General features: G+C 40.9%; 1 protein-coding gene and 1 pseudogene across 2 annotated transcripts; one reads left to right on the top strand and one right to left on the bottom strand.

Annotated features, from left to right (window-relative positions):
- Window positions 1-40,272: 40,272 nt before the first annotated feature.
- LOC147577564 (uncharacterized) lies at window positions 40,273-45,250 on the bottom strand (annotated as a pseudogene). Its single transcript, XR_015240556.1, has 6 exons — window positions 45,184-45,250; window positions 44,731-45,074; window positions 44,167-44,428; window positions 43,514-43,998; window positions 42,502-42,601; window positions 40,273-40,775 (listed from the first exon to the last, which is right to left on the bottom strand). The product of XR_015240556.1 is annotated as an uncharacterized LOC147577564 (transcript).
- ADAMTS1 (ADAM metallopeptidase with thrombospondin type 1 motif 1) lies at window positions 44,730-53,855 on the top strand. The gene is made up of 9 exons (XM_086675796.1): window positions 44,730-45,924; window positions 47,600-47,946; window positions 48,283-48,415; window positions 48,694-48,861; window positions 49,540-49,826; window positions 50,075-50,261; window positions 50,352-50,527; window positions 51,452-51,627; window positions 51,789-53,855. The coding sequence occupies exons 1-9, from the start codon at window positions 45,249-45,251 to the stop codon at window positions 52,486-52,488; spliced, it is 2,850 nt and encodes a 949-aa protein (XP_086531922.1). The 5' UTR covers window positions 44,730-45,248; the 3' UTR covers window positions 52,489-53,855.
- Window positions 53,856-72,089: the final 18,234 nt, after the last annotated feature.

Here is a 72,089-nt window from a genome sequence, read left to right as displayed (position 1 = left end):
TACATGTTCTACAAATCAGTTAATTTATTGCTCACTTAAATAGAATGCTCACATAGTGCTGACACATCCCCATAGACTTGTCTTCATGATATTTGAGAATTTCAATATATTGATTGTTCCTCTTTTACAAATTGGAAATGTAGGCTCAGAAATTATTTGCTTTTTACCAAGTTCATTCAAATGGGACTTGCTCGTTAAGATCCAGGAAACATACAAATTTAATGCCGCTTTTGTATTTTACATATTTATATGTTAAAACCCTAAGGAATGTCCACAGTTATATGTACTGCCCTTTGGCTCCCAATAGAAGATCTAATTGATACTCAGAGACCTTTATCCGAAATTTATACCTGGACTCATCTGAAACAAGTGTTTTCAATCAAAGGTGGACTTATATCTTCTATAGATAATCATATATTTTACATGGCCTACCATTAATCTATAAAATCTATAACATTAAATAATTCACCAAGAAACTAAATTGCTAAGTTCTTACGTAATTTCTCCTTTTAAGTAAAAACAAAAACCAAACCAAAAAACTTCAGAACAAAATTGATCTACACATTTAGCAGAATAACATTTTTACTTAAAACTTACACACGTTATTTTTCAAATAAACATCTTATTTTTAGTAATTCCAAATTTATAGCAAAGTCACAAGGAAAAAATACAGGGAGGTCCTATACCTTGCATTCAGATTTTCCTAATGTCATTTCTTACATGACCGGTATTTAATTGTTAAAACTAATGAATTAACATTGAGAAATTGATTAATTGAACCACAAACTTCATTCGGATTTTAGGTTTTACCAATAATCCTTTTTCTGTTTTATGATCCAATCCTGGATACTACATTGCATTTTACTACATTATTTTTTTAAGCCATGTTTATATTTATTTTGGATAAAGAAAATAAATCCCAGTAATACAACAAATCTTATTTGAATTTTTAAAATCTTTAGTATATAAAACATGTAGTAAGTACGTAGAAATCTAATTCACTTACTTGCCAGAAGTTTTTATAAAACTTAGAAAACATTTAAAACGTTTCTGATTTTACTACCGTTCGTAGCTCTAGGGTAATGATTATTTTCATTTGCTTTCTGTTATTATTAATTAACATGAGTTTGTAGCATAAGCATAAAATTATATGAAAATATTGAAGTAATGAATTCACATATGCTCTGAAAAAGTGGAATTTATATTTCCACCTGTTTATTAATAGTATTATTTGCGCAGTGTACAGGAAGATGGGTTTCTGTGGCTACAAACTCTCTGGTTACAAAAAAAGGACTATTTACCTAGAGATTGTAGATGAAATATCTGAGAAAGTGGAGAAGGAGAGAGAGAGAGAGAAAGACAGACAGAGAGAGAAAGGGGGCGGGGGGGGGGGAGAGAGAGAGAGAGAGAGCCTTCAGCCACACCAGTCTTGGGTATATCTGAGGAATTGTGAATAGAGAGATACTTCATTAAAGCCTTTTTGGAAATTGAATCTGAAACCAATACATATGGATTTGTCACTGAAATCATAGGGGATGATGCATGCAGGAATTAAGAGATCATCAATCCGTTGCACTCAGGAGTAGTCAGTTATGTCGAACAAAATTTTCAAGCCAAGAAGTAAGGAAAACTCAGAGAAGACCAGAGGAATCATCCAAATACGGTTAAATGATTAGAGAACATGATCTTTACGATGTGGAATTATTTACTCTAGAGAAAGAAATGTAAAATCAATCTTCAATTTTAAGCTTGGCTACTACCCAGAGGATGCAAGAACTACACGTACTGAACCCGTAACAGATGGAATTGATTGTAACATTGGAAAGATGTACGTGAGATCAAGGAAGAAAAACTAACTCTTTTTGATGGTGGAAGTTATTCAACTGTTGAAAGTGAAACAGTGTTTTTGTGTTTAGCCAATAAAACGAAATAGCAATTTTAGCGGAATTGCATGTTTACCGTGTCCTTGATTTTCTTTGGATTATCTATCCCCACATACACCCGCGTCCTTTAACAATGTGTCCATGTCTGGGTATTTCTAAATCTCATATAAATGAAATGTTACTGTATATTCTGCAATATATCTTTGTTTCCTCAAAATTATATTTTTGTGATTAGTCCATGTTAGGGTTGGGATATTTTTTGTTTGTGTTTTTGTTTTGTTTTGTTTGAGAGCTATCTTATTTCCTGGCACCATAAGGTACTCCAAACACATTTTATATTTCCCCTTCCCCCTCAAACACTTTACAGGGAGCCCTCGTTCCTTCTACTGTAGGATGATATGTAGAAACCAAGATCTGGGTTCCAAGTGTGCTTCTTTCTACCAGGTTGTCATTACTTTTAGACCTGCTCAGTACATAGATTTCAAAGGTATGTATACATATACTAACCCATGCATACATTATATTTATTTCTGTATTTATATATTTGTGCATATATATATATTGAAAACATAAGTAAATATTTTGTAGAAAATGAGATGCAAGTATATGTATTGAAAATATTAAATATTAAATATTCAAATATATATATCACAAGTTCATACAGATATCTCCAACGCCCATCCAACACCACAGGGGTCCCTCTTCCCATTTCCCTTTAACCCTTTTGTAAGGTTTTCCTCAGACAACCAGAAGAAAACTTGGCTCTCATTTTCAACAATATACTTATTTATTTATCCAATCACAATGTAAATCATACTACATAAAGTACTTTCATAATTGAGAACCCATACCTGTAATGAGAAACAAATTTCCTCACCGCAATGCATTATTTGTGTAATGCTATTTTGTATTTAGTTTTAGACTATCCACATATTATTTGTGGTATGCAGTTCTACTGGTTTTTAAAAAACACAAAAAGTCGTCAGTCGATGGATATTTGGGCTCTTTCCATAGTTTGGCTTTTGTGAATAGTGCTGTTACCAACATTGGGGTGCATGTGCCCTTTGGATTCAGCATTTTTGTATCCTTTGGGATAAATACCCAGTAGTGCCATTGCTGGGCCATAGAGTAGCTCTATCTTTAACTTTCTGAGGAACCTCCAACTGTTTTCCAGAGTGGCTGCAGCAGTTTGCGTTCCCACCAACAGTGTAAGGGTCTTCACCTTTCTCTGCCTCCTCGCCAACATCCGTTGTTCCCTGAGTTTTTAATTTGAGCCATTCTGACAGGTGTGAGATAGGATCTCATTGTGGTTTTGATTTGTGTTTCCCTGATGACGAGTGATGTTGAGCATGTTTTCATGTGTCTGTTAGCCATTTATGTGTCTTCTTTGTAGAACTGTCTGCTTATGCCTTCTGCTCATTTCTTAACCCGATTATTTAATTTTTGAGTGTTGAGTTGGATAAACTCTTTTCAGGTTTTAGATACTAGCCCTTTATCTGATGCGTCATTTGCAAATATCGTCTCCCATTCTGTAGGTTGCCTTTAATTTTGTTGATGGTTTCCTTCTCTGTGCAGAAGCTTTTTATCTTGATGAGGTCCCAATATTCATTTTTGCTTTTGTTTCCCTTGCCTCCAGCGACATGTCTAGTAAGAAGTTGCTATGGTCGAGGTCAAAGAGGTTGTTGCCTATTTTCTCCTCTAAAATGTTGGTGATTGGGGCGCCTGGGTGGCGCAGTCGGTTAAGCGTCCGACTTCAGCCAGGTCACGATCTCGCGGTCCGTGAGTTCAAGCCCCGCGTCGGGCTCTGGGCTGATGGCTCAGAGCCTGGAGCCTGTTTCCGATTCTGTGTCTCCCTCTCTCTCTGCCCCTCCCCTGTTCATGCTCTGTCTCTCTCTGTCCCAAAAATAAATAAACGTTGAAAAAAAAATTTAAAAAAAAAAAAAATTAAAAAAAAAATTAAATGTTGGTGATTTTCCATATCACGTTTAGTCTTACACACATTTTGAATTTATTTTTATATGCGACTTAAGAAACTGGCCCAGCTTCATTCCTCTGCATGTGTATCCAGTTTTCCCAAACCCATTTGTTAAAAAGACTGTCTTTTTTCCATTGGATATTCTTTGCTGCTTTGTCAAAGATGGGTTGACATATAGTTGTGGGTCCATTTCTAGGTCCTGTATTCTGTTCCATTGATGTGTCTATTTTCTCTTCCAGTACCATACAGTCTGGATGATTACAGCTTTGTAATACAGCTTGAAGTCTGGAATTCTGATGTTTCCCACCTTGCTTTGCTTTTTCAACATTAATTTGGCTATTGGGGGTCCTTTCTGGCTCCATACAAGTTGTAGAATTGGTTGTCCTAGTTCTGTGAAAAATGCTATTATTATTTTGATAGGAATTGCAATAAATAAGATGTGAATATATATATATATCACATATGTATAAATATACATATATATGTTGTATATATATACACACACATATATATGTGTGTATATATACACGTGTATATATATATATATATATATACATATATATATACACACACATATATATGTGTGTGTATATATATATGTATATATATATATATACATAGTGTATATATATATATATACATATATATATACACACATATATATGTTTATAATATATACATATTATATATATATGTTTTATATATATAAATATATATATATAAAACAGAGGAATATTACTCAGTCATCAAAAAGAAAGATCTTGCCACTTGCAATGATGTGGATGAAACTATAATGTATTATGCTCAGTGAAATAAATCAATCAGAGAAAGACAAATACCATATGACTTCACTTATAGGTGGAATTTAAGAAACAAAACAGATTAACATAGGGAAAGGTAAGGAAAAATACAATAAGATAAAAATAGAGAAGGAGGTAAACCACAAAAAACTCTTAACTATAGAGAACAAACTGAGGGTTGCTGGAATAAAAGTGGGGGGGGGCATGGGCTAAATGGGTGATGGGCATTAAGGAGGACACTTGTGATGAGCACTGGGTGTTATAAGAAAGTGATGTATCACTAAATGCTACTCCTGAAACCAATACTACACTATTTGTTAACTAACTTGAACTTAAATAAAATCTTGGAAGAAAAGAAAAAAATTCAAAATGCCGCATATCCGCCATTATTGTGATATAAAGCAGTTTCATCTCCTCCCAAAACCTCTCATGCTGACCTTTTGTTGTCAACATCCCTCCTTGCTTGTTGCCGTAGCAACTATGGATCTGTTTTCCAGTATGTCAATGGGATCAAACAATATGTAGTCTTTTGAAGTTGGTGTCTTCTCCTTAGCAAAATGCATTTAAGATTTATCTACATTGTATAAACCGATAGTTCTTTCCCTTATATTGCAAAATAAATGTTTTAGTTTATGATTGTAGTACAATCTCCTTATTCATTCAGTGGTTAAAAGACACCTGAGTTGTTTCTAGGTTTGGACAATTAGGAATAAGGTTGCTGTAAACAATCATGGAAAGGATTTTATGTTAATATAGGTTTTCATTTATCTTGTGAAAACAGTGAAGAATAAGATTGTTGGGTCACGTGGTAAGTATATGTTTAACTTTAAAAGAATAAAGAGTTCAGCAATATTCATTTAAATTATGAAAACTGTGCTAATGTAATTCAATGGGGGAAAGGCGATGATATTATCAGTCTGATGCTGTGGGAATAAAGATGGCTACAAATTTGTAGACCCCCCTTCCACTGAGACATGGTCAGTATCTCTTCCCTTGAATCTGAGCTTTCCTGTGACTTCTCTCCCCAACAGAGTATGAAGGAAGTGACGTTACACTGATTTCAGACCGTAAGTGGACTAACAGCTTCCACCTTGTTCTCTTGACATCATGAGCCACCATGTAAGAAGTCCAACAACTCTGAGGTCACCACACTATGAGAATCCTGAGGCACACTGAGAAGCCGTTTTTGAGCATGAGATACCGGGAGAAGCCCTTTTCAGGATAAGACACCACGTGAGATACAGAGCAAGAGAGAGTGGTCAAGGAGCCAGGTCACCACACATTTGAGTGAAGAAGACATTTTGGAAGTAGATCCTTCAGCCCCATGTGCTCCAGCTGATAACATAAGTCAGAAATGAACCATCTTGCCAAGCCCTTCCAGAATTCCTGATCCAAATAGTAAGGGGAAAAGTATAAAATTGGCACCCACTTTCCTTCACATATTCGAACATTAATTTCAAATGGATTATGACTCCAAGTGTAAAAGGTAAAATTATAAAATGTCTAGGTAAACCACTGAAGAAAATCTTTATGACCTAGGATTAGGCAAAATCTCTTAAACAAGATTCAGAAAACACCAAGCATAAAAGTAAAAATTGACAAATGGTACTCCACTGAAATTAAAAACTTTTGGTTTACTAAAGACACCACTTAGAATTTCAAAAGGTTTGCCCACAGATTGGGACAAAATACTCCTAACACATACATTTTTTTTTTTAATTTTTTTAACATTTATTTATTTTTGAGAAGAGAGAGACAGAGCATGAATGGGCGAGGGACAGAGAGAGAGGGAGACACAGAATCGGAAGCAGGCTCCAGGCTCTGAGCCATCAGCCCAGAGCCCAACGTGGGGCTCGAACTCATGGACCACGAGATCGTGACCTGAGCTGAAGTCGGACGCTCAACCGACTGAGCCACCCAGGCGCCCCCACATACATTTTTTAAAGTATTCGTTGCATATCTTTGTCCAGTCCTCATTTTCGATCTATATATATTTTATGCTTCTTAATTAAGACATAAAATTATATAGATGATTCTTTTTTATTATTATTTTAATCTGACGATCTTTGTCCTTTAACTGAAATATTTAATATACTCTCATTTAATATACCTACTCACATAGTTATTGACTTTGTTTTCTATTTGTTCTCTATTTGTCCCATGATACTACTCATTATATATCTATCTATATATATATATAGATATCTATCTATATATATATATATATATATCTCCATCATATATATGGATATATGAGCTATATATACATAGCTCTCTAGTGCGTTTCAAAACATACATTATTTTAATTTTATCCAGTTTTTGTAGTTGGTATGGTGGAAGCAATGGTCAGCTTTTACCTTCTATATCCTATCAGAAGCTCTTCATATTAATTTTTCCTATCAGATAAGATTTCCCTTTGCAGAAGTACCATGTGCCCCTCTCTTCTTTCATGTAAATTTTAGAATCAGTTTGTCAAATCCACTAATAAACTTTTGAGGTTTTTTGGTTTTGTAATGTTTATTTATTTTGACACAGAGAGGGTGCACACAAGTGGGGGAGGGGCAGAGAGAGAGAAAGAGAGAGAGAGAGAGAGAGAGAGAGAGAATCCCATGTTGTCAGCACAGAGCCTGCCTAATGCAAGCCTCCGTCTCGTGAATGGTGAGACTGTGACCTGAGCAGAAATCAAGAGTCAGATACTTAACCGACTAAGTCACTCAGGTGCCCCTTGAGGTTTTTATTTTAATTGCATTTCATTTATCAATGAATTCAAGTACTAATTGCTTTCTTTAGATGTGTTTTTTTTTAATCCATGATTAGATCTCTCCATTCATTTATGTCTTCGTTTTTAATTTTTTTTTATTTTCCCCTTCAAACTGTTAGTACAGTAAATTTCATTCATTGGTTTTCTAATATTAAACTTCTATGGCATTTGGCCACCTGGCCAAGCAGTATTTACCTAATTTTTACACGGTGCTCCGTTAGTTTCACTAATATTTGGCTAAACGCTTTTGCATCAATGTCACAAAACAGATGACTTGAAATCTTCCTCATTCACTCTTTTTGGATGCTTTTGTATAGAGCTTATGCTTTCTTATATAATGAGCTGGAATGTTCTCTCTTGGTATATATTTGGAATCATCAATGTTAACATTTAAGTTGTTGATTGACCCCTGGCAAAAATCTTCCATCCGACACGATGTGCCTTTTTTCTAAAGTACAGGTATTCTTGGGGCGCCTGGGTGGCTCAGTTGGTTGAGCATCCGACTTTGGCTCAGGTCATGATCTCGTGGTTCGTAGGTTCGAGCCTCGCGTCGGGCTCTGTGTTACCAGCTCGGAGCCTGGAGCCTACTTCAGATTCTGTGTCTCCCTCCCTCTCTCTCTGCCCCTCCCCTGCTCATACTCTCTCCCTCTCTCTGTCTCAAAAATAAATAATAAAGATTAAAAAAAAAATTTAAAGTACAAGTATTCTTTTTTTTTCCTTAGTGAGAGTTTATTGCAGGTAAATTCTTTTAGGTTTTCTTTATCTTAAAATTGCACTATTTTGCTCTCATTCTGGTCATTTTTCTACTGCACTGACGGTTATTTTTTTTCTCGGTATATTAAATACATAATTACACTTCAAGCTGTTTCTGTTGCTGTTAATAAATCATCTCAGAATAATTGTCATTACTCTGAATGTTACTGTCTATACTGCTAGCTGGGGTTTAAAAACTAGTAGGTTTAGGTATAATTTTTTTGTTTTTAACCTTACTGTCTCTTCTATTTTTTTAAGCTGTATTCTTCTGTTTTCCGTCCTATGGACTCTCTTACATTTATAGAAATTTCTACACTATTTCTCTCCAGCTCACAAATTTGCCCTTCGCCTTTGTCTAATACACTAATCAACCCATTTTATTCAAATTTTATGTTCAGTCATCTTTATGGACCCTTACTTTTGGAACTTATTTTCAACCATTATTTTATGTTTTGTATCTGATAATGCCAGTGTCTAATGTTTTGCAGGTTTCATTCTGTGATTTGTTTTTTTGTTTTTTGTTTTTCCTGCCGGTTTGCATTCAACATGGCTGGCTTAGCTTGTTTTATTTTGTTTTGCTTTGCTTTATTTCTGCTTTTACTGTCAGCTCATATTATTGTTGATATTATTTGAGCCCTGAGTTGCAGCGTTTTTTTTATGAGAGAGAGCTTTTGTTTGCTCCTGCCAGGTCCCAAGGGCACCACTAACCAGGGACCACTTGACATTGAATGCTTGTATGTTGAGTATTGAGACCACCCAGGAAGTATGAATTCAGGCAGTAAAACTAAAGTCATTGGGCTGTGGTTACTAAGTATAAAAGAAAGCTTTTTATTCCCCTCCATACTGTATCAAAGTTCAAGACAGATTAATTTTCTTGTCCTCTTTTCACACGTAAATATATGGTATATGGGGAGGCAATTCCCTGTGACATCCCCACCATATATATATATATATATATATATATATATATGGTTTATCTATGTTCCCCACTTCCAATCAGTCCCTGAAGACAAACTTTATCCATACAGAAAATTCCTTGAAGGGAAAGTGAATTGAGAGGGTTTTTTTTTTCCTCTGTTGATTCCTTGGCTTCTAAAAATTCTTTACTTTCTTAACTATTCACAGACGCATTCAGAAAGATTTTATTTTTAATATTTTCTCCCTCGGGGCACCTGGGTGGCTCAGGCAGTTGAGCGTCTGACTTCAGCTCAGGTCATGATCTCACGGTTTGTGAGTTCGGGCCCCGCCTCGGGCTCTGTGCTGACAGCTCGGAGCCTGGAGCCTGCTTTGGACTCTGTGTCTCCCTCTCTCTCTGCTCCCCCTCCCCACCGCTCACGCTCTGTCTCTCACTGTCTCAAAAATATATAAACTTAAAAAAAAAACTTAAATATGCTCTTCTTTGAATCCTATCATGGGCAAGCATCATTTTTATACTAGTCTTAATACTTTTCAGGTCAGTCAATCTGAAATAAACATTTGTTGGCTGAGTGTCTATAGTTTAAAGGAAAAAAAAAAATGAAAAGTTGCAGGTGGAGATAAAACCATCCCTGTCCTAGAGGACCTTACCCTCCAGTAGCTGAATTATAGAAGTAACCAAATAATTACCAAAATTTGATAGATACAAAGAGTAATAATACAGGGGTGCCTGGGTGGCTCAGTCGGTTAAGCATTCGACTCTTGATTTTGGCTCAGGTCACGATCTCTCAGATTGTGAGTTGGAGCCCCGCACCAGGCTCTGTGCTGACAGTGTGGAGCCTGCTTGGGATTTTCTATCTCCGGCTCTCTCTGCCCTGAGCTCTCGAGCTCTCTCTCAAAAATAAATAAACCCACTTCAAAAAAAAAAAAAGTAATAAAAGAACTATGCATATAGCAATAAAAACAGAAGAAAGGTGTTTCCTATTACCTCAGCCTGTCTCCTTGTATGTGGGGGAAGAACTGGTATTATCTGGCATTTTCTCACCATGGAGTCGTCGTAGGAGCACACAGAGTAAACAAAACTGCTCAGGCCCAGAAGACGCCAAAGCATGTTCTGGAATCAGGGAGGGAAAATAAAATAGAGAAAGGTACCGAGATAGAAAGCAGCATTGTGCGTGCAGGGAACAACAAGCAGTGTTCACCCTGAGGATTTTAGATGGCAAGAAGGTCTGTGACAGGTGAGATTGTACTCGTTGCCATGGGCCATGGGAAGGAATGCGAACTGTATCTGCCAGATGAGTAGGACGTATTGTTTTAAGCGGCCAAGGGGCAAAACAAATTTGTAAAGCACGTATGTTATTTATGAAATTTGCAGAGGATAGAAGATGTGGGATATGCAGGCGTATTTTTTCTTCGTTCTGTCTTGTATTTCTTTATTTTTGCTTTAGCATTTTCTGTGTATTTCTGTAACTTTTATTTATCACTAACATGGAAGTATATCATTTTATCACCAAGAAAATCAATTTGATGCACACATATATCCCATCAGAAGTTACATATATCCTATCTGCCTGTACATATCTATAGATAGAGAGGTAGGTAGATAGATAGATACAGGTATATATCTTTCTGCATGTTTACATCGTTTGTAAAGCATACAATACGTAATATACACAATATTTTATAACTTTTTATTATCTTTAAAAAATAATCATAAAGATTTACCATGCCTTTAAGGTTTAAGGTATTTTTAGACTACATAGCACTAAATCTTATACCACTATTCCAATTTATTTAAAATTGATTACGGGGCGCCTGGGTGGCACAGTCGGTTAAGCGTCCGACTTCAGCCCGGGTCACGAACTCGCGGTCCGTGAGTTAGAGCCCCGCGTCGGGCTCTGGGCTGATGGCTCAGAGCCTAGAGCCTGCTTCCGATTCTGTGTCTCCCTCTCTCTCTGCCCCTCCCCCGTTCATGCTCTGTCTCTCTCTGTCCCCCCAAAAAAATAAATAAACGTTGAAAAAAAAAATTTTTAAATTGATTATATTGGGGGCGCCTGGCTGTCTCAGTGAAGCCTGTGACTCTTGATCTCAGAGTTCGAGCCCCAGGTTGGGTGTACAAATTACTTAAAAATAACAACAAAAAAAAAAAACTTTATAAAATTTAAAATATATATATATATATATATATATATATATATATAATTGTTTACATTGGACTATGTTTTGGTTTTTCACTATCATTAAAAAAAATCCACACAGGGAGACACCATTGTACATACATGCATAAGCACACCCTTAAATGTCTCTTTAAATTATATTACTAAAAATGGAGTCTGTCCCAGGGAAAGGTTAAAAACATACAGGAAACATTTGTGGCACGTTTCCAATTTGGCCGCCAATATGCGGTGCTCATTTTCGTTACTTCAAAGAGTGCAAAAGAGTGCCAATTTCTTCACACTCTTCAACATGGGAATGTAACTTGAGAATTAATTTCAACTTACTTGGATATTAATAAAGGGTTTTTTTTTTTGATATTTGGTTTGAGACCAATTATGTTTCTTCCTTGGTGAACTGTGTATACTATTGTAATTTTTTTTATTTCAATGCCCAAATTTCAATAGTTGTTCATAAGTGAGCGTTGCGTTCTAAACGCATGAATACTTTGTCATGCATGCAATAAGGAAACAATATTATTCCAAGTAACAAAGAGTAGTATGGCAGACTTTATTCAGGGGGACCATAACGGTTGGTGTAGGGACCACTGCAACTGGGTTTTGCACTGGGGACAGAGATGAGGCTGTCCTCCAAATATAGCGAGGCAAGGTAGGAATTCTAGCCAAGGAGCACTATAGGGGTCAGTGGATGGAAAACTGCCAAGAGGAAACATCAAGGCCAAGAGGGGATTTGGCTTAAGTGCCCTAACAGGATTCTTTGGGGAAGACTGGCCAGGGTGATCAGACATCACCTGGGGGGTGGTGAGGAATGAGGCATCTGATCAGATATGGAGGGTGATCAGGTATGGAAGATAGGGGACTCCAGCTAACCTGACTTAGGAGGACTCTTGCTGACATTGGACATTGCAGAGACAAACCTGGAAGCCCCAAAGTCAGGATTCCTAAGAGAATTCAGAGGAACTTGCATAGAGTTGGTCAAAGAGAGTATCTTTGTCACATGTTTTATATATTATCTCAATTACGATCAATTTAATTTTTTTATGTTTTTGACACTTGACTTTTTTAAATTTAATTTAATTTTTTTACATTTATTTATTTTTGAAAGAGTGAGACAGAGCACGAGCGGAGGAGGGGCAGAGAGAGAGGGAGACATGGAATCTGAAGCAGGTTCCAGGCACTGAGTTGTCAGCACAGAGCCCCATGCGGGGCTGGAACCCACGAACTGTGAGATCATGACCCGAGCCGAAGTAGGACACTTAATCGACTGAGCCACTCAGGCGCCCCCCGACACATGACAATTTTTAAGTTAAATCTATCAGTGATTTCTTTTTTAATACTTTATGTGCTGTTATGCTTTAAAACACTTTCCTTGCGGCATCTGGGTGGCTCAGTCGGTTAAACGTCTTTGACTCAGGTCATGATCTCACAGTTCATGAGTTCAAGCCCCACATCAGGCTCTCTGCTGTCATGCAGAGTCTGCTTCACATCCTCTGTCTCTCTCTCTGCCCCTCCCCCACTTATGCACGTGCACACGCATGCACCCTCTCTCTCTCGCTCAAAAATAAAATAAACATTTAAAAAAATCATAAAAATAAAGCACTTTCCTTTCCCAACGATAAAGCAGATATATACTTACTTCTATGTTCTTCTTATTCCTTAATTATTTCCAGTTTTAACTTTAGTTGTTAACTAGGATTCATTTGGTATGCACTATTAGAAAATCAATTTACTGGGGCGCCTGAGTGGCTTCGTCGGTTAAGCGACCAACTTCAGCTCAAGTCATGATCTCACCTTTTGTGAGTTCGAGCCTGAGGTCAGGCTCTGTGTTGACAGCATGGAGCCTGGAGCCTGCTTCAGATTCTGTGTCTCTCCCTCTCTCTGCCCCTCCCCTGCTCATGCTGTCTCTGTGTCTCAAAAATAAATAAGTGTTAAAAAAATGAAAAAGAAAACCAACGTATTTCTTGAGAATGTAGGCAAATTTAGTGAAGTGCAATAGTCATATATTCTCTGCTGGATCAAAACATCACTTTTGTCATAAACTGATTTCACAAATAATCATAAATTGTTCATAGGCTTATATTTTGTGGCATATCCATTCATAAACCAGTTGTTTGAACAAGAATAGCTTTATGACGTTGAATGTCTATACTTTCTCCTTCATTGCTGTTTGTCAAAGATCACTTGCCTCTTCTTATCTGTTAATTCTTATGTAAGAAATTCACAATGATTTTGTAATATTACAAAAAAACGTCATTTAACCTCTTTCAAGTGTCAAAATTTTATTACTTTTTTTGCTCACATAGCTAAAAAATAAAAAGGAAAAAAAAGGCTATGGAGTGAAAAATGTGTTTCTCATACACTCCCAAATACTTTATTCTTCTAGGCAGGGGCAATCAGTAGTAATTACTGGGTATCGTTAAGATATATTTCATGCACATACATGAAAATTCTAATCTATTTACCTTTCTGGTATCTAGGTTTTTTTTTCCCCCTCTTTCTTAAAAAAAAAAAAAAAGGTTTTCTGGGTTGGAAGATTTATTTTCTTTTCAGTGCAGTAAAGATGTTACTCTATTGTCTCCTGGGTTGCCTAGTTGCTGATAAAAATTCTGCTGTAATTTTTATATTCATACTTAATGTATGCACGAATTATGTACGTATTGTTTGTTTGTACGTGTACGTTTGTATTGTACATATTGTAATGTTTGTTTTTCACTGGGTGCCTGCAAGATTTTCTATTTTTTGGCAGTGTATGATGCATCTGGGAATTTATTCTTTTTCTTATTATTTATCACTCTTGGGGTCTTCTGTGTTTCTTACATCCATGATTTGTTGTCTTTCATTAATCTTGGGAAATTCTTGTCTATTATTTCTTCAAATATGTCTTCTGCTTTATTCTCACTCTTTTCTCTAATTGCAATTCCAGTTACACATATGTAAACAAATTGCATATTGTCTCATAAATCTTGGATGCTCTATTTCTTTATTATTTTAAAGTATTTTTCTCATATTCAAGTTTGAATAATTCTCTTGACCTCTTTTCAATTATATGGACACTTTCCTCAGCTAGGTCCAATTTATTGATAAGTCCATCAAAGGGATCCTTGATATCTAATAGCGTGTTTTTGTTTCTGGCATTTTTATTTTACTTATTTAAAAAGTTTCCAGCTCTCTTTCGACATGACACTTCTTTCATGCATGCTGCCTACATTTATTCATAGTCTGGTTTTTTTTTTAAGTTCTAGATAGTTTAAATAGCTGTGTCATTTCTGGGTCTGCTTCTGTTGACTACTTTACCTCTTCATGATGTTTTTCCCCCAGCTTTATTGAGGTGCATCTTAATTTTTTGTTGAACGATGGTCATTGCGTATAGAAGAGTAGAAACCAAGGTAATTAGAATTTATTCTCAGAAATGGTTACACATCTTCTTTGGTTCAGTACATTATATGGGAGTGGGGGAGAGTCAAGCTACTTAGTAGTCAAACTGGATTAGCTTCTGTTACCTTCAGGGTTCCATAGACTGCTACCTTGTTCTCAGGGTGTTGAGTATGGTACTAAAGGGTTATTGTGATGCTGTCTCTTCCATGGACATGGATAGGATATCATTTGATCAAATCATTTTGTATCCTTCAAAGGTTGTTTTAAATTTGTTATGTTGCTGTTAATTTTTTTGGCGTGTTCCTGTCCAGGATTTTAATGATTTTTTTATGGTTGTAAAAGAGGATTTTCTTACATTATATCTTGAAACTACTTCTTTTCTATATGTCTGAATATTATGACCATGCTAATTTACCTTATGTTGTATAATAGTTTTTACCCGATTTTCTTAGTTTTAAGTAAAATATCAAATTATTGAATGTGAAACATGTTACTTTATATTCCCAATTTTCCTTGTGATTTATTGGTTCTGCCTCATATCACTGGTTAGTTCTTCCAGAAAAACGTTAGATAATATTGGTGACAGTGGAATTCTTACATTGTTACTTCAATGGTTTTCTCATTTAGGGATATCTGGGTGGCTCAGTTGGTGATTAAGCATCTGACTTTGGCTCAGGTAATGATCTCACAGCTCATGAGATCGAGCCCTGCATCTGGCTCTTTGCTGACAGCTCAGAGCCTGGAGCCTGCTTCAGATTCCATGTCTCCCTCTCTCTCTGCCCCTCCTCCGCCCATGCTCTGTCTCTCTCTCTCTCTCAAAAATAAATAAACATTCAAAAAATCTAAAAAGATGTTAACATTTGGGTAGGAATGCCAGAGAATATTTTTAAAGTCTCCAACTGTGGGTTCGGCTTTTGGTTTCGTCCAGCAAAGCTGAGGACGACTGAAAGGATTACTCAAGACTCCACACAAGTCAAGAGAGGTGAAAGGGAGGCTAAGAGTGGTCTCCCGGAGCTGCTTTCAAGCTCCCATATTTATTGAGCATACATTTAGGATAACACTGCACAATACCCAGTGGGCTACATGCCATTAAGAATGTATAGAAAACGTGTAGAAAAACAGGTTAAGACAGGGTAAAATATTCCATGCGATAACATGGTCTAAGGAATGTATGAGCATAGGTAGGACCTAACCCCTAGATATACATTAACTAAATAAGCAAAGTGTGGCCGCTGTTCTCAGCAAGGCCAGAAAGCAGTGTTCTGCTTTGCAATGTGTTTCCTATAATCTCCTAACCCAGGACAGAGCTATTTGATTTCCCACGTATCCCCCTTTTTTGTATGAAGAATTTTCTTGTTCATGGGAGCTGAGGAAGGCAATCAGTCGTTGTTCATGACATCTTGAGGAGGCCACTATGGTGTAGATCATTCGGAGGGCAATGAGAAATACAAAAATGATTAACAAGCAGAGAGCTCCAATAATCCAAATACGTAGATTGAGGCCATGGAACCAGTTGGTTGGATTCAACCACGTCATATTGTCAAGTAAGTCCTGTTCAACTTGTAACTGTGTTTCCTGTTGAATGTCTCACAGCTGTTGATGCAGCTGGGAAGACAGAGCATTAATCTCAAATTGTAAACTGGTGGAAAAAGCTCCTTGTAGGTGTCTTTTAACTAAATCCCGGGAGTGTTGAGACATATTGTAAGGAAGTGACACAAAGTCCGCCATGTTGTCAGTCACATTGTATATTTTGAAGATCGACAAGTACCTGTTAGCAGTCCCCCATCCATTCTAGTGCTGCTTCTGCAGCTTGTAGTCTCTACACGATACCGTCATCAACCTGCGTTTAAGTAATTATTGCCTCGGTGACATTAGTCATTACGTGATTGACTACTTTAGCAGTATGGATAGACTGTGTCAGGGAGACCATTGTGACAGAGGCTGTGACTAGGATGACAACTGCTGAGATAAGGAAGGCAAGGAGCCATCCAACAAATCTGTAGGACTCCACTTAGACATGGCGTGGCCTAATTCAGCAAGACCATTGGACCCTTCCCAGGGGGAAGGCAGCCAAATTGGAGGCTACATTTACTGGCAGCCAAATTTGAGGCTGTCTTTTTAAGAGAAACATAGGTGAGATAGAAAGTTTGGTAACATTATAATGGCTGACACAGGCTGTGTACCAAGCCGGAGGAGGTACTTCAAGAACATCATATGGGGTGTCAAATGTTTTATTAACCGGCTTAGTGGACATGATGAAAACGTAGGGATGAGGCATACAGATCATGATGCTGTCTGAGACATTCTGTGTGAGGCTCACATAAAAGTTATCACTATTAGCGTTCTAGCCATGAGAGATACTGCATAACAAAAGCAGAAGGCTAAGATGCCATAAGTTGTAATGCCATGGGCTGCACGAATCGTTGTTTTCAATTCTTATTATGGGCCCTGGAAGCCGGCCATCAGTCCAAAGGATGGTTGCTAGGTTCTGAAAACCCAATAGGTTTGCCTGCTGAGGTTAAGCGCCCTTTAGGACCCCCGTTAATGAGAGTAAGGTTTTGAAAAAGTTCCTCTTTATGGCCAAGAGAGGTCCCGGAGGGCTGCCACATGACCAAAGAGCTACTAGGAGACCATGTCTTCTCCATTTGGCAACGATCAATGCGGAATGGAGAAGAATCATTGGTGGGGGAGGATGTAGCGAAGGTGGCTACTGAAATGAATGTCAGATTTGCTCTACGGTCCTTTGTTTTAGGCAGGTAGTGAAGACATGTCTGTGCTGTGATTTTTAAACATCCAGAAGCGTTCACGGTGGTTACACAAATGGGAGGGAAAGGCGGCATAAAAGGACCAGGAGTATTCACCTTTAACCAATCTCTCCGTTCAGCAAGAGAGCCTTTTGGCCTAAGGCCAGCTGCCTCCAGCCCAAAAAGAATCAGTACCGGTTAGTGGAGGGTCTGCATCCCACCATGTAACCAGCTTAAAGATAAGGGGGGGGTCTATGACATGAGCCCAATATAGTGATGAAAAAGCCGTAGCAGTCTGGATAAAGAAAGATTAAGCAAATCATTACCTTAGCTGAGTTTTGAGAAACTACAGCTCAATATGCTAAAAACCTGTTTTCTGGGGTTGGTGGTGCTTCCCGAGTGGCTCATGACCTTCAGAGGCATGTTGATCAAGCTTCTTAAGTTGTCCCCAAGTGGCATCATTTGCCTTGGCTGTTCATGGGCAAGGTGTCCCCTGCTGTCCTTGCAAGGACAAATTGGCCATCTGAGGAAGAGGGTTGAAGGGCTGATCTTTCCAACTCATGGTATGGTTTAATCAGATGGGCAGGTGCCCAGTGTGGTCCTGACGGGACAAGATCACATGCACATCCCCTTCCCCATGTTATTAATTCATAAGGCCCTTTCCATGAATTATCACCTTGCATGTCTTCAAGTAGCACGTTGGCTCTGACATTTGAGCCAGGAGCTGGTGCAAAATGCTGATCCCATGAGGCCATGGGAATCACAATTTTAAAAATTTAAACTGTATAAGGCTTTATATAGTGAATTCCAAGGGGAGGCATTATATAGGTTCTTCCCTTTTTGTTTGTGAAGCATTTGTTTTAAGGTGGCACGGGTACATCCTATACTAGCTTGTCTGGTAGGGTTCTACGCTATGCCCAGGATGTGTCGTATACTCCAATTTTGGAAGAATTCCCTTACCACGGAGGAAAGGTATCCAGGCCCATTGTCAGTTTTAATTTGCGGAGGCTTACCGGCTTGTGAAAATGCATGTAAAAAATGACAAATGATACGTTTTTTCCTTTTCTCCAGTGTGAATAAAGGCCATTATACATCCTGAAAAGGTGTCCACAGACACATGGATGTATTTGTGACGACCGAATGGGGCATAGCATGTAATACATGTTTGCCAAAGCTGATTTGCAGTTAGACCTCTCGGGTTAGTTCCCATTTTTTTCTGTTCTCTTGATTGCTTTTGACAATCAGGGCAGGCAGGAACAGCTTGTTTAGGTTGAATAACTGTAAGATGGAATTGTTTAATAAGGGACTTACAATTTTGATGAAAAAAGGTCGTGAGACAATGGGACAGTATTAAAAGCCATGTTATAGCCAACAAAGTGGTATGCAACCTTGCTTCCTTCTGTTAAATGTCCAGGTAAGCCTGAATGCGATCTTACGGGAGCGGTAAAAAGAGGGGTTGTTCGTTTACCTAGTAAGGTTTGTAAGGTTAAAAATATAGAGGGTAAGGAGGAATCCTTTAATTCCCTAATAGAGAGGACTGTTCTATACTCTGTGTTACATAAACTCCATACGGAGAATCTGCTACAATGTTAATAGGTTGGTTAGGAACTTACTGTAAAGCCACAAACGCTGCCTTTAATTCTGCTCTTTAAGTAGATGTTTGTCCTTTCGAGAGTACGTTATGCCGTCACTGGTCAAACCAAGCAACAGCAGATTTAGTAGTGTTTCCAGAGCCATCTATAAAAACAGTGATTGCTTGTGAAATTGGCTGTGGGGAAACTTTTTTCAGGTAAAGTCATGTTCAAAAGAGGGAATTGTTCTGAAGTCGTTATTCCACTATATGCTAACTAATTTGCATGTAAATTTTAAAAGAGAAAAAATAAAATGACAAAAGCCAAAAGTAATAAAATAGAATGATACAGAAAGTTCAAATTAAAAAAAAAAAAAAAGAGGTAATTGTTGTAACAGTTTGTCTGACGGCAGACCGTAAACAAACTTGGTGCACAGAGTTGGCCACAGCACTTTGGAGTTCTACAGATTAAGAATCCATTGAAAGCATTTATAAGACACCCCAGGGTATATGAAATCAGGATATCTTATTAGGTGTTGGCAACAATATCTGCCCTTAAATAGTAACTCTATAATTTCTTGCATATATAGGCAGTGAGGGTTTTCTTTTTATTTTTTTAACATATAGTTTTAGGCCTTTATTGATACTTCCCTCTTTTTTTTACTAATTTTTAATGTTTATTTTTGAAAGAGAGAGAGACAGAGAGAGACAGAGTGTGAACAGGGGAGGAGCAGAGAGATAGGGAGACAGAGTCCGAAGCAGGCTCCAGGCTCTGAACTGTCAGCACCGAGCCTGATAACAAGGCTCGAACTCACAAACCGCGAGATCATGACCTGAGCCGAAGTTGGACACTTAACTGACTGAGCCATCCAGGCGCCCCTTGATAACTTCCCTCTTGCTGATGTTTTTTTTTGAATATAATTTATTGTCAAATTGGCTTGCATACAACATCCAGTGCTCATCCCAACAGGTGCCTTCCTCAATGGCCATCGTCCATTTTCCCCTCTCCCCCTCCCACCCCCCATCAACCCTCAGTTTGTTGTCTGTATTAAAGAGTCTCTTATAGTTTGCCTCCCTCCCTGTCTTTAACTTTTTCCCCCCATTCCCTCCCCCATGGTCTTCTGTTAAGTTTCTCAAGATGCACATGAGTGAAAACATATGGTATCTGTCTTTCTTTGACTTATTTCACTTAGCATAATACCTTTCACATTGCTGCAAATGGCATGATTTCATTCTTTCTCATTGCCAAGTAGTATTCCAGTGTGTACATAAACCACATCTTCTTTATCCATTCATCAGTTGATGGACAGTTAGGCTCTTTCCATAATTTGGCTATCCCCTCCCCCATGGTCTTCTGTTATGTTTCTCAAGTTCCACATATGAGTGAAAACATATGATATCTGTCGTTCTTTGACTTATTTCACTTAGCATAATACCCTCCAGTTCCATCCACATTGCTGCAAATGGCAGAATTTCATTCTTTCTCATTGCCGAGTAGTATCCCATAGTATATACAAACCACATCTTCTTTATCCATTCGTCAGTTGATGGACATTTAGGCTCTTTCCATAATTTGGCTACTGTTGAAAGTGCTGCTATAAACACTGGGGTACTTGTGCCCCTGTGAATCAGCACTCTTGTATCCCTTGGGTAAATTCCTAGCAGTGCTATTGCTGACCTGTAGGGTAGGTTCTATTTTTAATTTTTTGAGGAACCTCCACACTGTTTTCCAGAATGGCTGCACCAGTTTGCATTCCCACCAACAGTGAAAGAGGGTTCCCATTTCTGCATATCTTCACCTACATCTGTTGTTTCCTGAGGTGTTAATTTTAGCCACTCTGGTGTGAGATGATATCTCAGTGTGGCTTTCATTTTTATTTCCCCGATGATGACTGACATTGAGCATCTTTTCATGAGTCTGTTGGCCATCTAGATGTCTTCTTTAGAAGTGTCTGTTCGTGTCTTCTGCCCACTTCTTCACTGGATTATTTGTTTTTCGGATGCTGAGATTGGTAAATTCTTTATAGATTTTTGGACACTAACCCTTTATCCAATATGTCATTTGCAAATATCTTTTCCCAATCCGTCGGCTGCCTTTTAGTTTTGTTGATTGTTTCCTTTGCAGTGCAGAAGCTTTTTATCTTGATGAGGTCCCCATAGTTCATTTTTGCTTTTAATTTCCTTGCCTTTGGAGATGTGTCGAGTAAGAAATTGCTGTGGCTGGGGCCAAAGAGTTGTTGCCTGTTTTCTTCCCTAGGGTTTTGATGGTTTCCTGTCTCACATTTAAGCCTTTCATCCATTTTGAGTTTATTTTTGTGCATGGTGTAAGAAAGTGGGCCAGGTTCATTCTTCTGCATGTTGCTGTCCAGCTCTCCTAGCACCATTTGCTAAAGAGACTGTCTTTTTCCCATTGGATACTCTTTCCTGCTGTGTCAAAGATTAGTTGGCCATACATTTGTGGGTCCAATTCTGGAGTCTCTATTCTATTCCATCGGTCTATGTGTCTGTTTTGGTGCCAGTACCATACTGTCTTGATGATTACAGCTTTGTAGTAGAGAATAACGTCCGGGATTGTGATGCCTCCCGCTTTGGTTTTCTTCTTCAATATTACTTTGGCTATTTGGGGTCTTTTGTGGCTCCATACAAATTTTAGGATTATTTGTTCTAGCTTTGAGAAGAATGCCCTGTGCCATTTTGACTGGGATTGCACTGAATGTGTATATTGCATTGGGTAGTACTGACATTTTAACAATCTTTGTTCTTCCAACCCATGAGCATGGATGTTTTTCCATTACTTTGTGTCTTCTTCAATTACCTTCGTAAATTTTCTATAGTTTTCAGCATACAGATATTTTACATCTTTGGTTAGGTTTATTCCTAGGTATTTCGTGGTTCTTGGTGCAATTGTAAATGGTTGATTTCTCTTTCTGTAGCTTCATTATTGGTTTATAGAAATGCAACCAATTTCTGTACATTCATTTTGTATCCTGCAACTTTGCTGAATTCATGTATCAGTTCTAGCAGCTTTTTGGTGGAGTCTTTGGGTTTCCCATGTAGAGTATCATGTCATCTGTGAAAAGTGAAAGTTTGACTTCTTCTTTGTCAATTTTGATGCCTTTTATTTCATTTTGTTGTCTGATTGCTGATGCTAGGACTTCCAACACTATGTTAGACAACAGTGGTGAGAGTGGACATCCCTGTCATGTTCCTGATCTCAGGGGGGAAGCTCTCAGTTTTTCCCCAGTGAGGTGATATTAGCTGTGGGCTTTTCATATATGGCTTTTATGATCTTAAGGTATGTTCCTTCTATCCCAACTTTCTTGAGGATTTTTTAAAGAAAGGATGCTGTATTTTGTTAAATGTTTTTTTTTTCTGCATCTATTGACAGGATCCCATGGTTCTTATCCTTTCTTTTATTAATGTGATGTATCACATTGATTGATTTCAAATATCGAACCATCCCTGAAGTCCAGGAATGAATCCCACTTGATCATGGAGAATAATTCTTTTTATAAGCTGTTGAATTCGATTTGCTAGTATCTTGTTGAGAATTTTTGCATTCATGTTCATCAGGGATATTGGCCTGTTATTCCCCTTTTTTTGTGGGGTCTCTGTATGGTTTGGGAATCAAGGTAATGCTGGCTTCACAGAATGAGTTTGGAAGCTTTCCTTCCATTTCTATTTTTTTGGAACAGTTTGAGAAGGCTAGGTATTAACTCTGCTTTAAATGTCTGGTAGAATTCCCATGGGAAACCATCTGGCCCAGGACTTCTATTTGTGGGAGATTTTTGATAACTGATTCAATTTCTTTGTTAGATATGGGTCTGTTCAAATTTTCTATTTCTTCCCATTAGAGTTGGGTAGTGTGTGGGTGTCTAGGAATTTGTCCATTTCTTCCAGGTTATCCAGTTTGTTGGCATATCATGTTTCATAGTATTCTCTGATAATTGTTTGCATTTCTGAAGGGTTGGTTGTGATATGTCTAATTTCATTTGTGATTTTATGTATTTGGGTCCTTTCTCTCTCTCTCTCTTTTTTTTTTTTTTTTTTGAGAAGTCTGGCTAGGGGGTTATCAATTTTGTTTATTTAAAAAAAAAAATAGTTCTGGGGTGCCTGGGTGGCTCAGTTGGTTAAGTGTCCGACTTCGGCTCAGGTCACGATCTCACGGTCCGTGAGTTCGAGCCCCGCGTCAGGCTCTGGGCTGATGATGGCCCAGAGCCTGGAGCCTGCTTCCGATTCTGTGTCTCCCTCTCTCTCTGCCCCTCCCCCGTTCATGCTCTGTCTCTGTCTCAAAAATAAATAAACGTTAAAAAAAAAAAAATATTTAAAAAAAATAGTTCTTAGTTTCATTGATCTGTTCTACTGTTTTTGTTTTTGATTCTCTATTGTTTATTTCTGCTCTAATCTTTATTATTTCTCTTCTGCTGGCCTTAGGGTTTCTTTGATGTTCTGCTTGTAGTTCCTTTAGGTGTGGGCTGTTAGATTTTGTATTTGGGATTTTTTTTTTCTTTCTTGAGATAGGCCTGGATTACAATGTACTTTCCTCTTAGGACTGCCTTTGCTGCATCCCAAAGGGTTTGGACTGTCCTGTTTTCATTTTCATTTGCTTCCACATATTTTTTTAATTTCCTCTTTAATTGCCTGGTTGACCCATTCATTCTTTAGTAGGATGTTCTTTAACCTCCATGCATTTGGAGGTTTTCCAAATTTTTCCTGTGGTTGATTTCAAGTTTTATAGTATTGTGATCTGGAAATGTGCATGGTATGATCTCAATTCTTTTATTTTTGTTGAGGGCTGTTTAATGACCCAGTATGTGATCTGTCTTGAAGAATGTTCCATGTGCATTTGAGAACAATGTATATTTTGCTGATTTTGGATGACAGTTCTGAATATATCTGGTCCAGTATATCTTTCAGTATATCATTCAGTATATCATCCAGTATATCATTCAGGGCCATTATTTCTTTATTGATTTTCTGTCTAGATGATCTGTCCATTTCTGTAAGTGAAGTATTAATGTCACCTGAAATTACTATATTCTTATCAGTAAGATTGCTTATGTTTGTGATTGATTGTTTTATATATTTGGGTGCTATCAAATTCAGTGCATGAACACTTATAATTGTTAGCTCTTGATTGATAGACCCCATAATTATGACATAATTCCCTTCTTCATCTCTTGTTACAGACCTTAGTTTAAAATCTAATTTTTCTGATATAAGTATGGCTACTCCAGCTTTCTTTTGACTTCCAGTAGCATGATAGATGGTTCTCCATCCCATCACTTTCAATCTGAAGGTATCCTCAAGTCTAAAATGGGTCTCTTGTAGACAGTATATAGATGGATCTTGTTTTTTTTTATCCATTCTGATACCTTATGTCTTTTGATTGGAGCACTTAGTTCATTTACATTCAGCGTTATTATTGAAAGATATTGACTTAGTGTCATTGTGTTATCCATAGGTTTCCTGCTTGTGGTGTCCTTTGTAGTCTTTGCAACATTCCATTCACAGAGTCCCTCTTAAGATCTCCTGAAGTGTTGTTTTTGTGGCCATTAACTCCTCCAGTGTTTGTTTTTTCTGGGAAAAGCTTTATCTCTCCTTCTATTCTGAATGACACGCTTGTTGGATAAAGGATTTGGGGCTGCATATTTTTCCAACTCAGTACATTGAATATTTCCTGCCACTCCCTTTTGGCCTGCCAAGTTTCAGTGGACAGGTCTGCTCTCACTCTTATGTGTCTACGCTCCTAGTTTAAGGCCTGTTCGTCCCTAGATGCTTTCAGAATGCTCTCCTTATCTTTGTATTTTCCCAGTTTCACTATGATATGTCTGGAGAAGATCTGTTCTTATTAAATCTGAAGTGAGTTCTCCGTGCCTCCTGGATTTGGATGTCTGTTTCCTTCCCCAGATTGGGGAAGTTCTCAGCTATCATTGTTTAAGGAAACCTTCTGCCCCTTTCTCTCTCTCTACTTCTTCTGGAACTCCTATTATGTGGATACTATTACATTTCTATGGATCACTTATTTCTCTAATTCTCACCACGTGGTCTAGTATTTTTTTCTCTCTCTTTTTCTCAGTTTCATCTTTTTCCATAATTTTGTCTTCTATTTCACTTATTCTCTCCTCTGCCTCTTCAATCCTTGCTGTTTATTTTGCACCTCATTTACAGTATTTCTTAATTCGTCATGACTATTTTTTACTTCCTTCATCTCTGCAGCAATAGAGCTTCTGCTGTCTTCTCTGCTTTTTTCAAGCCAGCAATTAATCTTATGACTATTATTCTAAACTCTAAATCAGATACATCGTTTATATCTGTTTTGAACAATTCTTTAGCTGTCATTGCTTCCTGGAATGTCTTTTGAGAATTCTTCCATTTTGTCATTTTGGCTAGTTTTTGCTCCCTTGTGTGTTTTGAAAGCTTGTTATGTGTTCTGTACCTGTGAGCACTACTATATTAAAGAGGAGTCATACGCTGTCCAGGGCCTGGCCCTTCAGGAGGTGTTTTGATGGAGTGTGTTACCTGCTCTCTGTTATGACTCTGGCTGTTTTAATCTCTCTACCTGCAGTGGCGGTTTGGACCTTCCACTTGGTATGCTTTGATTTGTTCGTTGAGGTCACCCTGGGGGGGGAAAAATGTTCTTAAAAAGGAGGGGAGGGCAGTGGTGGCGGAAAGAGAAAAATGACAGGGACGGGGAAAAAAGAAAAGAAAATTGACCAGGCAGAGAAACTATGCACCTTCATCCGGAGAGAGAGAGCGAGAGAGAGAGCGAGGAAAATAAAGCAAGAGGTACAGAACATGTGCGAAAAGAATAGATTAAATATGTCTGCTTAAACAAACCAACAACCAGAATAACTAGATTAGCGAAGGAAAGAAAAAAGAAGAAGAAAAGGAAGAAAAAAAATGCATCTATAATAAGAATTGTCCAAGAAGTAAATCAGAAAGTGCAAAACCACTGGGTGCCTTGGAACCGGTGGCTGGGCTGGTTGGGAGGAGGGGCTGTCCGGTAGGTCAGCGTCAACCTTACTCTGGCAGGTACACAGTAAGCAGGCGCAGAGGGGCCTGGTTTGGTGCAGGCGGGTCCCGCCTCCCCCGTGGGTCCTGCTGGCGGTTCCCTGGAGCCCCACCTTGTTGGTGACGGGGAGAAAAATGGCAACACCCTTGTCTCTCCTCCCCTACGGGGTGTCCTAAACCACACCATCCTCACAGTGCTGTGCGGTGTGAGCAGGTGCTTTTGTTTTGTTTTTTTTTTCCGCTCCACAGTCTGCTGTGCCTCCCTGGCGCTCCTCTGGGATCCAAACCTCGATGTCTTAAAGGATCCCGCCCCACACTCCTGGTACCTGGTACCGGGGAAGTTCGGCTCCACCCAGCGGTTAAAGGGCATCTGGCTGGCGGGTGCAGGCAGGGATCTTTGTCTTTGGAAAAGCTATATATCTTCTCACAGCACTCAAGGGAGGGGATTGCTTTCTCCCCCGGCAGACTGAGCCTCTGGGCTAGCTACCGAGGCCGGGGGGGGGTGGGGGGGTGGGGGGGCAGCTCCCCTCCTCCCCAGGTCAGCCGGCCCCAGTTCGGAGAAAGCCCCACGGTTAGTGATTTCAATCCTTCTCTGTTTCTTTTTCTGATCCCCCCCCCCACCCATCCGTGGTTTTTCTCTTGTGCAGATATAATCCTATACTTCCCCAGCCTCTCTTTCTCTTCCTCTTGTCTCTCCCCAGAAGGGGATCCCTCCCCTCCGTTCCTCCACTGCCCATTTTATTTTCCCCAGTTTGCAATCACGCACCTATGGCCTTCTAGGTTGTCCCTGTGGGCCCCTGGTCGCTTAGCCGCCCAGAATCTTGGAGTTCAAAGTCCTCTGGCCTCAACACTGCTGTGTTTGAGGGAGGAAGGAACTTTGGGTCCCCCTACTTCTCTGCCACCATGAATTCCCCCCTTGTGGATCCTCTTTAATCACAATCTTTCATTTCTTTGGTAGTAACCAGTATTAAATTTTTCTATTTCCTCTCTAGTCACTTTTTGGTAAATTTTCAATGATGTCAGATTTTCAAATATTTTGGGATAAATTTTAGAAAACTTAATTCACTTTTACCTGCAGTTATTTCCACCCCTGTTATTTTACGTGTATTTCTTTCTCCTTAGGTTAGTTGATGGTACATCTTTATCATTTTTTTTTCAGTGAGTCAGCTTTTATGTTTGTTTATTTGTTTTTTAATCTAAATTTCATTTACCTCAATTGTTTATTTATCTAAATGTTTATGTTATTTGTTTATTTATCTAAATGTTTTCGTTTTTTTCCCATTAATCTCTGCTAAAATGCATTCTTCCTTCTGCTGTATTTTGGGTTATTTTCTTCTTTTATAAAAAAAAATTTAAATAGAGGCTTACTCATAGGTTTTCAATCATTCATACATAGGTTTTGCTAACATGGTCTTTCACCATCAATATATCCTAGATATCCTATAATTTCACTTTGTGTATCCTTTCTGACCCCAAAATTGTTTGTATTTCCTTCCATTTTAATATCTATATGTTTGAGGATTTACATTATGTACTGTAGACATTTTATTGGAATTATATCTATCATGTAAATTAATTTGTAAAGTATCCTTGTGATTACAATATTGAATTGTTCTATCCTAGACTACTGCTTTTAAGCCTGTTGTTAAAGTTTTATTTTATGTCCCTGAATAAAAGATTATAGGTTGTATCTATGTTTTATTTATTTATATATGATTTTATACAGTTCAAGCTGCTTATATTTTTGTTGCTATTGAGACTAAAATTTTTCCATTACATTTTATGTTGGGGGTTATATAAAACTTCTTGATAATTTTGTAATCATTTTGTTACCCTAATCTTTTTCATGAAACTCTCTTGATAATCATGATATTTTCCATTTAGTTCTCTTGGGTTTTCCAAGTAGCATATCTTATTGTGACTGTCACAGTGGAACAGGGGTATAATTTACAGAAAATTGTGCACACTCCCAGCATAGGATACAATTTACCACAACATAAGAAAATGTCATGACTTATTACACACAGACAGGCAAGTTTAACTGGCCTTTCCATTTCTGTGATGTGATCAGCACCTGACGATACAGCACGGTTTGGTAAGATTAGCCTACCAGTCTTTGAGAAGTTCCTTGGGCTATTCTCATTGACAATCTGTGGGGACTAGAGTGTCAAATGTACCCTTCTGCCTCCTCTCAACTGTTAGAGACTCTGTGTTACGTGTATGCCTGTTTATCAGATGCAACTTCTGTTTAATGCCCCAGGACATTCTTACCAAGAACCTGGAGGAATTTAAGATTAATTTTCCAGAATAAATGATCCAGGCATACTACATATGTGGAAAACCCAGACTGCAGTTTATAGGAAGTTTTTTTTTCCCTGAACATTTAAATAAAATATGCGTCTTATGGTAGTTCTTTCTTTAATTTTTTCAGGAACCCCCATACTGTTTTCCACAGTGGCTGCCCCAACTTACATTCCCACCAACAGTGCACAAGTGTTCCTTTTTTTCCACATCCTCATCAACATTTGTTACTTCTTGTCTGTTTTATTTTAGCCATTCTGACAGGTGTAAGGTGATATCTCATTGCGGTTTTGATTGGCATTTCTTGATGATTAATGATGTGGGGCATCTTTGCATGTGTCTGTTGGCCATCTATATATCTTCTTTGGAAAAATGTCTATTCAGATCCTCTGCCCATGTTTTAATAAGACTGTTCGCTTTTTTGGTGTTGACACTTATGAGTTTTAAAATATATTTTGGAAAAAAAAATATATTTTGGATATTATTCTCTTATCAGATATGTCATTTGCAAGTATTTTCCCTCATTCAGCACTATGTTGTTCACCCGAAACTAAAGTAACATTGTATGTCTGCCATACTCAAATTAAAAAATAAATAAATAAATAAATAAATAAAACAGATTTTTCTCCTATCTTCTACATTCTTCTTTCTAATATTTTCTTCTTAAGGCATTTACTAACATTTCCACAACAATGTTGAATGATAATGCTAATAATAGGTATCTTTGTCTTTATTTTTATGGGAATAACTCTAGACCTTTTCAAATGAATTTGATACAGACTTTGTTATTCTTCATCTCATTAACAGAGTTTTATTTTGTTTCTAGAGGAAAAGAGGATTAAATTGATTGCAATTCAAAAACGGATGCTTAAAATATTTTGAAATTTATTTTTAGCATCGATAAAAATTCTTCTATGATTTTTATTTTTATTTATTGATATGTTTAGGTGTCTTAATAAATATCTATAGTGAACCACTCTTTTAATCCCAGAATAAAAATAACTCTTATTTTAAGTATTTTTCCCAGCTTTTAAGATATACACTAATGAATCAGCTTGGCCTGGTACCTTATATAGAAAAAGACCATCAAGGACAGATGGCTAATAATTGTAATATAGCTTCTCAGAGTAATAATTTGACTTTTTATTGTCACCAACTTAAGGTTACCTTAGTTCTACCATTTTATCTGTTCAAATTATTTGGCTGTGTATCTCCAAATCTCAGAGGCTGAAAACCAGAAGTTAACTCTTACTTATACTAGATGTTTGTTATCATTGGCTGCCTCATCGTCGTTATCACTTCTCCAGAACCCAAGCTGACGGAGCAGCCAGTTATTTAATACAGCCGCTGGCATTACAGAGGAGAAAGAAAGAGAGCATGGCAAATCACTCAGTGACTCTGAGAGTTTCCAACTGGAAGTTACACTCTGCTCTCATATCGTTGGCCAAAGCAAGGCACTTTGCTCACAGTATATTAAAGGAAGTCACACAGACACATCTAACTGGGTGGGGAGGGAAGTACAGTATTAACATGCGTTGATGGGCAACACCAATGACTACATAAACGCTCTCTTAGCTCTGGCCTTGAGCAGGTCACTTGATCTCTCTAAGCTTCCGATGGTAACAGGGTATACTTCATAGGGCTATCTTACGAGCAAAGTCTTTAGAGCAGTACCTGGCAATCAAATCGTTGTCAATAAATGTGAGTTACCATTACCTTTACCACCATCACCATCATTATTGTTATCACTTATATCCAAGTCAATTTCATTGAAGTAATTAAAAAATATTTTACATATATTTATCTTAGATTACCCAATATTTTGAGTTGTTTATGTCTTTGACTCCTTCATTGACCTGAAAACCTTAGATTTGACTACGATCATTTTCTGAATTCTTTGTGATTGCCTGGGAACCATGTTGGGCCTGTACATTAATGTTTACTTCAGTATCTACCAGAGAGTGAATGAGAAAAAAGGAGTCATGTTTTATATGTTTCATTTAAATGGTGCTTTTAATTCTTCGAAACATGCATGTTTAAAAACATAGTATATTGTTGAAAGTTCAGACAATGTGCCAGTTCAGACAATGTGCTCAAAATTGCAGTATTTGTAAAAACATAATTGAAGGCATATATTGATTTCTCTAATACATATATGTGTGTGTGTGTGTGTGTGCGCGCGCGCGCGCATGTATCTATATGTGTGTGTGTGTGTGTGTGCATAATATCTTACCAGAAATTGTTATAGGATAAAAATTAAATTATTTTGGTTCTTAATATAAGCATTTCCCCTTTAACCCGAAAACCGAATGCAAATAAATCTATTTTTCTTTTTTCGTTTACTTATTTTGAGAGAAAGAGCATGGGGGAGGGACAGAGAGAGAAGGAGAGAGAGAATTCCAAGCAGGCTCTGCACTGTCAGCCTGGAGCCTGACGTGGGCCTCAAACTCAGGAACCGTTGAGATCAGGACCTGAGTAGAAATCAAGAATCGGATGCTTGACGGATTGAGCCACCCAGGCTCCCCAAGGAATCTATTTTTCTTAAGAATATAAGATTCCCCTCATAGCTTCACTATTTTGTACCACTGTTACTAAGAATCATTAGAAAAGTAACGCAACTTCCACGTAAGGAGGCCAAAACCTATTCCTATTACTTATACTCAATTCTTTTTAAAAGAACATATAAAACTTAAGCATCCAACTTCAGCCTAGGTCATGATCTCGAAGTTCATGAGTTCGAGCCCTGCATCGAGCTCTCTGCTGTCAGCCCAGAGCCCGCTTCAGATCCTCTGTCTCCCTCTCTCTGCCCCTCTCCTGTTCGAGCTCTCTATCTCTCTTAAAAATAAATAAATGCTTTAAAAAAAAAAAGAACAAATAAATCATATATAAAGGAGAAAATACTAGAATATTTAAAACATTAATTTTTTAATATTAACTTGAAGACTTAAGGCTTAAGTATTTTTTTCTTTTACAATGCCCCAGTCATTCTTTATACCAAATAATGAATAATATTTTAGTATTTTAGTTTTATAGGCATCCATAATGTTTCTTCAAAAAAGACATAGAAACATTGATAAAATTCCTAAATGATACTAAAGGAAGGTTTTTGCAGAAATGCAGAAAGAGTTAAACAGTACAAACCATTCATTAAACTCAAAATTAGATTTAGCACAATTTTCTTTCTCATTTGCTGATACTGCTAAATGGACATAAACTGAATTTCTCAGTAAGTAATCCCTTTCATCTGTGAATACCTATGAGCTATCATACCAATTCTATGTTGTTTCTATACAGAATGATTAATTAGTAAGATATAGAAACTAAGCCATACAGCATACAATGTGCTAAGCCCAGTGACAAAAAATTAGAGAATTTCCCCATATTCTTTAAAGGTGGAAAGTGATCTTTTTTTTTTTTTAATGTTTATTTATTTTTGAGAGAGACAAAGTGGGAGCAGGCAGGGGTAGAGAGAGACACACACACACAAACTCCGAAGTCGGCTCCAGGCGTGGGACTCGAACTCATGAATTGCGAGATCATGACCTAAGCTGAAGTCAGAAGCTTTATCCACAGAGCCACCCAGGGCACCCTGAAAATTTCCCTGTATTCTTACCTTCTTAGAAAAGGAACATAAATGACAGTAGTATTCACATACAAGGTATTTTTATGAAGTCTCAAAAAACTGAAAAGAAAAAATCAGATTGAATAACTCTTTTTTTGTGTGAAACTTTCACTGCTGTGCCTTTCCACTTGCCCCTGCACGAGGTTAACACTTCCATTTTATGCCACACCCTCCACCTTATCTGTATCCCCTGTGTAGCCCCTAACTACACTGGAGAACAACTGTTTAAATATATTGGGTAAGACTCTCAACAGCAATTTTTTTAAATCATCCTGTAAAAGACTGTGAAATCTCAGGGGGCAGGGTAAATATCATCAATGCCCAGTATAGCAACTGACACAAGTAGATATGTAATAAACATTAAAAATTTAAAAAGGAGAAACAAAAAAGAGAAAGGGATGAGGGGTGGGAGGGAAGACTGACAAAGCCCCAGAAGAAAACCTTGATACAATTGTTTAAAAAAGTCATTTGAGGGGCAACTGGGTGGCTCGGTTGGTTAAGCATCCCTACTCTTAATTTCGGCTCAGGTCATGATCTCACGGTTCGTGAGTTTAAGCCCCACGTCGGGTTCTGTGCTGACAGCTCAGAGACTGGAGCTTTCTTCGGATTCTGTGTCTCCCTCTCTCTCTCTCTCTCTCTCCTCCCCTCCATCACTTCTCTGTCTCTCTCTCTCAAAAATAAATAAACATTAAAAAATTAAAAAAGAAACGGAATCAAAAGTAAAATGCGAAGAGGAAAAGAAAAAGCAACATAAAATCCAAAATCTTAGGAAAGAAATGGCTGAAGACTCACATTATCAACGTAAGGGAGGTTTTCACATTGTGCCCTCATTTCTGATGTGCCAATCAAGTAAACAGAGATGTCTCTGATTTGACACACTGCTGCTGGGGAAGAACCTCATTTTTTTCCGTCTTTTGCTTTTATGATATGAGTTTTATACTGCCCCTAAAATCACCAGGTCTATTCTCAAGCCTCAGGTAAGAACTGCTTTCCCTCCTTGCACGTGGGCTCACGACAAGGAATGGGTGACAGTCTGCAGGTGCTGTCGAAAGCGATATCCAGAGATGCCAGCTATTCAGAAATGACATGTGGGGGACAAGGCTAAATTCTCTAAGATGATGTGCGTTTGCTCTATACTTTCGGCTTGTTCCATGCAATGTCGCTAATCCCCTTTCTTTTTAACTCCTAGTTTTTGCCAAGATGGGAACAAATGCTTGGCTCCTGCCTTCTCTGTGGCTGTGGTCGTGCTCAGCTCCCCCGGGCATGTGCTCTTGCCGGCAGTCGCTGATCAGGTGTCCCGACCCGGCGCTTGTGCTTAACAGGTGTGCTTCTGCCACTCTCTTGCCACGTTCTCTTGGGTTTCACCTGCTTCCTTTCATTTAATCTCTGATTTCGAATGAGAAGTATATATAGCTTGTGCAGTTGCCTGGAGTTCGGATGAACGTCAGTTGCTGAGCAAGTCTGAGCGAGGGTCACATTCTTCTTCTAAGCAGACAAGTCGATTTATCCTAATGAAAAGGTTAGCATAGATGTCTCCCTTCTTAGCTGCAACCTTCCCTTATAAATTGAGGAATGGCTTTTTGGCCAAGTTGTAAGACAAGTGAAATACACAGATCATCATCTGTGCCTAGTAGTTATACATACTAGAGGGGAGGAGGATGTTGGTGAATCCCAGAAAAACACACTATATTTACATGCTCAGAGTCCAATATACTTACTAAAGAGTTACAAAGTCCTGAAGTCTTTATTTTATATTTCCTACCTCGGGGATACAATATGGGAATTTGGAATCTATTTCTTCTTCCTGATATGTAAATACATATATATATATAATATTTACATTTATGCAATGCATATATACATATATATTATTAAAATATTATATTTTAATTATATTTTCATTAAGTCATATAATCCACAAAGTGTAGCACTGAAGCCTTTGGAAATTACATTCCTTTATGCCATCAGATTTTCCAGTTCTTTCATCGGCTTAATTATGTAAGACAAAATAGTCTTATTCGATGTTTTACTTAGTTGGTTCCTGACACTGGTGATAATAATACCATTAGCCACGGGGGCTTCATAGAACAAGAAAAAAGTGTGTCTGACTTTCTAATCTGAACAACATTCTAATCATGCCAAGATTTTAATGAGGAATAATTACATCATCAAGGACATAGCATATAATAAATTGATTATACAACAGAGCTATACCATGAAAACAAATACACAGCACTTCGGACATCCATTGTCATTCAAAGTACTAAAATTACCTTAAAAGTCACAGAATATTTAAGCCAGCACTGTCTATCTAACCTGCCCATTTTACAGATTTAGAAACTAAGTTCCAAAGAGCCTGTGATTCAGGTCATTGGGCAAGTGGTTGCACATCTGAAATTGGTTGCTCTCTTATTTTTAAAATTTTTTTTAATGTTTATTTTTTTTTTGAGAGAGACAGCGACAGAGCACGAGTGGGGGAGGGGCAGAGAGAGAGGGAGACGCGGAATCCGAAGCGGGCTCTGGGCTCCGAGCTGTCAGCACGGGGTTCGCAAACTGCAAGATCGTGACATGAGCCAAAGTTGCGCACCGTACCAACTGAACCACCCCGGCACCCCGGTTGCCCTGACTCTTAACCCAGTCCTCTTTCTTGCATAGTCTCACCACCCTTAACAAGTTTTAAGTAGAGTTGTATACCTACTGTGCTTGGTTGCATTAACGGTTAAAAGAACACGGGGCGCCTGGGTGGCGCAGTCGGTTAAGCGTCCGACTTCAGCCAGGTCACGATCTCGCGGTCCGGGAGTTCGAGCCCCGCGTCGGGCTCTGGGCTGATGGCTCGGAGCCTGGAGCCTGTTTCCGATTCTGTGTCTCCCTCTCTCTCTGCCCCTCCCCCGTTCATGCTCTGTCTCTCTCTGTCCCCCCCAAAAAAATAAATAAACGTTGAAAAAAAATAAAAAATAAATAAAAAAATAAAAATAAAGGTTAAAAGAACAGATTACCTGACTCTATCAACCATTAGCTGTGTGAACTCGGCCAAATTTCTTAGTTTCTCTGTGCCTCCATTATATCATCTGTGAAACAGAGATAGTAATAACAATAAAATGACACGTGAGGCTTAATTAGCTTATATATGTAAAGTATGCATGGCATACAACGAACACTAAAGAAATAGCAGACATTATTGTCATGGTAAAACCTGAGAAAACATGAATTCAGATATAGTTTCATTTACAACGGGCTCCTTTCTCCTGCCTAGTTTGCTTGAGCAGACTGGAGTTTTAAATTGAGGAGCGGCATGAAAAAGAAGGCACAGCCTAGCAGGGAACAGCAGGCAGCCGCTGCTCAGAAAACAGGGAACTGGATATAGACGAGTCACCCCTCTACACACACACACACACACACACACACACACACACACACGCCCTCAGTGTTTGCCTAGCTCAATCTCCCTAGATCAGATAGGCAAACAAAGTTTTCTGGAATCATTGCTGCTAGCTTAGCCTAGAAATCTCAGACAGATGCCAGACAGGAACCAGCTCCACTGATATTAATCCATAGTGGACAACCACAACCAATTCTCATAGAGTACTTGGGACTAGTCTGTTTGGTTATCACTTCCAGATCCCCAGAATTTCTTGCTAGCTAACTGCATGTCCTCCAACAGGCCATATTATTAACCTTAAAATAATACAATTGTGCATTTTCTCTGTGGAGTTTTTGTGCACGATGGCAAACTTTTCACAACAGAACGATAAACTGTTCTATAATGTCATAAGAATAACCAAGTTGTCTTCTTCTTGTCTTAACCAAATATAATTGGATGGTATTACTGTTATCAGTGCAGGGCTTTTGACTAACATTGCTTCTACTCTCAGAATTTAGAAAATATTTGGGAACCATAATTCGTGTGGCCCGTGTTTCTTCAAAGAATTTCTCCAGGAAATAAGAGAACAGAAATGCAGGAGGTGGGGCAGACGTTAAGATGGGGAAGGGTCCTTTGGAGAAGCACTTGTCTCTGCTGAGAACTTTAGGGTCTCTTGGCAAGGGCCGGCTGTCGCAGAGAGGTGGTATCTGCCTCTGACAATCTGGAGGGCTCAGGAGAATGTGGAAGTTCAAGATACTCAGGCTAATCACCCCAGATGTCTCCACATCATGTCTCAGGCTCCCACATTTTTCTATTAGGACCCTGACTTCGGCATAGGGCAACTATAAGGTGATGCATTTTCAGATTTTCAGTACCATCTGCCCTCTGGCTGCAGGAGAGAAAGAGAACTTTCACGACATACAATTAAGACTTAGGAAAAAAAATCTCTTTAAAATTGTTTTCAAGGCTTCTAAAGCATGGGTTAACAAACTTTTCATAAGGGGGCAGGTAACGATTATTTGGGACTCGCGGGCCACGCGGTCCCTTTTGTACTTGTTCAATTCCACCTTGTCCTGCAAAAGCAGTCATAAGCAACACGCGAACAAATGACAGTGGCTTTGTTCCAATAAAACTTGATTTACAAAAGAGGTGGTCAGCCCACAGGCTGTAGTTTACCAACCCCCGCTCTGAAGCAACTACCAGAAGCCATCTGATCACACACTCTTTTTTAATTACTCTTTTCCCCATTCTGTTTAAGTGCCCTGACCGCCCCAGGCTACGCCACCCCACTTACCGCCATCAAAGGCTGTTTATCACCGTCTGATCCGTGAGCGGACCGTCTATCGCATCTTCTGATACTCATTGTTTGAGATTTACTTGGGCCCCAGAAAGCAGCCTCAGAAAAACATTTGTGTGCATGGAGTCCTTGAGGAGGTAGGAAGTGCAAGGAGCCGGTCAGCTAGTTTAGGAAGCAGGGGAGGGAGACAAACAAGAATAAGATGGAGAAGGGCCAAAGCCGATGCAAGGGAGCGCTGGGGACAGCAGGAGCTTAGTTCTAACAGGCCCCTCTGAAGAGACATGGAGAATGGGCTTCTATACTGTCTCCCAAGGAAAAGAAGAAAACTACAGAGAACAAGATGGAGTCACTCGTGTCAAGCACTGGCCTACATCAAGCGGTGACTCAAGCAGCTAAGGGCGTTGCAGCCAAGACCCGATATCGCTGAGGCCAGTGGTGGTGGGTAACACGGAACTGATAACCAGCAGAGCCAGGGGAGGTCTGTAACGGCCCAAGACGGATTAAATCCCTTTAAAAGGGGAGGATTTTTGCAGCAAACTGTCAGATTCTCCAGACACTGGCTCCTCCGTGTACGACCATTTCAAACAGGCAGCTGCCACCAAAGGTTCTGCAGATTGATCTCTGAACGGAACAGAGATCCTCCACTGCCCGCACATAACCAGAGGTAAGTGCCGAGAGCCGACCAGGACCGGACGACGGAGCCTCGACTCGACTGACGTCCACAAATGGACTTCACATTTGGTTCATTAACTTCCTGACCCCTGTTCTACCCCGTTTGTGCGCGACGTGTGCTTTGCTCCGTGCGATCTATAACTCGTTAAACACGTGGTGAAGCGTCACTGGGTTCAGAATCCGGAAACTGCTTTGTCGTGCTATTACGTTAACTTTGCTTTGTGGCTGCGCAGAGCTGACGTTGCGGAAAGACGCAACTTGCGTGCGTGCTTTCATGGTGCGCTCAGGACGAGGACCCATTTCCCACTGGCTCCTTTTCTGGTCGAGGGTTAACTCTGCTAAGCTTCCCAGCTGCACTCACTGCGAGACCGTCATCCTGCAAGTTGGATGGGCCCCAGGTGAGAAAGCATGTGGCACATGGGATGCAGGGAGGTTACACCAGCCCCAGAAGTGTTTAGTGCAGCAGTGGCCAGAGTTGAGGGCCCAGAACGAGGGCCAGGAAAATGGGAGGCAGACAGCAATTCTAGGACTTTGAAGATATTCAAGTGGCAGTAACCTTGAGCTATTCATTCGAGCTGCCATAGTGAATTGCCAATAAACCATAGAACTTCACAGTCCAGTCACTGGTTATCAATAAATTACAAAGGAGCATTGTAAAGTCTTAAATCCTTCTTGTAGGAAAAAAAGCTTAGAAACCACCACGTGGCAAAAATCACTTCCAAAGTATCTGGACAATTGATTTCTAGCCTTGGCTTCAATAGCTGTAGTTGGGGGGGGGGGGGAGGGGGGGCAGGAACAACAACAATAACACAACAACAACAATAACAAAAACTTTCCATCTCGCTCTCTTTTCTAAATATAATTTATTGTTAAATTGGTTTCCATACAACACCCAGCATTCATCCCAACAGGTGCCCTCCTCAATGCCCATCACCCACTTTCCCCTCTCCCCCACCCCCATCCACAGTTTGTTCTCTGTATTTAAGAGTCTCTTGTGGTTCACCTCCCTCCCTCTCTGTTTGTAACTCTTTTTCCCCCTCCCCTCCCCCCATGGTCTTCTGTTAAGTTTCTCAAGATCCACACATGAGTGAAAACATAGATATCTGTCTTCTCTCACTGACTTATTTCACTCAGCATAGTACCTTCCAGTTCCATCCACATTACTGCAGATGGCCAGACTGCATTCTTTCTCCTTGCCAGTAGTATTCCATTGGATATATAAACCACATCTTCTTTATCCATTCAGCAGTTGATGGACAGTTAGGCTCCTTCCATAATTTGGCTATTGTTGAAAGTGCTTCTATAAATATTGGGGTACATGCACCCCTATGCATCAGCACTCTTGTATCCCTTGGGTAAATTTCTAGCAGTGTTATTGCTGGGTCGAAGGGTAGTTCCATTTTTAATTTTTTGAGGAAGCTCCACACTGTCTTCCGGAGCAGCTGTACCAGTTTGCATTCCCACCAACAGTGCAAGAGGGTTCCCCTTTCTCCACATCCTCACCAGCATCTGTAGTCTCCTGACTTGTTCACCGTCAGGTGAACCATGAGGTGTGAGGTGATATCTCACCGTGGCTTTGATTTGTATGTCCCGGAGGATGAGTGACATTGAGTATCTTTTCATGTGTCTGTTGGCCATCAATCCTAAAATTTGTATGGAACCACAAAAGACCCCGAATAGCCAAAGTAATGTTGAAGAGGAAGACCAAAGGGGGAGGCATCACAATCCCAGACGTTAGCCTCTACCACAAAGCTATAATCATCAAGACAGTATGGTATTGGCACAAAAACAGACACATGGGCCAATGGAATAGAAAAATGAACCCAGAATTGGACCCACAAATGTATGGCCAACTAATCTTTGACAAAGCAGAAAAGAGCATGCCATGGAAAAAAGACAGTCTCTTTAGCAAATGGTGCTGGGAGAACTGGACAGCGTCATGCAGAAGAATCAAACTAGACCACTTTCTTACACCATACACAAAAATAAACTCAAAATGGATGGAAATACCTAAATGTGAGATCGGAAACTATCAAAATCCTGGAGGAGAAAGCAGGCAACAACCTCTTTGACCTCAGACGCAGCAATTTCGTACTCAACACATTTCCAAAAGGCAAGAGAATTAAAAGCAAAATTGAACTATGGGGACCTCATCAAGATAAAACACTTTTGCCCTGCAAAGGAAATAATCAACAAAACTAAAAGGCAACCGATGAAATGGGAAAAGATATTTGCAAATGACATATCAGATAAAGGGTGAGTATCCAAAAATCTATAAAGAATTTACCAAACTCAACACGCAAAGAACAAATAATCCAGTGAAGAAAAGGGCAGAAGACATGAATAGACACTTTTCCAAAAAGCTTCTATCTCAATCATCTAATCAATAAATTGTGAGCTGAGTGGGGAAAAATATTTAGTTTAAAATTTCTTATTCTGTGGTCTCATGTGCCTCCTGCTGACTAAAATTGTCTGCTTCTAATTCCAGAATTTATTCAACTAGAAATATTATGTTAATATTAATTTATTTCAAGTCATAAAAGATCCTCATAATACAATTCTAAATTTATGTGACATTTGGAAGTCACTTGTATTTGGGGTAGTCAAACATTTGCTTGAAGTACTCACACTTGAGTGATTTTAAATTTTATCGTTTATCACCACCTGGTGGTAGAACATTTTCTTATTTTCTTAGACTTTTGCACTTGACGTTCTTTTTTGTTGCCAAGGAAAATCTCTAAACCAAGCAAATGAGTTAACTTTAGCATTTAACTTCAGCAAGTATTCAACTTTAGTATTGATAGTCAAGTATTAACGTATACTGACCAGACTTAGGCACTTAACTTTTGCCTAATGAATAAATGAATTTTTATTTTAGTAAATTGCAATGTCTACGCTCTTTTCATTTGAACTGAAAAAAGTCCTCAAATGTGACGAATGAAAGTGACCTATGGTATTATCTTCTCAGAAGTAGTTTTCTTTTTTTAAAGGCTCATTGGTTTTTGGTTTAAGCTAATAGAGCTACATTGATTAAAAAGCCATTAAAAGCCATTGATTAAAAATAAAAAGGCATTTTCTTATTAAGGATGTAAATACATTTAAGTTACAATATTTAAAAGATATTTTCCATGATGCCAAAAGGTAAGAGAAAATTGTATGAAAAATTATCAAATAGGATTGGAAAGATGTAAAAACTACACATTCCAGCCTTGAACTATTAAGAAAAAAACAAAAAACAAAAAACAAAACAGCTGAAAACATCATTTGTTGTAGAACGTCGCCACCTCGTGGACCAAAAATGAAGTACTAAAGGCCGGGGATCTCTTAAGGTGGACATTTTTTATTGCCAGAAAATTCCTAGTTAGAATGGTTAAAATTTAATCATTGTAAACAACAGCAATCCCGGATCTGACAGCATACTTACCTACCAGAGCAACTAGTTAGTTACAATTCCAAAAGGCATTTGATGGAAAATTATGAGCCAGAGTTATTTCTAGGTCCTCAGTTGGCTACAATGTAAGGCCGGTCACTTAACCTCTCGGAGGCAAAGTTCCACATCTGTCAAACAAGGGGAGTGGATTAGACACAGCACACTCTTCAGTTCTTGCAAATGCATGGCTTTGAGGTCATAGCTATTTTAAGTCCAAATGCAATTTACAGTAATTTTTCTGTTTTCAATAGTGTTGTATTTCTGGGTATATAACCGGCTTAAAATAGATGTTTTCTATCTATTTTCTCATTTATGATCAACTAAAATATCCATTTGTCCAATATTGCTTTAGGCCATATGTTCCCCCCAAAAGCACGAATGCTAAACATCTTTCCTTTTCTACTTGGTAAATCCTGTGGTATGAAAATATGAATAGCATTACATGTTTATGAGCTACGTACATTAATTTTTTCTGTAGACAACATTTCCACTAAAACAATGCTAACAGCTCATGTATTTTACCAGATTCCTTCATTTCATGGCTACTTGTGGAATACTTAATTTGGTATAAACTTCTTGAAAATTATGAATAGACTATTGTGCCTGGAGTACATGAAAAAATGAAATACATACAAACATGTAAAGTATAAATAAAATTAATACTTGTGTATTTCTTTTACTTTAAAATGCAAGAAACTTTTTTTTTCTCTGTTAATAGAAGACGTGAATGCTTTGAAAAGGTCAAACTGTTAATTGTAAAAAATATTTTTATGTCAAATATTTTAACTCTTGGGGGTCATCTCTACAAATAATAAAAACTGGTTAAGGTCTATAAATTAGGACATACCAAGATTTATGTTTCTACAGGCGCATATATATTCTATAAAGACAAAACCAGATAAACAGTAAGGGTGAATTTGGTACGTAAGCGTTGGATGCATGTTCAAATTAAGGAGCAAACATTTTATGGGTGGCGGTGCAAAGCTTACTGACAAGGATCCACAATCACATGTCGCTTTTACTAGTGCCGTGTACAAATTTGATTCCTTTGGTCTTGTTTCTATAGTAAAGTATTTTTTCAATCCACAGTTTTGTTTATAAGCATGCTTCTGTGTTATACGTGCATGTTTGTGTAACACCACAAAGGCCTGAACAGAGTTCTGGTCTTTAAAAACAAAAAAGCAAGTAGATTAAATGTTCTCCTGAGCATGGATGGAGTTTTTCAAGCTTAGTAATTGGCAACATCTACATCCATGCCTCTGTTGAAGCGATTAAAAAAGAATCATTTCCCAGAACTACAGGTGCACAACAGATTGGAGTCATTATGCAAAAGAACAGAAATCTGGAGAGAGACCCAGTGAATAAAAAAGCCATGTTCCTGGCCATTCTTTTGCCGCTAGCTCTCTGTTTTTTCAGCTCTATTTGTATATACAACATGAAATCTGCAAAAATTGTAGTGGATTTGAAGTAAACCATTGAAGATTAGAAATGTATGCCTTGAATTAAACAGACTTCCAACGAGAACCCCACTGGAGGCAGAAAGAAACCAAAGGCCAAACTTGCACAAATATATTTTAAAAGCCAAGTTTTATGTAAGAGAGTTAAAAGTTGGAAATGCATTACATGATTTTTTATAAAAAAAAAAAAAAAAAAAAAAAAAAAGACACATTTCCCATCCTGCCCCAGTTCAAGGGAATCACACTGAACCTGACAGATCTTGTACGTCTTTTATTCCTGGGCCACCTCAAGTATCTGAAATTTTCATCTCAAAACCAGTTTGAGGCCCCACCTTCTGATCACCATATATTGTTTCCAGAACCCTCCTCTATGCAAGGGGTATCAAAATTTACTCACGGCTTTGCCATCATGTTTTCATGATTCCATAGTCAATATCTTGCAAGTGTAAAATGACTTTTCTTCAAATGTTCTCTCAAGCATCTTACCTTTCTTCTGCCTAGAATGAAAGAACAAGTGAATTGAAATCATTAAAAGAGGGCACATTTAAAAACTACTGGAACAGAGGAGGGAAATGTAGGAGAAGAAGAAAGAGAAGAAGGAGAAGAAGAAGAAAGTCTAGACACCAAACCAGGGAGTAGGGATATTTGAATGGGAAATATCGCCCTGAAGCAGAGTGAAGTGAATTGCTTAGTTCCAGGGTGAACAGAAAGTCAGGCTACACAAAGTAGAAAGGAATGAGGCCGCTCATGAGTATAGGTGGACACTAACTTTGAAGGAGAAATGGGATGGAGCGAGAGAGGGCTGGGAAGGGAGGCTGGGGGAAAGGAAGCAGGCAGAAAACGCTGTCACATTGTCAGCCGGTGGGAAAGTGGAAGAGCAAAGACAGGGTGGAAGTTGGTCATTGACATACTTTAAGCTGCTAATAAAACATGTAATTCTTGAGTTGACCATTCAGCATGACCCTGACCTTAGGAAAGCAAAATTACATTCCAGAATGCAAACATTCCTAAGGGTGTAGGGCCAGCGGTTATTACCCTCTAAGAGTGAAGTGTTTCTGCTTCTCCTTGCCTTTAAAGAGTGGCAAGCAGGGTTTTTGTGTTTGTGTTTGCTTTTTTTTTTTTTTTTTTTTCCAGCAGGCAATCTAGAACTCGGAGAGTAGAGGAAGTTGGAAAGAATTCTGAAAGCAAAAGTTGGAAGAGGGGTGTGTTGGAGGACTGGGGGGTGGGGGGCGCTTCTGGCTGGGGCAGAATGAAATTGGGAAGGTCTGGGGAGGAGTGAGGAAGGAGCTGACACAAAACTTGGTGAGAATCGAGGGGCAGGGACGGCCAGACAGGACACCGGGCGAGGAAGTGGGAGCGCGCGCGAGAGGGACACGGGTCTGCCCCGGGACTGCGGCGGCCGTTCTCACCATTGTCCCCTGGTTTTCCGCCTGTGGAAGCATTATGAAACATTTCCTTCCTCTGTGTCATTGAGCCCCTCCCTCCCTCGTTATCGATGGAAGAGAGGCTCAGCTTTTCCTTGGGACCTGAGGAGGTGGAAAGGCTCTGCAGCGCTTGCTTTCAGAACACGAAGGCAGCCTGTTCCCTTCCTGGTGGGAAGAGGAGGGAGGGGGTCAGGGAAGAGAGCCAACTTCCTAATTTCCCCACAGCACACTTTGTAGCCCCGGCGGTCCCGCTGGCCCCTGGGTGGAAAAGTGGGGTTCCTTGACGTTTCCGCCAGCCTGGCCTACGTTCTGCAGCAGCTTTTAGGGAAAAGAAGGCAGACTGGGCGGGAGTTGATTATTTGTGGAATGAAGAAGAGAAACCCAAGTCCCTCCCTAAGGCTCCAGGGAATTGAAACGCGTTCCAGATCACCTATTCCGGAAGTGTGAGCCTGGTCCCCAAAGAGAAGTCGCTAAGGCAGGGGGTGGCAGGGTAGAGATAAAGGTCAATGCGAACGCATTTTAAAATCTAGAGCTTGGGAAGTGTCCCCCTGACCCCAGGCATGCTTTGCAGGTTGGCACTGACCCAAACAAGCTTACCCGAGAAATGTTGGGGCGAAGAGAGAGCAAGCAGCATAAACCCGCCCAGGAGGGCCAGGGAGGTGGAGGTGGGGTGAGGTATTTTTCTAGAAAGGGCAGTCCCGGCTCATCGTACAAACTGGGGAGTAATGGGCTGCGGGAGGGGTTGGCAAAGGGAGGCGGCCCAGTGACAGCCCCCGGGCAGGGAAATCTTGGAGAAGGGACTCTGCCCTCCACCCCCACCGTCCCTTCTGGGAACTGCAGCCCAGCGCGCGAGCTGCGCTCCCGCACAAGGGCAGCGAGAAGGGAGGGTGGTCCGGGAAGCTAGCGAGGGGGAAGGCGCAATGGAAGGGAGTACCTTCTCCCCGCAGCAACCCCAGACGCACAAAGTGCTGGTCATAGCGCCCCTCCTGCGTCTTCCGCCCCCAGATTGACGAGCCCTTGGCGCCCAGCCAACGCGGAGGCAGTCCCCCTCCCCCGCCCCGGCCCGCGGCGCTGAGCGCGGTTTAGCACCGACAGAGTTTAGGGGGCGGTGTCTCTGGGATGGAAAGGCGGCCAAGAGGGAGGAAGAAGGGGGAAGGGAGGTGGAGACATGTTGGAGACTATAAAAGGGCAACTCGGGTTGCCTGGTTCTTGCACTCGCTGGAGAGCGGCTCCAAGTCAGGGGCCACTGCAAAGCCAGGGCGCGCTGTAGGGCCGAGAGGACCTTGTGGTGCGCAGAGCCAAGCCCCGCGGCCAAGGCGGAGACCGAAGAGGGGCTCCAGGCACCGGTCCTCGCGTTGCCCGTTGCCCCCCTGGCCCGGAGGCGTCCCGGGGCACTTCTTGTCCCTGCAGCAGCCTCCCGGCCAGCCCCTACCGCGCGGTGCCTCCAACTCTGCGCTAGAAGAAAAACTTCCCGCGCGCCCGCAGAACTGCAGCGCCTCCTTCCCGGGGACTCCGGGAGTCCTGTCCACCGCCGGCTCTGCGCTCACTTTCAAAGAATAACAGTCACTGTAACAACCCAGAGCGAAGCCAGCAAGGCTCCGCGCTCCCGACCCGAACAATAGCCCTCTCTCTCCGTCCACTGAGGCGCGCGGTGCCTCCCGGGACTCGGGTGCAGCGAGCCGTCCCCGCGGGGTTCCGAAGGCGCACGGGAGGCAGCGACATGGGGAACGCGAAGCTGTCGCGGCGGCCTCGGGGCGCCCAGCCTGCGCCCGCGCTGCTACTGCTCGCGGCGGCCTCGGCGCTGCTGCTGCTCGTGCCGGGTGCGCGCGGGCGCCCCGCCGAGGAAGACGAGGAGCTGGTGCTGCCGGACTTGGAGCGCGCGCCGGGACACGCGACCACGCACCTCCGCCTGGACGCCTTCGGCCGGCAGCTGCACCTAGAGCTGCAGCCCGACCGCGGCTTCCTGGCGCCCGGTTTCACGCTGCAGACCGTGGGGCGCAGGCCCGGGCCCGACGCGCTGCGTCCGGACCCCGCCGGCGACCTGACGCACTGCTTCTACTCCGGCACCGTGAACGGCGACTCCGGCTCGGCCGCCGCTCTCAGCCTCTGCGAGGGCGTGAGCGGCGCCTTCTACCTGCAGGGCGAGGAGTACTTCATCCAGCCCGCGCCCGCCGCCGCCACCGTGGGCCTGGCCCCCGCCGCCGCCGGGGAGGAGCCGCCGGAGCGGCCCCAGTTCCATCTCCTGCGGCGGAGGCAGCGGGGCGGCGACGGCGCCAAGTGCGGGGTCACGGACGACGAGACCCAGCTCGCCGGGGGCGCGGGGCCAGAGGACGAGGACGCCGGGACGCAGTGGCCGCCGCGGGACCCCGCGCCGCAGCGGGCGGGACAGCCGACAGGTATCAGTCGCAGAAGAGGTGCTCTCACTCGCCTCTCCATTCATCCCCCTCTCCCCACTGTCTCTGAGCGGCGCGTGTGGAGGGTCAACTCCTGTTCGCAGGCAGGAACATGCGTCTGCGGACTGGACGCGGGCCTGGTGTGGAGGAATGTGGCTTGAGGTTTGGGTTGGTGAACGAATCCAACCCGGCTAGAACCGAATCCCGTTGGCCCGAATAATGAATGGTCAAGAGAGGCCGGGCAGAGCAGCGATTTTCTGCTAGGGCGAAGCGTCTCGACGGGGAAGGGAAGAGTTGGTAACCCAACTCCTTTCCACCTTAGTCTAGTGTGAGCGTGTGTGACTTCTTTCCGTCCTGATCGTTTCTTTTTAACGACTGTGCATGTGTTCTTTGGTCGGGTTGCAACTTTGCGCTGAGTTTTGCAACCGCTGCCTGTGCGCGCGCCCTGCGCCGGGGGGAGGGCGGAGATGGAGGGTGGAGGAGCGACGGTGACCTAGCAGTGCGCAACCCGCACGCCTGGACAGCTGCGCTGGGATCTCTGTCCTGCTGGCCTCGGCCTGCTCCCCCTTCCCTCTTAAAGAGGCTGACCCGACCGGCTGGCGGCGGCCCGGCCCCTCTGCAGAACCTGCTTGGGAGGTCTTTGCCCAGCTGGCCCCGCCTCCCCGCGCCTCCCACCCGGCCTCCCAGTTTGCGCTCCCTCTCGCGGCCAAAATTCTGCTCTCTTGCACTCCTGCGTGTTAGTCACTGCTGATCCTTCCTGCTACGCTTCACCCTGGCTCTTGAGTTGTGTGCGGTGCTTACTGTCTCCTTCTCTTCATCCTGTCACTTTGGTGCCTTTTTTTTTTTTCTTCCTTAACTTTCTCACGTGGCTTGTTTTCGAATTTTCCGCTTTCCCCCTGGACATCTGCTCCTTGAAGCAGTTACATGGTCGGCGTCCAGTTTGGGACTTCCCTGGGGTCCGGCTTTCCGTCAGGAGTCAGAAGGCTCTTTTCTAAATAATCAAATAATCAAATGCCCCCCCCCCCCCCGCCCGGGTCAAGGCAGGAACTTATTTCCCTGGGGCAGTGGGAATGGGACGACAGGCTGCTGGGCAGAGTGGGTGGTCCTCGTGCCCGGATTTGGCAAGAGCAGAACACTCCCCCTCCCCCCCTCCCCCCAGGACCCCTGGAATGAGACAGCCCAGCAGCGCAGTTCAGCCCTGCCCTGGGCCTTCCACGTGGAGTCCGATGATCTCATTCAGGATTTGAGTCCTGGCCTGTGAAAGAGTGACTCAGGGGCTCTCTGCCTGATGCCTTTGCTCCAAGTTTTTACTGCAGCTGGGTAGGATGATGTCCATACTGCCTTGTGCAGATTGTAGGACTTGCAGGAGGACAAAAGAAATCCTCCTCACCGCCCCCCCCCCCCCCAAAAAAGCCTGAACCCTTAGTGGCTCACATGGCCTTTTTTATTGAAGAGGCAGAGGAACAGAAAAGAGAAAGAGAGAAAATAAAGTAAAGGAGAAAGCCTTAAAAATAACATTTGCAGCGAAAAGAGATGCAACTATTTTTGTTATTGTGGTCCCAGGTATATTTTTATTTTGTTTGCTTTGACTGCTTAGGCTTTCCTTATATACTCTGGGATGGTAGCTATTCCCGGCCAGAATGGCCCTGAGCAAACTACCTTTTCTGTTTCTTTACAGGCGCTGGGAGCGTGAGAAAGAAGCGATTTGTGTCCAGCCACCGCTACGTGGAAACTATGCTGGTGGCCGACCAGTCCATGGCAGAGTTCCACGGCAATGGTCTGAAGCACTACCTTCTCACCTTGTTCTCGGTAGCAGCCAGGCTGTACAAACACCCCAGCATCCGGAACTCCGTGAGCCTGGTGGTAGTGAAGATCCTGGTCATCTACGAGGAACAGAAGGGGCCCGAGGTGACTTCCAATGCTGCCCTCACTCTGCGGAACTTCTGTAACTGGCAGAAGCAGCACAACCCGCCCAGTGACCGGCACGGGGAGCACTATGACACCGCTATTCTCTTCACCAGACAGGTATGACTGCCCTCCTGGTGGGGGGGGGGGGGCAGCGCCGGAACCCAGAGACGAGGATGAGGCGTTTCGCCAGTGCCCTTGACTTGCATTCTTTTAATTGGCTAACGTGGTCAGTTTTCCTTACGGCCTCCGTAATTTTACTAGCTCAAGTCCCACAGTCCTGTTTGAATAGCAGTAGAGAAAAATCTTCAGAGGAGTCCCCAGATTTGGACAGCTCTGTGGCGGCGAATGTAATTGCTCCCAATACGAACGGGAAGATACCTGTTGCCAAAAGTTAGGTCGCAAGGTTCGCGCTCTCTGTTCCTAGGCATAAGGACCTACTTTTGCTTCTTTTAGGACTTGTGTGGGGCGCAAACATGTGACACCCTTGGGATGGCTGATGTCGGAACTATATGTGATCCCACCAGAAGCTGTTCGGTCATAGAAGACGATGGCTTGCAAGCTGCCTTCACCACGGCTCATGAACTAGGTAAGTCATTTCAGGGTGGGAGTTAAGTCCTCTTTTCCCACTCTTCTGAACGTGGCCAGCCTTAACAGATTTCAAAATAAGATAGTATGAGGTCCTGACATTTGGAAATTTACCTATTTGTCTGCGCCTTGTAAGACATAGACGTATCGGGCCCAAGCTCGATTGTTTCCAAAATACATTTCTTCTTCTAGAAATAATCAGTTCGGGACAAGTGAATCCCTGATGGGGGGGGGGCAGGAAGTGCTGTATTTTGATGTGGGTTTTGGATTGCTTCTTAGGCCACGTGTTTAACATGCCACACGATGATGCAAAGCAGTGTGCCAGCATGAATGGTGTCGACCAGAATTCCCACATGATGGCGTCAATGCTTTCCAACTTGAACCACAACCAGCCTTGGTCTCCCTGCAGTGCCTACATGATTACATCATTCCTAGATAATGGTCATGGTAAGATGTTGCAGCTACTCTTTCTAGATGTTATCCAGCCTTCCACATGTAAGATTCTTGTTAAACCAGTCCCTTCTTTCTTTGTGTGCTTTTTTATTTCCCCTTCTTCCAAATTGCTTTCGTTGTCAAGAGCATACATTTTTATTTTACTTTTTATTTTTTTTTAATTTTTATTTATTTTTTGGGCGAGAGGGGGAAGGAGAGCATGAGCAGGGCAGACAGAGAAGAGGGAGGCGCGGAATCTGAAGCAGGATCCAGGCTCTGAGCTGTCAGCACAGAGCCCGACGCTGGGCTCGAACTCACGAACTGTAGGATCAGGACCTGAGCCGAAGTCGGGTGCTTAACCGACTGAGCCACCCAGGCGCCCCACGAGCATACATTTTTGGATCTTAATTCCCAGTAAATGACAGTGCTTCTGGCCGAGTAGCTCCTAAAAGGGCATTAATTTGAGCTTTTTAGCAGAACAGTAATTTCCTGTCACTGTTAATGCAGAAATCCCCTTTGGAGGACAGTATCTTACAAATTATTTAACTCTCGCTGGCGTTTTCCCCAGCAGCTCTAGTTTTCAAATCACTCTGCTCTCTGTGATTTCTTACGGTAACTGTGTTCTGAAACTGATCTACCTTCTGTCTGTTTGCAGTCACCGCTCTTTAATACTGGTCGGCATTTCCTTTGCAGGGGAATGTTTGATGGACAAGCCCCAGAGCCCCCTCCAGCTTCCCTCCGATCTCCCGGGGACCTTGTACGATGCCAACCGGCAGTGCCAGTTTACATTTGGGGAAGAGTCCAAGCACTGCCTGGATGCAGCCAGCACTTGTACGACCCTGTGGTGCACGGGCACCTCTGGCGGGTTGCTGGTGTGCCAAACGAAACACTTCCCTTGGGCGGACGGCACCAGCTGTGGAGAAGGGAAATGGTGTCTGAACGGCAAGTGTGTGAACAAGACGGACAAGATGCATTTCCATGTGAGTTTTGCCTGTCACCGCACGCGCCTACGCCTTTAAGATTCGGAATTGGAAGGAGCAGTCCGATGCTAAAACATCTGATTGCACGATAGGCACCCCTGTCTGTGTCCTTTGATGGGGGCGGGGGGGGGGGGGACACAAGACAGATGGTTTTTACAACGGATTCTTCATCTCTTACTTTTCTCGTTCGTTGACTAAAAAGAGTTCCGTAAAGAGTTCTAATGCTGATCATTTGTGTCCCCATGCAGACTCCTATTCATGGAAGCTGGGGGCCGTGGGGACCCTGGGGAGACTGTTCGAGAACCTGTGGCGGAGGAGTTCAGTACACCATGAGGGAATGTGACAACCCGGTCCCCAAAAACGGAGGGAAGTACTGTGAAGGCAAGCGCGTGCGCTACAGGTCCTGTAACATCGAAGACTGTCCGGATAACAACGGTGAGTAGAAGCGGGTCGCAAGTGATGTGCCCACGAGCAGGCAGGCAAGGGTTGAAAACCGATGACGTCATGATATCATTTTCTTCCCAGGAAAAACATTTAGAGAGGAACAGTGTGAGGCACACAACGAGTTTTCTAAGGTTTCCTTCGGGAGCGGGCCCGCGGTGGAGTGGACACCCAAGTATGCTGGCGTCTCGCCGAAGGACAGATGCAAGCTCATCTGTCAAGCCAAAGGCATTGGCTTTTTCTTCGTTCTGCAGCCCAAGGTACTTACTTCGATCCATACTTGTTGCCCAAGAAACGAGGGCTTGGACTGCAACCTTTTCATGCAGCCTGTGATGCAGTTGCATAAATTCACATCCCAACGTGTTCGATTTTCAAATCGGATCTCCTTTTTGTTCTAGACATGTTGCCCACCGCCTTCTTTTGAGTGTGGCATCGTTCCCAGTTATGAACGAAGCCCGAATCAGGCACTTAGGATTCTTAGCATTGCTTGTTATTACTCTGATATGCAGAGAAAAGGCCTTTATGGTCAGATAAATTGTGTATTAGCATGGCAGCCTGACAGCGCTTTTGGAAAATAGCATTAGCGTGGAGCACAGTTCTTGTGACCGGTGATTAGCGGTAACGTGTGCAAATGGACTTATTAAAAGGAAGTCTGACGTCGATAACACTTGTGTTTGAGAACGTACGTTGAACTAGTAGAAGCATCCTTTTGCTGTTTTGCTGCGAGGATAAATCTGGTTCTGAGATTTAAGAACAATGAAACGAATGTTGCTTGGATTATCATGTGCCATTATCACTGTAGGCTGTGAAAATATTTCCCGGTTGCGGCTTCAACGGGTAACAGCCGACTTAGCATCTGCAATTGGCGGGAATTATTCTAGGCACTGAGCGTACCGCAGTATGCAGATGGACTGGCTCTGCTTTCATTGCCCTGACCTAGACGTGAGACAGGTCAATAAACAAGTAATCAAAATGTATAGTATTTTCAGACGCCTATATCTACTGTAGTGAAAAAGCCACCCAGAAGGGTCACGTGTGCCACGTGTAGAGCACTCCTCTCGTTACGATGATCAGGAAAGCAGAGGCATTATGTTCATGAGAAAATCTCCCGTAATTATCGCAACATCATCTCTTTCCCAAGTTGACTCACGTGTGACACCAGATACGTGTTCTCCCTCCTCCAGGTGGTTGATGGTACCCCGTGTAGCCCCGATTCCACCTCTGTCTGCGTGCAAGGACAGTGTGTCAAAGCTGGCTGCGATCGTATCATAGACTCCAAAAAGAAGTTTGACAAATGCGGTATTTGTGGAGGAAACGGATCTACGTGCAAGAAGACCTCAGGATCGGTTACTAGTGCAAAGTGAGTCTTGAAACGTCATACTCCCAAAGATCTTGTTACGTAGAGGTAACTTGACAGGTCTGGGAGAGCTGACGTTCCAAATGATTCGCGTGTTTTCCAGCTGAGTGTTATAATTAGCCAGCGACCGAGAGAGTTTTATATCTGTTTTTTCTTGCCTGCAGACCTGGGTATCATGACATCGTCACGATTCCTGCCGGAGCCACAAACATTGAGGTGAAACAACGGAATCACCGGGGGTCCAGGAATAATGGCAGCTATCTTGCCATCAAAGCCGCTGACGGCACATATATCCTGAACGGCGACTTCACTCTGTCCACTTTAGAGCAAGACATTACCTACAAGGGTACCGTCTTGAGGTACAGTGGTTCCTCCGCCGCGTTGGAAAGAATCCGCAGCTTTAGCCCGCTTAAAGAGCCAATAACCATCCAGGTCCTCACCGTGGGCAATGCCCTTCGCCCGAAAATTAAATACACCTATTTTGTGAAGAAGAAGAAGGAACCTTTCAACGCCATCCCTACCTTCTCAGAATGGGTCATTGAAGAGTGGGGCGAATGTTCCAAGTCATGCGGACTGGGTTGGCAGAGGAGAGTGGTGGAGTGCCGAGACATCAATGGGCAGCCCGCCTCGGAGTGTGCGAAGGAGGTGAAGCCAGCCAGCACCCGACCCTGCGCGGACGTGCCTTGCCCCCACTGGCAGCTGGGGGATTGGTCACCATGCTCCAAGACTTGCGGGAAAGGTTACAAAAAGAGAACCTTGCAATGTCTGTCCCACGACGGGGGGGTGTTGTCTCACGAGAGCTGCGATCCTTTCAAGAAACCGAAGCATTACATAGATTTCTGTACGATGGCAGAATGCAGTTAAGCTGGGGAGCGTTGAGGGGAGGATGAGGTGTGGAAGGGCTGGTGCACTGATACCAAGAAGGCTGGAGGGATCCAGTGTACCTTGCCGGTGATGAACAGAGAGGGTAAGGAGTTGGGAGTGTGGAGGTAGGTAGAAAAGAAGTTAGATCGGCAGAATATCCTGCCAGTTACGAATCTGATAGGGTAGCTAATGAGGGTTATTAATCTCTGAGCAATGATATAGCATGATAAAGCCCCGGGGCATTATTATTATTCCTTTTGTTACATCTATGACAAGTGTAAGAAACAAATAGACGCAGTTGTCACAATTAGTTTAAGGAGTACACGATCCCCGTGCTGTGGTACCGATTAAATGATTAAGTACTTTGTGCCGTGCGGGTTGGGAACTGAAAAGCAGGAGAAAGAGGAGACTTTCAGTTGCAGACAGGGCTTGCTTTACCTCGCGAACCACGGAGGGAGAAAGGAGGGCCCATAGCATCTTCAGCCAGCGCTGATTGATCGCGGCTGCTACGATTTCGGAGAACACTCCCGCCGTCGTCTCTACTGAGAGTTAAGAATGCAAGACTGTCCTCCGTGAGAGAAATGCTTCGCAACATAAAGTGACTGAAAAGGAACGCCGTCTTCGCTGTCCTGTGCCACTGCGGGGTCTTCATCCGTGACGTCATTTTGACAAAGAAACAATTCCACGTGTTTGTGAAAATGCGTTAAGTCTATAAGGAGTTAGGAAAAAAAAAAAGGCAGCAATGAATCAGACGCTAGTGAAAGTCAGAGGAGACAGGATAAGCTCAAACCTTCCACCTTCTTTCCTCCTCATGCAAGCCTACTTTTGGAATGTGGGTGGAAAACACAAACAGAAAACAAAAACCGGTTCACGGCTCAAGAAGGACCGGGTGATCACACACACACACACACACACACACACACACACAAAAGGATGTAATGCCAGTATAAGGGTGGGGCGTGTAGAGTGGGATCCCCAGTGTTTGGGGACATGGAGATCACTAGTCTCGCAGTGGGGAGGCTCCTGAGGGGTAGCAGGCCCACCCCCAGCAGCTGGCCCAACAGTCATATCCTGGTGAATGTCTGTTCAGCTCTTCTACTATGAAAGAGAATAGGACTTTTTTTTTTTTCCCATATGTATATAGTAAAATATGTTACTATAAATTCTATGTACTTCATAAGTATTTGTGTGTTCCTTCTAAGAAGGACTATAGTTGATAATAAATGCCTATAATAACATATTTATTTTTATACATTTCTTTCTAATGATAAAACTTTTAAGTTATATCGCTTTTGTAAAAGGGCATATAAAAATAGAGTATTTATACAATATATGTTACTAGAAATAATAAAAGAACACTTTTTGAATGTGTGCGTGTCTGTTTTGTTTAAATGAGAATTCGTTCCCGGGAAGGACATCCGAGGCACAAAATAAATTCTGTAGAAATAAGATTTCGTCCTAATGAAATGTGCCTGATGGATCCTTGATGTGTGTGATTGCTACCAAAAAAAAGAAAAGAGAAAGAGAGAAAGAAAGAAAACCCTATTATATCTTCAGTGATTGATAGGTTTTGCTACTGATGCAATAACATACACAGATGGTTAGTGAATGTTTTCTGCGAAGAGCCAGATCATCTCTGTCACAACTATTTTCCTGTGCTGTTGTAGCGTGAAAACAGCCATAGACAATAACATAAACGAATGGGCATGGTGGTGCTCTAAAAAAACTTTATTTACAAAAACTGGGCCAAATTTGTTCTGTGGGCAGTTTTCCGACCTCTGATGTGTAACAAATAAGGGGCGCCTGGGTGGCTCAGTCCTGGGTGGCTCAGTCAGGTTAAGCGTCGGACTTCGGCTCAGGTCATGATCTCGAGGTGTGTGAGTTCGCGCCCCGGGTGGGACTCTGCTGATAGCTCAGAGCCTGGAGCCTGCTTCCAATTCTGTGACTCCTCTCTCTGGCCCTTCCCCATTCATGCTCTGTCTCTCTCTGTCTCAAAAATAAATAAGCGTTAAAAAAAATTATAAATGAGACCAGGTAGGGTTCTAAAAGCATTTTGAATTTGTGTCTCTTCCATTATACCATGTGAGTAAAATTTGTGAAAGTAAGCTACTGAGTAGAAAATGATGCTTCAGAAGTTACATTTGGGCTACACATGCGTGGTGAGCCAAGCTCTCCAAATGTTCCACTTCCTGTTCTGGAATGCATGAGGTGTTTTGGAGAAAGCCTGGAACATCCAGACCACTCTGGGTGGCCTTTTGTAAATCACTGTAATTTAAATACTAAATGGCACATCAATGACTTTAAAAGTTGAAATCACTTCCAAAATAACTACATTTCTCTCAGGAAATGGCTTATTTACTAGGAGACTCCGATTATGTGGTTAACCACAGACAATTCCAACATTACATTTTCATCCTTTTTTTCACCTTCCTTAGTTTTCTCAAACAGTTCTATATAACATGCTAATTTCAGATTCAGATGATAATTTCCCATGTGCCCTCAAGAATTACTTGGTGCTCTTTCTTCCCCTGAGCAAACTGAATATAAGATTCTCAGGGGCCGGGTGCATAGGTCAGAAAGTAGGGCGGGGGAGAGGAGAGTCATGTCTTCTCTGGTTCAGTTTTTTCCTACTTACTGGCCACTGAACTGAAAGGTGAAAGTCCAGTCTTCTTACACGGGGAACCAGTCCTGCTCCCATAGAACTCAGTTAAACATAGAATTTGGCCATGCAGTTCAATGGCCTAACATGCTCATTGCACCAACTTCCATCATTATCTACTTGCCTAGATTATTACTATGGCGCAAATTCCCAGAGTGAGTGAGGTGGGGGGTGCACACACACAAGAAATGCCCTTACCCTCAATTACTGTAGAAGCTATTTGATACAATACTATGGGGCGCCTGGGTGGCGCAGTCGGTTAAGCGTCCGGCTTCAGCCAGGTCACGATCTCGCGGTCCGTGAGTTCGAGCCCCGCGTCGGGCTCTGGGCTGATGGCTCGGAGCCTGGAGCCTGTTTCTGATTCTGTGTCTCCCTCTCTCTCTGCCCCTCCCCCGTTCATGCTCTGTCTCTCTCTGTCCCAAAAATAAATAAACGTTGAAAAAAAAAATTAAAAAAAAAAAAACAATACTATAAATATACCTAAAGTGATGACCCATAATACAAAGAAGTCATTTGTAGATCTTGCCTAATTCACCAGTGAGCTTTGTTTCTTTTCAAAAGCTTGCATTGGGGGTGCCTGGGTGGTGCCAGAGGTTGACCGTCCAACTCTTGATTGGGGCTTACGTCAATCTCAAGGTTGTGGGATCGAGCCCCGCTTTGGGCTCCGCGCTGAGCATGAAGCTTGCTTAAGATTCTCTTTCTCCATCTCTCTGTCTGCCCTTCTCCTCTGCACTTTTGCTCTCTCTGTGTCTCTCTAACAAAAAAAAAAAAAGGCTTACATTGATTGGATGTGATAAGCAGAAGGCTGAAATTCAGGACATGAAGATAAAAACCACCAAGAGACTTTCCAGAATTCTCTTTATTGTCCAACGCAATGCCAAACAACTGTGTAGGCTGCCACATTATTTTTTTCAGCCCTCTGCTGGTAAGATTTTCTTTTTATCAATAAAACGAGCAGTTTAAGATACTCCATTTGGGCAGCAAAGAGAGTTTAGTTTAAAACATGCATCTAGTTCTGTGAGTTTGACCAGGCACCTGCTGAAGAGGAGGAAACTTTGTGCTCACTCACGTTGCAGGTGTAAATGATGAGCCAGCATGATGTTCAATACTAATCCAAGCACCTAATTTTCGAAGCATTCAACGGGCACTTTCTCTTTCTAGCATGTCAATAACCACCATGCTAGCACAACATTTGGACCAGAGCTTTCGCTTAAAAATTGGCAAAAATCGTTTCCAACTTTTGCTCTTTGTTTGATTTGTCACAGATCTTCATGTGACTGAGGAAGAATACACAGCACAATTTGCTAATCTCATTGGTTTTCCAAAAGAAAGAAAAACAAACATTATTAATGTAAGGAAGGGTTGGTGGTGCTCGACCTGTCAAGGAAATTGACCAAAGCTACCTCACTATAGAAGTGTGGCCTGTTTGCCATACACGTACTTCTGTGACACGGACAAGTTCACGGGGGGCGTGAGGAGAAATGGGAACGGGGCGGGGCGGGGGGTGCCTGGGTGGCTCAGTCGGTTGGGCGCCCAACTTCCGCTCAGGTCATGATCTCCCAGTTTGTGAGTTCGAACCCCGCGTCGGGCTCTGTGCTGACGGCTCAGAGCCTGGAGCCTGCTTTGGATTCTGTGTCTCCCTCTCTCTGCCCCTCCCCTGCTTGAGCACAGAACCACGCACAGTGCCTGCTCACTCTACTTGTCTCCATTTGGTCTCAGTCTTGGAAGTTCTTAATGTGGTGTTTGTTCAGTGTCTCCAGTCTCCGTAATTCAGAAGCCTGAACCTTTCCTTACAGCTGCCTCGTATTAATCAGATTGCCTAAGGGTAAGTGTCTGTAATTACTATACAATGATTTGTTTCTTATTTTGCATATTTTTTTGGCGATGGTAGTTTCTTTTTCCTTAGGATTACTATAGTTTTATGTTTTACTACTCTTAAGAGAAAGTATAAAACATTCACTTGCTGGGGTGGGAAGGAGGTGGAGTGTGATGTTATGTTGACTAATCCAGGAGAGCTTTTTCAATAAGGAGATATTTGGGAAGAAATCAGAGGGAGGTGAGGAGACAATTCTCCGAGGGATGAGATTTTACAATAGAGAGGTGGCCACCACACGTGAGAGTGAGCTCAGCTTCTTGGAGGGAACAGTAAAACACCCCTGTGGCTGGAATAATGGGGAAACGGGAAGGAGGGGAGATTGGTGGAGGACAGAGAGAGAGCTAGTTCCTGGGGAGCAGGAAGTATGCTTGGGTGTTGCTTTAAACCGAAGGGGAGGGACTTGAGGAACTGAGCAGAGGAGAGACACGGTTTGACTTAACATTTTAACGTGGAAGGGGACCAGATAGGAGTCAGATGGAGAGATTATTGCAATGACCACGATGAAGGATAACGATAAGCTAAATGATAACAGAGCTGAGAAAAAGAGGTCAAATTCTGCAGGTCAAGACTTTGAGGTTTGCAGATGGATATAGATGTGAAAATGGAAGAAAAAAAACCCATCGTGGATGAGTCCAAGTTTTTTGTTTCTTTTTTGTCTGTTTTTTTTGGGGGGAGGGGTGGTGGAGAGGATGTTCTTTGCAACAGGGATGTTGCCTCCTACACTCTAAAGACAAACAGAAATTAAAAATACAAGATTTTTAGTACGTATTGAAACTAGTTTTAAACATACAGCTAAATATAAATAATTGTTGAAAATATGCTTTTCAAATTAACAGAAAATATAAAAAAATAATAGTTAAAAGAGACGGTATATAATGTAGAATATGTTAATAATAATAATTCAAGTGTGAAATCCTATGTCATATTGACCAAATCATAACAGCTGGATAGAAATGTTCATGTAGAGGTATCAAAGGACATCATTTTCTTTTTGAATTTTAGAATTAGACAAATACAGATGAATGATGTTTCCTGAAAAACAAATTTCTAAAAATGTCTCTGTGGAGAGAGGATGCACGTAAAACACAACCCATAAAGGAAAGAGTGGAAAGCAAAAAATAAGGTGTCAGAATACCAACCACATTATCACAATATATTGTTTAAGCTGTCTTGTTAAAAGACAGATATCTTCAGTACGTGTTTAAAAATAAAACCCAGTGGCATGATAAATTAAAGGGAACTGTCTAAATCAAACTGACATTTCTTCAGAGAAGTCCAAATATTTATCAGGCAAACAGTAGGAAAAAATAAGACTAGAATAGAATATCAGCCAAAATTATATTTACGATGGAAAAACACACTAAGCAACATAGAGACTAAAGATAGAATCTACAATAAAATATGTGTCCCAAATAATAAAATCCCTATATGTCATTTAAAAACTGTTAACAATACAAAGGATGATGAACAGGTAGGAACTATTCTGATTGTCTTTAAAACCTCCCTCTAGGTAAAGGCAGACTAAATATGTAAGAAAAAAACTACAAAACTTTAGAAAGACATAGAAAAAGACTTGAAGATAACAAGAGATGTACATTTATCTTTTTTTAATTTTTGTTTTGTTTTGTTTTGTTTTGTTTTGTTTTTTGAGAAGGAGAGAGAGGGCATGAGCAGGGAGGGGCAGAGAGAGTGGGAGACAGAGAATCCCAGACAGGCTCTGTGCCATCAACATGAACCCCGGGGGCGGGGCTCAATCTGACAAACCTAGAGATCATGGCCTGAGCTGAAACAGAGTCAGACACTTAAGTGACGAAGCCATCCAGGTGCCCTAAGACATACATTTATTTTATTCTAAATCATAAACACTTTCTTTTCTCCCACAATGAGTAGATTTATTATAAAATTCCAATCATTAGCCATTCATTAAGTTTTGGAAATGGGTTAACATGATTCTAAAGTTCACCTGAAGAAATAAATTTGGTGAAGATACAGAGAAACGCAACCAAAAACCAAAGCGTAATATATGATACTTGCTAGACTTGATTTGAAAATGCACCATTGGGGCGCCTGGGTGGCTCAGTCGGTTAAGCGTCCGACTTCGGCTCAGGTCATGATCTCGCTGTCCGTGAGTTCGAGCCCCGCGTCGGGCTCTGTGCTGACAGCTCAGAGCCTGCAGCCTGCTTTCGATTCTGTGTCTCCCTCTCTCTGACCCTCCCCCATTCATGCTCTGTCTCTCTCTGTCTCAAAAATAAATAAACGTTAAAAAAATGGTGTCGCATAGTGACAGATGGTAGCTATACTTGTGAGCGTAGCATAACTTACAGAGTTGTAGAATCACTATGTTACCCCTGAAACTGATATAACATTGTGTATCAACTACACTTCACTAAAAATATATATATATTAGTGCATAAAATTACAATTAGAAGAAAGTGATACATACAGGATTATTGATAAGCATAACAGTGGGTGAGGAAGATAGCTCAGAAATAAACCTCAGTAACCATTACCACAAAACATTAGTATATGATGAAGTCAGTAACAAGTCTGTGAGCAAATAAGGATCATTCCAAACATTACCTTAAAAAAATAGAAAATAAACAAAGAAAACAAGAGACCAAAAAAACCCACCAACAAACAGACTCTTAACTATGGAGAACAAACTGGTGGTTACCAGAGGGGAGGTAGGTGGGGAGGTGGGTGAAACAGGAGAAGAGGAAAAAAAGTAGAAATTCATTTGGAAAAAAAAAAATTTAGAACCTTCTATCGGACCATTTATCAACTTAAATTCCAGATTCATAAAAAGTGAAAACGTGTATTTATTTTTTAATGTTTATTGATTTATTTATTTTGAGAGAGAGGACATGAGTGCATGGGGGGTTGCAGAGAGAGGGGAGAGAGAGAATCCCAAGCAGGCTCCACACTGAGCACAGAGCCCGATAAGGTGCTTGATTTCCCCAACAGTGAGACCATGCATGACCTGAGCTGAAATCAAGAGTCAGATACTCAACCAACTAAACCACCCAGGAGCCCCTAAAAAGTTAAAACATTTAAATGAAACCTTAAGAAGTGCTAGAAAATATAGACAAATATTTATGTGATATCTCGACAATGGAAGACAATACACAGCCAACACGCACACACACATGCGCGCGCGCGCACACACACACACACACACACACACACACACACGCCCTCACAGGTGTTGATGTGATTGGCTTAAAAACTTTAAGCTTCTGTGTTTCAGAAGAATCCTGGAAAAAAATGTAAGTGTATTTTCAATAAACACAAAAGACATCCAAGCTCATATCAGAGCTTTCCCACAGGCCATTGATTTCTCCCCATGATTCCACATGGCCACCCAGTTAACAGCTAATCAACCTTCAGATGTCAAACTAAATGTCACTTTTCCAGGGAAACCCTTCTAAAACCCCTAGATTAGGTTACACTCTAAAAACACTCTATACCTTCCCTTCTTGTCACTTTTTGCAAAAATCCTCTACTCTTCTGGCTCTGGGTCTGTTTTGCTCACTATTATTTCCCCAGTTCCTAGAATTTTGCCTGTGTGATCTTTCCTGTTCACCGAATAACCCTTAAAAATAGTCAAACTACTGGACATAGAAATTTCTACTCTGTATTTATTTGTGCTAAATAACCAAAAAAGTTCACAAAAATTTAGATATGAATGTTACATACATCGGAGCACAGGCATCGAAGAAGTATGCTGAGGACATTTTATGACATAACAAAATGTGAATCACGGGTAGATATAATGATGCCCAACGTTCCTGGAAGTTATTTATGTGTTTTATATAAATTAGTTCAGTTAATGACCAACCACGCCAAAAAACACCCCAAACTCTGATGTAGATATTATTATTTATATCTTATAGATAAGGAAACAAGCAAAGAGAGATTGAACTACCTGATTGAGGCAGAACAGTTACCAAGCACCTGAGCAAGGATTCCAACTTTAGGCATCCAAGCTCGAAAGGCTGTTCCTTCTTCACTTTCAAGCATTAAACCCTATTACTGCTCCCAAGTTGTACATACAAACACACGTACACACTTGCACCTAACAATGCGTAGACACAAAAATAACCTAAATGGCTATTTTTATTTTCTTCTCAGTACCTTTCTGCATTTTCCAAATTTTCTAGCAAAACACAACTGTATCTTTTCTATCATCATGAGAAAAGTTATTTTGAAAGGGTAGGAAACCTCTAATTGGAGTGATTTTCATTGCGTGAATTCATTCTAGGCAGTCATTTATAGACACGTAAGTATTATCTGGTTTTGTTTTGATTGCCCCCAGGAAGAACCCTTTAAAAGCTGAAACATTTTTGCAATGCCGTAACGTTAAGGCAAGTCAGTTTTGTTGGTAGGTGGGTGGTGTTGTCCATGCCAGATATGGAGGCAAAAAATCAAGATAGATATATTGCTGGGGCACCTGGGTGGCTCAGTTGGTGTTGTGACCAACTCTTGATTTCAGCTCAGGTCATGATCGCAGGGGCATGGAATCAAGCCCTGCACTAGGAGCCTGCTTAGGATTCTCTCTCTCTCTCTCTCTCTCTCTCTCTCTGTCTCTCTTTGCCCCTCTCCCCTGCTTATGCACTCTCTCTTTCTCAAATAAAAAAAAAAAAAAAAAGATAAATTGGTCAGTTTATTACTAAGTGACTTCATGTTGTAACTTCAGTGTATATGTTATTTTCCAAAGAGATGTATACTATATATCACTACAAATTTTTTTAAAATCATTTTTCAAATTCCAGTCTGTTTGGGTATGTATTCCTCCATTTTATATGGTTCCTCCTCTCTGTCCATATTTATCATTGAAGAGAATGAATGAACAGTAAATCCCCAAGAATCTAGAATTACTGACACTTTAATTTAAAATAAAATTGTGTACCTATCAGCCAGAGGAGATCCAGGAGATTCAAACTCATAATTCCTATCAGGCATAAAATCCACATGGCTTGTATATCTGTGGGTGTGAGTTTCACTGTTTTAGGAAGAAGTGCTTTAGTTCCAAAGCTGTCCAAGGTGCACAACTAGCCAGGCGTTAGCATTAAGTAAAAAGCTGGCCTCAAGATCCACATTGACATGATCAATTATCCAAGATTACCTGTGAAGTAAAAGAATTCATCCAAAGTTAAGAGCAAAAGAATAAAGTACAATTTTCCATATAGACATGTGCTTAAAGAATAAAGCCAAGGTGTGATGACGATCTTCCTCTTTATTTACAAAAATTTGTGAAAATAACTTACACAATCCCTTAAACTATCTTTTTTTAATGGACATTCTCAGAGGGGCAGAGAACTTTTTTCTCCTTTAGCAGTAGAAGAAAAGAATGTCCAAGAAGCACTAACAGCAACATGTTAAGATGGAATAATGGCCTTTTAATTCAGTGGTGTTTATTGCTTTGAACAACACATCAGTGGAAAGGTCCTATCATCTCATAACCAAGGAGATATTTCCAAATTATCTCGTTTCGAAAACTAAACTAAGTCCTTCAGTAAAATTATATGTCTGGAATTTCCTTTTAAAATTTCTAGCAAAAATAGAAAAGCCGGGGATAGATGAAACTAGATCAGCAAAATGATGATAATTGTTGATGCTGAGTGATAGAAACCCATTATACTTTGTTCTCTACTTTTGTGAATTAATTTTTTTCTGTGATCAAAAGTAAAAAAATAAAAACCAAAAAACTATGGAGAAGTTATACTTCTTTTGTCCAATTTACAAATCAAGTCAATTTTGAAGTAATTTAAGATATTTATTAGTCTCCTTTTCTACTCTTTAGCTTGTTTTGAGGGGAGAATAGATGTATTTAAAGTATATCCACTTAAAAACAGAGAAACACTGTCTAAAACCAATTTGGTAGAGAGCCAAGAAGAAATCATGGGGTAAAATTGAGGGAAAGAAAGGAAAGGAAAGGAAAGAGAAAAAAAGAAAAATGAAGGAAGAAAGGAGAGATAGAGACATTCTTCTTACTTGTAGCACTGCAAAACACAGAGCACTTAAATGAGGTCTGTGTTCATAGGCTGTGAATTTATCACTTTTCTAGCGAGGCCTGATTTAAATATGATCAGAGTCTATAAAAAAATTCACTATTCTGTATTACAGATTTTGCATCCAGAGGAAGAAAAGCAAGTCAAGAGAATGAAAATAGAAAGTCACTTTTCCATATAAATATATATGAAAGAAAAGCTCAGGAGGGGGAGGAGAACGAATATGAAGAACCTCAGAAGGACTCTCAGTTCCCAAAGGTGAGGGAGGCAAGGCCACCCTTGGTGAAGCAGGAACACAATGGTGGGCAGACAAAGGGCACATTTGGCAACCTTGAAGTTGCAGAGGAGGGAACTCCACTGAAAGATTTAAGATATGGGCAAGGATCAAAGATCTCCGATTTCTAACTGAAGTTCTTCACCAGCTGTATTAGATTAGTTGTGTGCAAAGCTTCTTTCCTTTTTCCATCTTCAAAGTGGGCTAAGCCTTTACCGGTAACCTGTTGCATCTCACATACAAGCAGGGAAGGGCACCAAATAAAGACCCCAAGAGCAAAGCGGCCCCCTGAGATGAGGGACATTATTATACTGCTTTGGCTTTTCACTCATTTCAACTTGGTTTACTCAGTTCTGAATGTTCCAGAACCTTTCACCTTTAAAATTTTCACCACAGTTGTTAACTAGAAGAGAAGCAACCGGCTTGGCTTTTGTCCCCTCTCTTGTCAGAGCATGCCAGAGGTAATGGAGAAAACAGGACTCACTCCAGAGGATAATGGAGAGGAAAGGGAAAAAGAGCTGGGGCAAACCCCATCCATCAGCTTGATAAACAAATTCTGAATAAATGGAAGTCAGCTGGAGGCCTTCATCTCAAACAATAAGGTCACGGAATCTCAAATGCTAGATCTTCGAGTCCATGGGCAGGGCTGTCTCCTCTTAAAGATCCATAGAGACGATATGTAGTTATCAAAGTACAAGATATTCTGGAATGTTCTCTATAACACTAGGACAATTTCTTTTATAAGTCTGACGTTAGTTAAACCCTGTGTTTTTCTAATTAAAATACTCTTAAACTAATACTGCTATTCTAATAACATACATTGTTAATATCTTATTTGTAGGTAGTAGTGATAATAGAATTCCCTTGTATAGACCATGAGTAAGACTTTAGGTTGGACCCCTACATTGAACAAACAACTGTGCAAGACTGCTAAAGAAATTCGGTTTGGCCTCTCTTTTTTTAAAACAAAGGCTATTGGTTTCTCTCCTAAAAGTCATTATAGCATTGCATTTGATTTTCTTTAACAACCACGTGAATGCAAAACACTTAAAAGATTAAAATGTAAACAAAGTTGAACACCTGGCAAAGCTTTGATCCCATACAGTGGCAAACATGTCTAAAATCATCACTTTGGACTACACTAAAAATTGCAGGCACAGTGGAAACACAGTAATATTCCATTCTAGCATGACTGGGAGAAGGCAAAAGGTATCATTCCACAGTAGAGTTGAGAGTCCAGAATTAGAGAACTAAACATTTATTTTTCTAGGGGATTCTGCCATCCACAGTTGTGGAATTTCAGGGAGAAAAGTACCATACCATTAACTCTTTCTAACATATCTTATCTAAATTATCATAGCCACAAAAAAGATACTATCTAAAATGTGAAGTTTTGTTAATTACAGGGCACCAATAACAATAAAGTTGTTTGCCTACAGATTATGGGATATCACACTTACTTTACTTAGATTCCAAAGAAGGTAGGATATTAACACTGCTAAAACAAATGCTTGCTTTTAAGTAACATTTTGACAGAGGCTGCTGAAAAATCAAATTGTCAACCCCAAAGGTTTAATGGAGCAAAAGAAGACTCATTACATTTAATGTCACTTGTTAACAAGGTGGGGTCATTCTTGCCAATATATTTGGCCTTGATCACTTTGAACAAATACAAAATGTTTAATTCAGACTGCCTTTCCCCAAAATAGAACTACACATCTTTCAAGAAGGATATGCTCAAGACACAAAAGAAAGGAAAAAAAAATCAACTTTCTTAAGGAAATTATAATAAAGAGGATAAATCTGTAGGGCAGGCCATTAGATGATCATTCCACTGCTATCACTGAGCCCCTATTTTGTACAAAGTCCTGTCCTAGGAACCCAGAAGGATCCCACAAGAAAAAGAAAGTGAGAGAGAAAGATAAGAGGATGAAAGAGAGGGAGGAAGGGAGAGAGACAATCTTGCCTTCAGTCTTACAATACAGCTCACTAAATAAAAGGGATGCCAGTGAAAAGTTAATTAACAATACAAGGAAGTGAGGCCAACCAGTTGTACGCATCATGTAAGCTCAGAGATCTGGAAGAGAGAAATCGCTGCAGGTCAAAGGGTCAAAAATAATTTCAGGGAAGAAATGGAGATATAAATATGACACTTCACATTGATTAGAACTGAAAAATTAACAGGGGGTGATGTCTCCGTCAGTTCAGGCTGATGTCATGAAGCACGAAAGACTAGGCGGCTTATAAACAAAAGCCATTTATTTTCCACAGTTCTGGAGGCTGGAAATCCTAGATTTCAGGGTCCGGTGAGCGCTCTCTTCCAGGTTACACACGGCCAGCTTCTTGGCGTATCCTCACGTGGCAGGAAGAAGGCAAGAGCCCTCTCTAGGATCCCTTTTATACAGGCGCTAATCCCATCCAAGTATGACCCCAGCTTCTCCTAATAACCAGTGGAATGCATAGATAATGCCACCAGTTGGACTGGAGACACAGGGAATCCCTTCTGGCATGGAGCAAAGAATAAAAACTATGCGTAGGAGACCCAGAAACGGGGCGCCTGAGTGGTGCCTATCTGACTCTTGATTTCAGCTCAGGTGGTGATCTCAGGGTTCCTGAGATTGAGCCCCATGTCTGACTCTGAGCTGACACTGAGGAGCCTGCTGGGGATTCTCTCTCTACCCCTCCCCTTCTCTACCCCTCCCGCACTCATTCTCTCTCTTTCTCTCTCTCAAAATAAATAAATAAATTTAAAACAGAGAGAGAGAGAGAGAGAGAGACCCTGAGAAGATGATTTCTGCCTTGGTGGCTTCAACCCAACTCACTCACCTAGATAGGCCAACTTAATTTGCCAAAAAGTTACCTAGAGGAATTATTGAATATTTGGGTGGTATAATTTTTTTTACATAAATAAACACAAGTCTCAGAGGCAAGTGATGCGACCTTTGAAGATAAATATGCCGAAACTCACATATCTAAATTAACAACCCCTCCCCCAAGCGTAATGACTTTGGACTGTCAGTCATGATGCCAAGAGCAGCCATTTCTTCAAAGACTGGAGTTCTTCCTTGAAACAGTCCTAGAGCCAACTCAGAGAAGCAACCTGTTTCACTGCCTCCCAGCCATGTTTCATTTTTGACCAAAAATGGCATCACCCAGCTTAGACACCCACTTTAGTCATCACATTTGGCTGCAAAGACCCTTATTTGTATCCAAAATAAAATCCTCCTTCAAAGAGAGATTTGCCACCACAGGGGATATTCAAAGAATGAGCTGCAGGCTCCAAAGGCAATTTCAATGGATCCATTCCAAAAATATTGAAGAAGCAGCAGCATTACCAGGAAAGGTGTATGCACTTCCCGAATGACAACCTTAAAAGGGCCAGAGTGCTTTTGAATGTGCGTTTTGGTTTGTCCGTTGTAATTAATTATACTCTGATGCTAGAATTCAACTCACAAAGTTGCACATAAAGGCCAATTTCACCCAGGCAATTTCCTTTAAAACGTTACATATTTTTTTCAGTTTCCCCCCATTATACTGTCATTTTAACTGTTTGCTAAAACAGAAACACCAGAATTGGTTTAAATGACCTTTACTTAGCCCAGAGTCCCTTGAAGAGTTTCACTTTTGACGGTATCGTTTTTCACATGCTAAGCCCTCAAGCAGGTATGCATTTCCCATAAAAGTGTTCATCTGGATTTTAGGCTCTTTTTGCTGTCTCTATGAGTGGATTTTATTTTTCTTAATAATAAAATCACATTTTTTTTTAATAGCTCTCCCTCTTGTGGAGTTCCTAGAGTTGTAGTTCAACACACAGGAGAAACTCAATAAAAGTTTTATTTATTGACAAACATGGGCTTCCTGCAAAGAGCAGCTATGATTTCAAACAATTCCCAGTAGCTAAGGATCAAGTAACTTTGCAGGGGAATCTGTGCTCTTAAGAGCCGCTGAAGCCCACAGCTCTGTGCTTGTAAATTTCCTTGGAAGCTTGCAAATTACTTAATCTCTTGAGTTTCAGGTCCTTCTTTGTAAATAACGATCTACCTAAAGGGTTGTTCTAAAAGAAATGATATATTCTACGTAAATAACTATTGTTATTGAGACCAATCTCTGATGCGGCGGCCTTCAATCCCACTGTGATGTATGGACACGTCAACTCAGCTACTTTAGAAGGTTTCTCAGTAATAAGAACTGACCTGAATTAAATTGGCCTTCCCCTTCAGAAACTTCTAGAAGCTTATAAGTTTATCAGCGCCAACAAAAGCATAGACAAATTAGTTATCCATGCCCTTGAGGGTGCTACAAAAGAACAAGCTGTCTGAGTGGGGCTCCTGGGTGGCTCAGTGGGTTAAGCAGTTGACTTTTGGTTTGGGCTCAGGTCATGATCTGAGTTCATGCATTCAAGCCCCACATGGGGCTGATGCTGTCAGCATCAAGCCTGCTTGGAATTCTCTCCCTGCCTTTCTCTCTCTCTCTCTGTGCGTCTCTGTCTCTCTCAAAATCAATAAACTTAAAATTTTTTTTAAAAAAAGAACAAGCTGAGTGGTAAATCCTACTACACATCATAAATCTATTTCTCCAAGTATTAAGAGTAAAAATAATTTTTCAACGATGTCACTTAACCAATTCCCAACTTTATAAATGTCCTTTTAAGAAATTTTATTTTCACTATAATTGAGACCAGGTGATGATGGCGATGGCTATCCTAGATGACCGAGGCCCCGGACTACCACTTTACTATCTAAGAGCTCTAAATCAAAATTCCATGTTTCCCCTTTCCTTGATTCACATTGCAGAATAAATTATGAAATAAATAGCATACCCTGTTGATCAATCAGTTTAATGATGGAAAGTCAGAGCTTCTAGAAATATCAAATCATAATTACAAGAAAGAATGAGCCTGTAGGCGTTTTTTTTTTAAGTTGGCACAAACTACACTTTTCACTTATTGTGATCTTTTTTTCACATGAAGAAACACATTGTCATCTCTATTTCTTCAGATACACAGAGTATCGTGACTTTTTAAAAAAACATTTGTTGACATTAAAAAAAAAAAAAAGGTGGGGGATGTTGCCTGGGTGGCTCAGCTGGTTAGGTGTCCAACTTCGATTCAGGTCATGATCTCGCGGTTTGTGAGTTGGAGCCCCACGTCAAGCTCTGTGCTGACAGCTCAGAGCCTGGATCCTTTCTCTCTGTGCCCCTCCCCCACTCACGCTCTCTCCCTCTCTCTCTCCCTCTCTCTCTCTCTCTCTCAAAAATGAATAAACATTTTGGGGCGCCTGGGTGGCTCAGTCGGTTAAGTGTCCAACTTCGGCTCAGGTCGTGATCTCGCAGTCTGTGAGTTCGAGCCCCACGTCGGGCTCTGTGCTGACAGCTCAGAGCCTGTAGCCTGTTTCAGATTCTGTGTCTCCCTCTCTCTGACCCTCCCCCATTCATGCTCTGTCTCTCTCTGTCTCAAAAATAAATAAACGTTAAAAAAATTTAAAAAAAATGAATAAACATTTAAAAAAAAATTTTAAACATTTTTTTAAATGTTGAATGTTACTGTAGGAAGAAATGTGCAACAAAAGTTTAAACATTGGGAAAAGGTACTAGGACTTGTTCTTATTTATGGTGGATTCTAATAAGCACTTCATGGTAATTGTTCTTTTGAGCAATATTTTGCTATCAGGGAATCCACAACAGCAGTATCTTAGCTTTCCCAGAAAAAAAAAATAATGATAATATAAACTGAGACATCTAGTGGGGCCAAATGGGAATGTTCCGCTGTGGCTTATTTTAACCTCAGGACAGATTCTTCCCTAAACCATGGAGGGCTTTCAATAGCTTTTAAAACCTACCCCTTTACCCCTTGAACAGTTAGTAATATGTCATTATATCTTTAGATTAAGTACAGGTATAGATGTTTGAAGGTATAGAAGTTTGAAAACCAGTTGATCTGACTGTAAATGCTTTCGGGAATTTAACCCACAGTCTGAAAACTAAAACATCAGTTTGGATGGAAAGCTCTTTTATTCCCTAGTGAAATGACTCACTGAGATTTTGTGCTCTGGGGATGAAGTGCACACTGGGAGTCTGGAATCCTGTAGTGTCGATGATGCAGAGGCTAAAAATACTTGACATTTTTAGTTGTTTGACGTGCTGCTACATGAAAGCAGTGTTGCAGTGCCCTGTCACAATCCTAGCCCCAAACAAAGTGATAAATGCTGCCATGTACCCCCTGAAATATAAGACCAACTTGAAAAGGGGAAATGGCTACAGGAAGGTTATACCAAATATTAATAACAGGACTGTGAACAGTACCTAAATGTCTGCACAGATTTAAACAGCTGTGCATGAGTGTGACGAAAAAAAAATAATTTCTATCATATGTTTTCCATGTACTTTAATTTATGGTTTTATTTATTTGCATTGTAGAACAAAAACCAGATTGAGTCTGTAAAGAGGATCCCTAAGGTACCATTTATAGATAACTCTGGTTGGAGATTGTCCAAGAGGAATGACACTATTCGGCTTGCTAAATAGTGGGTTCAAATGAAACAGCTCTGAATTCGGTAGGGAAAAAAGTGTTCATAAGGTAACGTTTTGACATGATCATTAAAACGCCCGTAGTTCAAAATGAAAAACGTTGTTCCCAAAGTCATACATAAAGTCAAAAACACTTGCCCAACACGCCTACACTCACCACAACCCCAAGGTAAAGCTTGGAAATGGACGGGAGTGATCTTATACAGAGCAGGATCACAGTATGTTTTATTCAATTCATTGTTTGGAAAATAAGTACTAATTAACTCCATATAGAGAAGGGTGAGGCAGATAAAAGAATGAATTCCTCCGCACTTGCATTCTCCTTTGAGAGGTCAACTTCAGATGAAAGGACAAACCCCCACAGGCAGTATATGCCTTACTACCAGCAGTTAAGTTACAGATCAAATGGGCGCTAGAGTGATCAGAGAGTAATATAGACTTGGATTCTGGGAAAGACTTTGTGGAGGAAAAGGAATGTGAACTATGTCCTAAACAATGGGTGGGATTGGGATAGGCTAAGAAAGGCATTCCTAGAGGTATGACAGGAACTGAAACAAAATCTTAGAGGTAGATATGAGCTTAGGACAGGAGTTTCTTTCAGCAAATCATGGAGAAAAGTGTTCTAAAGAAAAAAAAGAAGAAGAAGAAGGCTCGCTGCACCCCCTCGGACCTGGGATAGAATGGAGATAATAGCTATAAGCCACCGGGATTCCGTGAAAACCCGATGAATTCTATGGGAGGTATGTTGGTGATGCCAGGAAGGAAGTCAGCGATAACTTGAAGCTTCAGAGGATGGGTATCAGTATGGCCTAAACACTGACTTTCCTCTCGGTGCTAGAACAGGTGGTATTGGTAGGATATTTAAAAATATAAATCTTGACTTAAGCTTTAAGGAAAATGTAAGCCAATCATCAGGATAAAATTTGTGTTCAAACATATTTGGAAACACATACAAATAACTTATGAGTAATATAGAACGTGATGAATGGCTAAGATAAATCAGAGGGTAAAAAAAAAGAAACCAAAATTTGCAGAACTTAAGCTTTCTGTAAATTCATCCCTTTTTTAAAGGAAGTACATTATTATGATGGTTGATTTTATGTGTCAGCTTGTGCAGGCCACGGTTCTCAGATACTTGCTCAAACGCGCTTAGATGTTGCTATGAAACTATTTTTTAGATGAGATTAATATTTGAGTCAATAATCTTTGAGTAAAGCAGATTACTCTCCGTAATATGATGAGCCTCATCCAATCAGTTGAAGGCCCCCCAAAAAAGACTGATCTCTGTCAAGGAAGAGGGTAGTTTGCCTACAGACCGTCTTTGGACTTTAACTACAAGATGAGCTTTTCCTTAGGTCTCCAGCCTGCTGGCCTACCCTGCAGATTTTGGACTTGCCAGCCTCCACAATCACATGAACCACTTCCTTAAAATAAGTTTTTGTCTCTGTCTCTCTTTACACACACACACACATAGATGGAAGCAGCAAAGAAATCTCTGCACATAGAGAACTTTATCCGATGTTCAAATGTGTTTTATAGGGCCGTTACCTGTATTGTCTTTTCCTCAGAATGGAAAATTCATTTCAAAGCATGATCGGAAATGAAGTTAATTAAAAGTAGAAACCGGTGAGAAAATGCTCTTCTATTATAACACGGGTAGTGGTGAACTGGTCTAGAGTCATATGATTAATGTGAAGTATTAACATAACATGAATGAAATGTGGCCATTAGGAAAAATTATAATTATATATAATATATATGTAAATATATAATTAAAATAATATATAATATATATGTAAATATATAATATATGCAAATATATAAATACAAATATATAATATATATGTAAGTACTTATTATATATTATATTATATAATATATATTATATAATATAATATATAATATATTATATAATTATATTATAATATATAATATATATTATATATTATACTCATATAATTTTTTATGTCACCAAATAATATATTTACTGAGAGGATACTCATATATATTATATATTATACTCATATAATTTTTTATGTCACCAAATAATATATTTACTGAGAGGATACTCCCCCTTCAAAGTACCCCTTTTCCAGTATGGCAGTTCCTCAAAGAGCTAAACACAGAACTGTCATGCGATCCAGCAATTCCACTTCTGAGCATACACCCAAAAGAAGTGAAAGCAGGGACTCACGCAGATCTTTGTGCACAAATATTCACAACGTTGCTTGCGGTAGCCAAAAAGTAGAAATAACC

Source organism: Puma concolor, chromosome C2 (genome assembly GCF_028749965.1).
Source record: "Puma concolor isolate L17-30 chromosome C2, mPumCon1.1.hap2, whole genome shotgun sequence".
Classification (NCBI taxonomy): domain Eukaryota; kingdom Metazoa; phylum Chordata; class Mammalia; order Carnivora; family Felidae; genus Puma; species Puma concolor.
Note: the sequence above shows the minus strand (reverse complement) of the source record. Positions and strands in the feature narration are given on the sequence as shown.

Excerpts from the sequence above, each read along its gene's own strand:
- ADAMTS1 (XM_086675796.1), top strand. The coding sequence starts at position 45,249 with ATGGGGAACGCGAAGCTGTCGCGGCGGCCTCGGGGCGCCCAGCCTGCG. Across the intron at positions 48,862-49,539 it reads ATTCCTAGATAATGGTCATG|GGGAATGTTTGATGGACAAG; the intron begins GTAAGATGTTGC and ends TTTCCTTTGCAG. Across the intron at positions 50,262-50,351 it reads AGACTGTCCGGATAACAACG|GAAAAACATTTAGAGAGGAA; the intron begins GTGAGTAGAAGC and ends TTTTCTTCCCAG.